The sequence below is a fragment of the Camellia sinensis genome, chromosome 5 (genome assembly GCF_055761805.1).
Source record: "Camellia sinensis isolate YWXY chromosome 5, ASM5576180v1, whole genome shotgun sequence".
Lineage (NCBI taxonomy): Eukaryota > Viridiplantae > Streptophyta > Magnoliopsida > Ericales > Theaceae > Camellia > Camellia sinensis.
The window spans coordinates 156,202,390-156,274,478 of NC_138965.1; the positions used below are offsets into that span (position 1 = coordinate 156,202,390).

At 37.9% G+C, this 72,089-nt stretch overlaps 3 protein-coding genes across 11 annotated transcripts; all 3 read left to right on the forward strand.

Annotated features, from left to right (window-relative positions):
• The first annotated feature begins 3,776 nt into the window (after positions 1-3,776).
• On the forward strand, positions 3,777-7,631 carry LOC114270258 (small ribosomal subunit protein uS17). The gene is made up of 6 exons (XM_028211704.2): positions 3,777-4,132; positions 4,237-4,277; positions 4,402-4,502; positions 6,929-7,073; positions 7,178-7,267; positions 7,358-7,631. Exons 1-6 carry the CDS (start codon positions 4,121-4,123, stop codon positions 7,449-7,451), a joined length of 483 nt encoding a protein of 160 aa, XP_028067505.1. The 5' UTR covers positions 3,777-4,120; the 3' UTR covers positions 7,452-7,631.
• Positions 7,632-24,136: 16,505 nt separating this feature from the next.
• On the forward strand, positions 24,137-29,887 carry LOC114323302 (putative protein phosphatase 2C 27). Its single transcript, XM_028270871.2, has 4 exons — positions 24,137-24,539; positions 26,461-26,652; positions 27,819-28,030; positions 28,934-29,887. Exons 1-4 carry the CDS (start codon positions 24,387-24,389, stop codon positions 29,502-29,504), a joined length of 1,128 nt encoding a protein of 375 aa, XP_028126672.2. The 5' UTR covers positions 24,137-24,386; the 3' UTR covers positions 29,505-29,887.
• Positions 29,888-36,392: 6,505 nt separating this feature from the next.
• LOC114294639 (putative general negative regulator of transcription C16C9.04c) lies at positions 36,393-49,524 on the forward strand. Of its 9 annotated transcripts, none has more exons than XR_014328583.1 (13): positions 36,418-36,822; positions 37,445-37,610; positions 37,713-37,733; positions 37,797-37,863; positions 38,300-38,378; positions 39,208-39,386; positions 39,875-40,363; positions 40,631-40,698; positions 41,063-41,137; positions 43,229-43,442; positions 45,585-45,939; positions 46,318-46,378; positions 46,470-49,524. XR_014328583.1 is itself a non-coding variant. In XM_082867842.1 (7 exons), the coding sequence occupies exons 3-6, from the start codon at positions 42,419-42,421 to the stop codon at positions 43,424-43,426; spliced, it is 411 nt and encodes a 136-aa protein (XP_082723968.1). In that variant the 5' UTR covers positions 41,242-41,297; positions 41,543-41,726; the 3' UTR covers positions 43,427-43,442; positions 45,305-45,490. The 9 variants fall into 9 exon arrangements, 1 of the variants encoding a protein (XP_082723968.1); XR_014328584.1 differs by having other exon boundaries at positions 36,419-36,822; positions 37,797-37,843; XR_014328581.1 differs by having other exon boundaries at positions 36,425-36,822; positions 37,713-37,863.
• Positions 49,525-72,089: the final 22,565 nt, after the last annotated feature.

Genomic DNA, 72,089 nt, shown 5'->3' on the forward strand with positions numbered 1-72,089 from the left:
TAAAATACAAATTTTGCCTTCACTGGGTAAATTACATTAACACCCCTCACTTTTTAGAAATTACAATCCCCTCCCTAAGGTTTAAAGTAGCATCACCAATTGCCCCATTGGTTAGTATTAGTTGGAAAACAAATTAATTGAAAAAAAAATTAATTGGGAAAAAATTTTGTTAGTAAAATTTTTAAATTTCTGTTTAAAAACTAACGTAAACTCATTTTTTAAATTTACGTTTTTTTCTCAAATTTACAAACTGAGACAACTATTTATAAACAAAGAAATTATCAAACAAGTTTTTATGATAATTTTTAAAATTTTTGTAAATATAAATTAAAAACTGAAAACGAAATGGTTACCAAACAGGCTTCAGATGGTAAAAATGTCGTAAAATTAACAAATAATTAAATAAAAATTTAATTAAATAATTAAATAAAATTTAAAATTTATTTAATTAACAAATAAGTAAATAAAAATAATTAAATTTATTTAATTAACATATAACAAATAATTAACAAATAACAAATAATTACATAAAAATGTCGTTTAAAAACCAACATAAAATAAAATTTATTTAATTAACAAATAATTAAATAAAATTAATTATTTGTTAATTTTAGGACATTTTTACCATCTGAGACCTGCTTGGTAACCATTTCATTTTCAGTTTTCAATTTATATTTACAAAAATTTAAAAAACTGTCATAAAAATTTATTTGATAATTTTTTTTTGCTTATAAATGATTGTCTTAGTTTGTAAATTTGAGGAAAAAACGTAAATTCAAAAAATGAGTTTACGTTGGTTTTTAAACAAAAATTTAAAAATTTTACTAACAAATTTTTTTTTCAAATAATTTTTTTTCCAATTAATTTTTTTTTCAATAATTTTTTTTCCAACTAATACTAACCGAGGGGGTAATTGGTAATGCTACTTTAAACCTTAGGGAGGGATTGTAATTTTTAAAATGTGAGGGGTGTCAATGTAATTTACCCAGTGAGGGTAAAATTGGTATTTAAAAAAATTAAATTGCTGAGGGGAGAATCTGTAATGAAACTTTAAACCTCAAGGGGAGATGTAATTTCTAAAAGGTGAGAGAAAAAACTGTAATAAATATAAACTTTTGGAGGTGTCAGTGTAATTTACCTTAAAAAAAATGAAAGAAATAGTAGATCCCATTTAAAAATGATAAAAAAAATTAATATTACAATATATATATATATATATATATATATATATATAATTCAAGTGGTAAAAACTTTCGAAAAATACTACGGACCACAAATGTTGTACTAACATTTTTACCAAATATTTCATATAGGTATAAGATTCATCCATGTGAAATATTTGATAAAAATATTAGTAAAACATTTAGATTCCCTAATATTATTCAAAACTTTCTTCCCTAAAGCCAAGATCTTGCTTTCAAATCTAGTTAACTTAGATATCTATTTTTTCTTTTTTTTACCAAAAACGTGTTCACTTTGTATAATAATATAAAATTTATAAATATGTAACAAAATTATAATTTTTCTGACATTATTAACAACAGTGGTCAAACCTACTAATTAAAATAGTTTAAAAGTCAAAAAAATTACTAAAAAAAATCAAAAAGTCAACAAATACCTAAAAGTCAAATATTTATTTTCATTTTACTCTACTCTCTACATATCTTTTTGTAAAAAATCAAAAAATATTTCAAACATTATGATTTTTTTTCTCCTCATATCTTAACTGAAAAACAAAAAAATCACTAAAAAGCATGTAGGTCTGTCCACACCATACCAAATTTAAATTTACATTATACATTCATTTCCAGAATATTTTTGAATGTTTTTTATTTTTTAAATTTGTTTTAGTTACTAACTGTTTCCTTGGTGCATATCAAAATTCTTCAAGAGAAAGAGAAACTAATAAAAGAGAAAAGCCACAGATAACTCATCTGCATGTTCTTTTTATCTTTCTATTCTCTCACTCCATTCTCTTCTTCACAAACTGTTTCTTTTTGAATTTTTTTTCCTCCAAATGAGGCCTTCCTTGCTAGTCTCATTTCTACTTCTGTCCATTCTCATATCTGAGGTTCAAGGTATAAAAAATGCCCAACATATCCATGTCATGAGCATTTGAATTTGGTCACATTTTCTTTGTTATTTTGCAGGTATAAGTTTGAGGAAAGGATTTCTACCAGTCGGACATCATAAAATCCATGTGGGTGTGTCATTTTTTCATATCATATATATACGTTCTTTGCTCATATCATATATATACTTTCATTCAAGCGTATGTTGGGCTTTTTTCTTTTTTTCTTTTTTGAATGTCTTAATGGTGAAAATTTTATAACAATCTTACGCAATAAACTCACAAGCATGAATGTGGGGCTCATAACTATTGTAGGTCTCACGTGAAATTTCACAAAATAAGATATAAATGTGAGATAAAGTGATGGATCTCATGTGTGAGACTCACCTTTTGTCTCACGGCTATATTTTATTTTGTGAAATTCTTCTGTGCTCCTAGCATAACTAAAACACTGTTGTTAATGCAGAAAGCTAAAGTGAATAGAACAAGCAGTGCTGTTGTTGGAGAGGCTGTTGATGACTGCAAAGATAGGCATTGCTTAGGTACTTTGAAGAAAAGAATTTCAAGGGTACTAACCAAGGAATCCCAACACTGGTTACCAAAAATTCATGAAGACTACTATGGACCTAGGACTCACAACCCCAAGCACCATTAATAAGCTTAGCTAGGGTTCGTCATTTTCTTCTATTTTCTTTTCTTTTTATGGTCCTTTCTTATGCTTGACAATTAGTGCCCTTTTGAAGAGCTACATTTTTTGTTTTGTATCTTTCTAATTGTGACATATTATTAAGTTACTTATGTTTGAATTTTTTGAATAGAAATTTGGAACATGGGAAAGGCTAAATATCAACCGTTCTTAAATATTTTTATCCTTATTAAATCATGTAAAAATCTTACTTTGCAAAAATCTCAAGGCATTCATTGATCATAAATGTTTAGAAATAGAGGGAGAAGAACATTTGGGGATAAAGGATCTTTGCCTTTGGCCATGTAGAGGAGTTGAATAATTGAAAAATGATAACCAGAATCACCTCTTGTCCTACTACTACCAAATTGTAGGGATTTTTTTTATTTTTCAAAAACAAAACAATATAAAGTAAGAATTGGTTAATATTTTAAAAAATAAAGTGTAATTTTTCCATTTTTATATAATTCCATGGTGGTTAGTTGTATGGGTAGACGAGCATCCACTTGATCTGCCAAAATGAATGGTCCAAATCAATTTGTCACAAAATGGACGATTTCAATGGTTCAAGCTGATGGATGCGAATGCATTTTTTCCAATCCGCTTAAGTTCGGATGAATAGCAAATGAGAGGCTACTTGACCCAACCCGATTTGCCAACACTCATAAGAAAATAAAGTTATGCTTTTATGCTTTTTGTCTTTAAAAAAAAAAAACCTTTTATTTAATAATTATATTTGTTATTCATGAAATATGAAAGTTAGATCTTTATTTTTATTTTAAAAAATGAACAATAAAAAAAATTTGGGAGCAAAATAAGAAAGAATTACTAGAAAATAGTTCGAAAAAATGCTCAAAACAGTGAAGTCAAAACCACTAAATCAATCCGTATCTACTTACTAATTTGCACAGTCCACTCAATCTCCATACATGAACTAAGCTGATGGGTTTATATTATTTTTTTAATCCGTTTAAATTCAGACCGATGATAAATAAGAGGATACTTGACGCAACCTGATCCGTGAACACGTTAGATCCAAAGTGGGAGAATATTACCAAAATAAAAAGCGGGTAATAACTTTGAGTTAGGGTTAGGGGTTTGGTTTCATTCAAATATTGGACTTTTTTTTTTTTTGAGTCCGTTCAGTGGAATTGGACCAACATAGAGAGTGAGTGAGAGAGGGTCTGTTAAACTTTGACTAAAAAAGCCCGGCCCAACAATCCAAATCCAACCCCGACTTACACCCTTGGAGTCATCATGGTCACTCACTCCATAACTTTAGGGTTAGGGTTTTTGGCGATCATTATTCTCAGCATCCTTCTTCGACTCCTCTCATCCTCCTCGTATCCTCAGAATCGTCAATCATGGCCGAACAGGTTCAACATCAGATCTCTACTATCTCTTTCTCTCTCTCATTGTTTGTATATACATGTTTGTGTGTGTATTTATATGGATCTTGCTTTTGCTGTTTCTGTTACAGACTGAGAAGGCATTTCTGAAGCAACCCAAAGTGTTTTTGTGGTAATAATCGAGAACTAAAGCATTTGATATTTAGCTCGACCTAAGCTTTTTGTTTCTATTGGTTTCGTTTTTGTTTTTGTTGATTTTTGAATTTGTTTTCTCTGTTTTCGTGTGTTTTTTATAGCTCGAAGAAGACTGGGAAAGGGAAGAGGCCTGGAAAGGGTGGGAATCGCTTCTCGAAGAACGTTGGTCTGGGATTTAAAACTCCCCGAGAAGCCATTGATGGTTTGTATTCTATATACATAGATGTATACGTACTGAGAATATTGTGATACACTAGTCATAGTCTGCGTTCTATTTTTCTCATTATATTGTTGTTGTAATTGTTTTTGGCCTTTTTGGACCATTGACTAAGGCATGAAATTAAGGCTGCTTGACAATTCCATACACTAGTTGAAGTTAGTATTTTTATCAATTCTTATCACAATGATTAATTGGGACTTAGGATGCATAATGAGCTAGCGTAGCGGCTAAGACAAAGCTTGGCAACTTAAGTAACAGCACTGTATTAATTTAGTGATCATGGTTATCAAAATTGCGATCTGGAGATCCTAAATTTCCAAAACAATCCAAATCGTTGTAAAATTGGTGTTATAGTATCATCGCAAGTAGGATCGTGAAGGATCATCTAGGATTGTAGTAGGATCTTTGGGCTGGTGACTTTTCACCTTATTTTTAATGTGCATCATCTTTATTGACATTTTTTCTTTCTTTTTTTTATAATAGAAAGTAGAGTTTTACAATTCTCTATCCAATCTTACTATCGATCTGTGAGACCCTCTCACTAATCCCAGAAGGATCCTGATTCTAACAACCATGGTAATGATTTAATTGGTGGTGGTATCAAAACTTTTTCTCCTCTTTCTAATGAGAAATTTAGAGTGCTAGAGTAAGCATTAGTGTGGATGAGTATCCATTTTGCACTTAAGAGAGCTTTAGGCCATGGAAATATTGTGACACAAAAGGTTATAATTCTTGTGAATGGCGTGTGTTTTCACCATCCAGTTTTCTCTAAAGCCATTTCATACTCATGGCTATTATTTTTTAATTATTAATTTATTGTTGATTTATAAATGTTCCCCAATCTTTTCAATTTAGTTGATAACAATTGCATCTCACTTAACTGCCTAAGTATTAGCCACAGTTTCTTTGATAATATGTTATATTGTGTTAGTTTTCGTCATCATCTAATTATGTGGCACTAGACGATTGCTTCTGTGGCATGATATAGTGCTTTAGTCAAGGGAGGTATCAAAAGCTTTAGTTTCATGCACCTTGCACCTTAGTGGGCACTGCCTTGTGTCACGTACCAACTCATCAGGGATGCGAGTTCTACACCAAGCACCTTGCAAGCGCATTAGGTTCATTAGGTTGTGAGCGGCAAGGCAGGCAGGGTAGATCCCTATCGCATCTCCTAGGTTGGTCCGTGGGCAAAATGCACAGGGGGTACGCAGTACCACTCGTGGAGCCGGCTTCTCGGGAGGATGACAAGCGCCCAGTCCGTGACAAGTGGTATCAGAGCCAGCCTAGGAGCACTGTGATGGGGACGGTACGTGGGACTTACACCAAGCACCTTCATTGTGGGGTCCACACCAAGGGTGGTGTCTGCGCGGGGCGGGTTTCCCGTGGGTAGGGGAACGGACAAGCATGGGGGCAGGCAGGGTAATGTCCCCCTGACGAGGGCGTCAGGGACTGGCGGTGGTAGCATGTCACGTACCGACTCATCAGGGATGCGAGTTCTACACCAAGCACCTTGCAAGCGCATTAGGTTCATTAGGTTGTGAGCGGCAAGGCAGGCAGGGTAGATCCCTATCGCATCTCCTAGGTTGATCCGTGGGCAAAATGCACAGGGGGGTACGCAGTACCACTCGTGGAGCCGGCTTCTCGGGAGGATGACAAGCGCCCAGTCCGTGACACTTGTCACTGGAAAATTTAAGCCATATCAAGCTGGAAATGTTGTGATTGGACTTGTGTATACTCGCTACTCAATTATCTCTAAAGCCATTTCATGCTCATGCCTATTAGTTCTTGGGTTTACATTGCTATTGAGTGTTGATTTTATTAATTCATAAGGCTTCCTCTATCTTGTCAATGGCAAGAGAAGTAAACATATTAACAAGTTATGTTATTTTTTGTGCCCGATCAAGGTCCAATTCTGTTTTTAAATTTACTCATTCATGCTTGTATTGAATATTAAAATCTTTTGTGGAATCATAACAAAGATTATTAGACATGAATGTGTTTATTAGCCTCTCATTAGTAACATCAATTGGGGACGAGACAAGATAATGGCTGCAAGTCTGGTCATGTGCTATGATAGCATTGCTCCAATAAGGAAATAGTTTGGATATTAGTCACTATGAAGTCAATAGGAATGCTGGCCATTGGATTATGGAGTTGATTTACAATTTACATGTTCCATGTTGCCCTCTTTTTACAGAATATATCTATAAGTTGGACATTTATATCGTTTCATGGCTCATTAGGAACATGAGTTTCAGAGTTTGATATCTTTTGTATTCTTCTATCTTTATGTTCTTCTAGTTCTCCATGGTATTATTAGAACATGAAGCAGATACTTTTTTAACAACTAGTTCGGAATATATTAAAAACATTGCCGATCTGAGTCTTGTTTTATATTTTGATTACAGGAACATACATTGACAAGAAATGCCCCTTCACTGGCAATGTATCTATCAGAGGCCGCATCCTAGCTGGCACATGCCACAGTGCCAAGATGATGAGAACCATTATTGTTCGACGAAATTATCTCCACTTTGTGAAGAAATACCAAAGGCACAATCCTGTTGTTATTTTAAATTGTCGTATTCATTTTGCCAAATTTTATCTTTCAAGGCAAAGCATAACCTTTGTCTTTTTTATCTTTTCTTTCTCTTAAGGTATGAGAAGAGGCACTCAAATATTCCTGCACACATATCTCCATGCTTCCGTGTCAAGGAAGGGGATCATGTTACCATTGGCCAATGCAGGTTAGATATCCAATTGAAATGGCTTACTCTTTATTTTTATATATAAGATAGCATTGTGCATATATTTATTCTATTATTGTTTGGTTTCAGGCCTTTGTCAAAGACAGTGAGGTTCAATGTGTTGAAAGTGATCCCCGCTGGATCGTCTGGTGGTGGCGGGAAGAAGGCTTTCGCTGCCATGTGAGCATTATCTTCCAAATTGCTTCGCAGTTTTATGTTGCTCTATTCTTGTGATGACTATTGCAATTTTGTTCAACATCGAGTTTGAATGTTTCTATGGATCATTTGAATCCTTATTTTTTTTGGTTAATGAATAGATGGGATTTTGAATATGTTTTATGGCACCACAAGTATTATAAATTAAGCATTGATCCTTTTTTTTTTTTTTTGAGCAAGTATTAATCATTTTAATGTTATCTTTGATATTGTGGAATTTGGTTTTACGTTCACTGGTTTTTCTTGGATAAAATGTCTCTTGTGTGGCATTATTGATGAATATCTACGGATAGTTTGGGTTCTCATTATTATGAACATCTTCGTCAATCTTGATCATTTTTAGCTGCAGCTACGAGTTATCATAAGGTTGACCTAGTGTAACTATTCATAAGCTTCTGACTTTTAGCTTCAATCTTGTAAATTTTTACAATCGAGGTACATTACTGGACCATATGACATGCACTATATGATGATTTTTTGATCAAGTTTTTGCATCAAAACTCAATCAGAACAGCCAACATGAGTTCTATTCAAAGATCATCAGAAATTGCCTGTTGAAGTCTTGTCTTTGCCCTTTTTGTTTGCTGTCTTATTTTATAATTGCCTTGTTTGGGAACATGCTCAATTAGCCAAAAAAAAACTAATATAAAAAGTCTACCAATTCTTTTTATTTTTTTCACGTCTTTTAGTGATATGAATATGTGCTATAGTGCGTGAACAATTTTTCATTGCTCAGGTGACTAACAACGGACAGGTTTGTCCAAAAATCAATCTTGTGATGAGTTATAGTGTTCGGTGTTGTTTGGTCTAATTTATTAGAGTTGTTTATAGTTTTTTTTTTTTTATTTTGAGAAATTTGTGCCAAAGTATTTTTTATAGTTTCAGTATGTAATTTATGAGGCAGAAATAGCTTAGGTAAAATTATAAAAAAAAAAAATAAAAAATTAATTATTTGAAAGCAGCGAGAGAAGTGTTTTTAACTTTTTATTTTTTACTTTTCTGTTGTCAACTTTCAGTTTAAGGAAAGTTACACAAATTAGCCTCGTCAAGGTTTATAGGTTGTTGACATTGCAGTGTTGGAGCATCATTGTAGAGCATGTTTGTCTTATGTTTTTGACTAAAGAGATTGTCCAAACAAGGCGGAATTGGGCTATGACGTTGTCTTGACCCAGACAACAAGAGTAGATTATAGGTTCACTCTACTCATCCTCTGACATTTAACCAAAAAAAAAAAAAAAAACTCTACTAATCCTATGACTAAGAGCATCTCTAACGGTGTATTTTTTTTTCATCAAATCTGAGTGAAAAATGACTCATTTTACCAAATCTGATATCACTCGCTCCAACGGTAAACTTTCATCAAATTTGTGCCGGGACAACCGGTTGGTCGACCGGTTAGTCGATTTTTTTTTTTTTTTAAACTTTTTGAACCTTGGCAAATTTTTTTTTTTTTTTTTTACTGTTTGAACCTTTTCTTGGAATTGTTTGAACCTTTTGGTGGTCGACCGGTTGGTCAACCGGCCGAGCAACCGGCTGGTTGACCGGTTGGTCTCCCCCAACGGTCACAAACAGTGTTTTGATGAAATCAGTATTCTGTCCTCAGTTTAATGAATTGTTTGGTGAAATCTCATTTTGATATCGATTTGGTACAACCGTTGGAGCACCAAACAGTAATTTTTTCATCAAATTTTAAATTTGATGTCAACTTTGATGAACCGTTGGAGATGGTCTAATACTGCTCTTGTTAGTCTAATAATAATATATTGGTGGGTTGAGTCGATGCTTGGAAAATATATTAGAGGTCACTCTAATATATTTGAAATGCCAGTCTATTGAAATTTTCTGATTGATCTTTACCTTCTTTTTTTTAATTATTAATTTAGTTGAATAGTTAAATATTTCATTTTACTCTCCTGAGTAGGACTGGCAATGGGGGGCAATGGGGTGGATATTAATTCCTCATCTCTATTCCCCTATAATAAATTTTCCCCATTCCCCATTCCCCATGGGTACCACCATCTCCATTATTTAATGGGTATGGATTTTCTCCTACCCACTTTAATCTCCATTTTTATTTTTATATTGAATGTTAACAACCACTTTTTTTTTTTTTTTTTTTTTTTTTTTTTTTAAAGGTTCACAACAAAAACTAAATATACCTTCAATCTTTTTTCTTTCTTTTTAAATATATTTAATGCTAACAATTTTTTTATTTTTTTTTAATTTTTATTTATTTATTTATTTATTTTTAAGGTTCACAACAAAAGTTAAATATACCTTCAATCTTTTTTTTTTTTTTTTTAATATATTTAATGTTAACAATCTTCTTTTTTTTTTTATAAAGGTTTTAGCTAAATATACCTTCAATCTTTTTTCTTCCTTTTTTAATATATTTAATGTTAACAACTTATTTATTTATTTATTTTTTATTTTTTTAAGGTTCACAACAAAAGCTAAATATACATTCAATCTTATTTTATTTTATTTGGTTCAACAACAAAATCAAATACACATTAATTAATTAATTAAAAAGTTTGTTTTATAATAATCAAATATATAATTTTGAGACAATCAAATAAGTTTTAGTAATTGAAAAAAAAATGTGGAAGAACGTGGAAGATTAAAAAAAAAATTACAACCATCTCTCTCTCTCACTCTCACTCTCACTCTCTCCCCTACATGTTATAAGAACCTGATTACAATGTTATAAGAGCCTGTTTGAAGAAATAAAATGTGAAAGAACCTGTTTGAAGAAAGTGTTATAAGACTCATATTAAATTGCATCAGGGTATAAACAAGGAATTGTTTGTTGATCTGTTAGCCACGAACATTTTAGATATTAAACCATCTTCCTCTTAGCAAATTTGAACTATTCATTTTAATTTTTCCAAAATCTAATTATATCTTTAACAAATCTGAACCACTCATTTTAAGATATCTATGCATTACCACACCCAATCCATCCCCCATCTTCTTCCTTTAGTCCCCACGAATTTTGTTGTTTGTTACTTTTAAAAAACAAAAAATGTTTTTTCAATTAATTTTTTACTAATTTCACAACACCATCACCACTATTCTCACTTTCACTGTCACACTACCATCACCATAGCCACTACCATCATCACTGCCGCCATCACCCCACCACTATGTAACAATCTCTACTTTCACCTCCGTTCCATCACCACCACCACCAAATAAAAAAAAATATATTTTTAATTTTTTTTATAAAAAATATTTTTCATTAAAAAATATTTTATATCTAAATAAATGAAGCATAACATTGGGAAACAAGCTGATTTTAGTTAAATCTGTTCATAACTAAGAAAAATTCTTTTAATTAAAAAAAAATTATTTAGTAAGACTTTGTATTTTCTTTTTGTTTTTCTAGCAAATAAATCTTTGTACCCATCATTTCTAACAAATCACGACTCATGCTTGTTTTGATTCTCTACAATTTCCTTATTTTCAAATACATTCATATATATATATATATATATATGTATGTGTGTGTGTTGTATAAATTGTGTGATAACATAAAATAAATAAATTCATACTCGTTAATTAAAATTTCAGAACAAGCAAATCATTCTGAAAATTACAATACACAACAAAATAAAATAACATAGAAAAGCAAACCGAAACCTACACTAGATAGTGTCCTTAATTTTTTTAAATAAATTTTAAAAATTCTAGATATGCATAAAATTTGACAAGAATAATGTGACAATATTAATTAATGTGTATTTGATTTTATTGTTGAGCCAAATAAAATAAAATAAGATTGAATGTATATTTAGCTTTGGTTGTGAATCTTAAAAATTAAAAAAAAAAATGGTTGTGAACCTTTAAAAAAAAAAAAAAAAGATTGGAGGTATATTTAGCTTTGGTTGTGGATCTTAAAAAAAAAATGGTTGTGAACCTGAAAAAATAAATAAATAAATAAATAAAAAATATTGAATGTATATTTAGTTTTGGTTGTGAATCTTAAAAAAAAAAAAAAAAAAAAAAAAAACATATGGGGAAATTAGTGGGTACCCATCCCCAACCCATCCCCTGTGAATGTTTAAAGAATATCACTTACTCTACCCAATGGATAAGAGAAAGAGGGAAAAACCCATGTATTTGGGTTGGGTCTCCATGGATACCCACAGAGTAGGTTATCCATTGCCATACCTACTCCTGAGGCCACTTTCAAGACTGAGGTTCAATATTTATTTGATATATATATATATATATATATATGTATGTATGAGATGAGAGATTCTGCTTCTAGAGAATAAGTGGGGTATATACGAAATGAAAGATCTTCAAAATCTTCAAAAGTCCGCTGTACTCTCGTAAGCTTAAAAGATGTTCAAAATAATGTTGTTCCATCAAAATGATTCCCTTCCACACCCAGAATAGATTAATCACTATTAGCATATAATATACAATTTGAGAAAGCAAGCCCTTATTTGGTTTTGGTCCCTCCATGACATGCATCACCAATGACCTCTACACTATTATTATTGTATTATTTATGACTTTACCTATCAATATATAAATTTACACATAGGATTGGTGATTTAAAAAATAAGAAATAAAAATGGGAACAAATAAACAAGTGTAACTTTTATCAACGTCACATCAATTATCAAGAGTGGAAGAGAGTTAATTTATATTTCAATCAACTTGTCATTTTTTTGTGGGCGAACATAAAGACACCTTGCCAAATTTTATAAGCTTGTATATTCATGTTGGGGTATTTTAAATCTACGAACACTCGTTATTTAGAATTCATGCCTAATTTTTTTAATTATTTATCTAATGTGGAATGTGCCAACAATCTTTCTTGTGTGAACCTACATTAAGACAACTCTCTTTAATCATACATAGTAATAAAATACCGTGTATAATTTTTAGGGATGACAATTTATTTGCTTTCGTTTTTCTTTATTCTCGCTTTGATTATATTAAATAAATAACCTTTGTAAGTACTATACATAATTTATTTTGTTAAATATAAGTAAAACGCCAAAGTATTCATATATATTTCATTTTGTAAGAGGGGCTAACTTGAAGTCCATTAAATTAATTAGGCCCAATAGTCCAAGATTGGTGGGCCCAGATTTATCGCCATCAAACGGATTGAATCGCTCTAAGCCTCGAAAGGGTTCAGATCCACGAACCTAGAGACTTACTCGGGTCCGGACTCGAAAGGGTATTAAGCAAGCCTAGAGATCCGAGGCACTCGGACTCGAAAGGATTCGGATCCACAAATCTAGAGATCCGAAGCACTTGGCTTCGAACGGATTCAGACGCAATCTAGAAGTCGCTCCGTTAATGAGTCCCAGAACACTTGCGGGCTCGGAGCTTTCCGGGATCTACGCACCAGAACCATGGGCGTAATGGAGTTCGAACAAAGGACCCGATCCCGAGGACGGTGAGTGGAGATAAATTCACTCTTCGGTTAAACTAGCCTATACCCGGGTCGAGGTGGCACGACCCCGGGGGGTCCATGAGACTCGGCAATATTTTGCGGCAGGACGTCCTCTGGGACTACCCCTGACCCTTTGGGATGATTGGGGATCATTGGTTAGGTGTGGCTAAGAAGAAGGGTTCGCCGAGGGATTGATCTCCTCTTCGAGGTTTTCTCATCCTCGGAGAAGTCACCTCCTCGGAGAGGTCACCTCCTCGGACAAGGTGGTTAGAGAGAATATCCCCCATGTGCCTTGCACATGGGCTCCATCCTACATCATGAGGTGTCTATAAATAGCACCCACCCATAGCTTTACAAGGGATGGATTTTGGAGATTTTTAACTCTTGGGAAAGAACTAATTTCCCTTCTCCATTATCAACCTTGAGAGTGAAAGTGGGAGATCCATGGGAGAGCCTTGCCATTATTCTATTCTCTAGCCATTTTGCCTTCTTCTTCACCCAATCTCTTATCTCCATCATCTCCTTTGTTGTTGTGTTCCTAAGTTGAGATTATTGAAGAATCTAAGCCTCTCATCATTTCTTCTAGAGAATTCGAAGTTGTTCTTCAAGGATCTTTGAAGATCTTTGAATTTTCCAACTCCTTTCTTGAACCCTCTCCTACATTTTGGCGACTCTGCTGGGGAGGCGGATTGGTTAATGGTCTCAACGAGATCTGGAATCCGCACAACTCCAACAAGGATGGCGGGAGAAGATGAAGTTCACCAACAAGGATCCTCTAATGGTGGTGATGACAGAACCATGGCTCCAGATCAACCACTTTTGCTTGAAGCCATTCAAGGACTTCAGAATACTCAGCAAGAGATTCTTACCACTCTTCAGAATCTCACTCACACCATGTTGGTGATGAGTTCTAACTTTGCACCGGCGCCAAACGGAAATCAAACTGGTGGTGGAGTTATTCCCGCCGGAGCGCAAAATCAAATCCAAGGAGAAGTAGGCCCCAATCAGCCTATGACTCATGGCAACACGGCCACAGTAACACATGCTCAAACCACAGTAGGCGGCGGCAGTTTGCCCATACTCGGGCTCCATGGCGTGCCAAGCCAAGATCCAATGGTGACTAGGGGAGTCTCTGGTGTAATGAATGGTGCTCTGGCGACTGCTGGTGTCCAGGAAAACATAAGGAGCATGATGGCGCAAAAGGGAGCTATGCCCGTACCTAATCTTGTTACGCCACCAGTGAATGTTACCCAAGCACCAAGCGGGCCTCCTTTGGTGCCGACAACAAATCTGCAAGCACAACCCGGTATAGCGGCGCCGTGCGGTGGATTCTATGGGCCTCAATTCAATATCCCATCACCAACTGGCTTGTCTATAGGCGCTGATGGCCAGTATCGTCAAATGTCCTCACCAATGATGAATTCGCAGCACCAGAATGGCCAAGACGCCCCTAGCTCAGTCTTCGGGTACATAAGCCAAGTCCCGGGAATACCACCATCAAACTCTCTCCCTCAACAGTTTCTCACTCTCGCCGATGTGCAGGCCATGTTCGATCTCGAACGGGGCAAGAGGACCTTACCCTCTTTGCCTGATCCAGACGTCAAGCCGCCTTACCCCATTGAGATGCTGAGTTATCCATACCCTGAGGGGTATACAGTGCCGAAGTTCATCAAGTTCGACGGCAAACAAGGAAATGCCCGAGAACATGTTGTGCGATTCATCGAGACTCTAGGTATTCATGGTTCAAACCACGTCCTCCGACTGAGAGAATTCTCTAAGTCCCTCACCGACCGAGCATATAGTTGGTATGTTAATTTGGCCCCAAACTCTGTCCGAAGTTGGGAGGAAATGGTTAACAAATTCCACTCCAAGTTCTTTCAAGTGGCGGAGAAGGTGACCACACTTACATTGTGTAAAGAGAAGCAACAAGAAAGTGAAGACATCCTTGACTACGTCAAAAGGTTTCAGGACAAGGCCGTGGATTGTCATGAAGCAGTTGAGGAGAGTTATCTGGTTCAAATTTGTCTAGAAGGGGCATTGAGCAGGTATAAAATGTTTCTAGTTAATCACAAGCTACCCACCTTCTCGGCATTAATAGAAGCAGCTCGGAACATTAGCATTCCTCAGGCTCAGGAGTCCGGATTTAAGGCCAGTTACAAGACTAGTTTCAAATCATCTCGTGGACCTATTGTTGCTGCTGCCTCTGCCCCAGATACCCGAAATTCACAAGGAGGAGGTCATAGAGGCCAGAAGAGAAAGCAATATAATGGTGAAAAGGGGAATGTTTCTTATCTATGTGGAATCGAGGAAGTGAAAGCTCTAGTTAAGGAATGGGTGGCCGACGAAGAGCTAAAATTGCCTTATGTCGAAGAAATGCCATCAAAAAAGGACCGCGAGAGCCCTGAATTTTGTGTCTACCATCGTACATTGAAACATCCGACAGAGAAGTGTTGGACTCTCAGGAAAATCTTCAGAGATAAAGTCGAGGCAGACGAATTGAGGTTCAAAAAGCGAGGGACTCAAGACATCCGAGAACAACCATATCCTCAACACCGAGACAAGGGCAAGAATGTTGCTATGATAGCTTATGAAGGCTCGATGATCGAGGCTATCGCCAATCTCGATGACGATGACTGTTATCTGGACGACATCCTCGAGCCAGAGAGTGAGCAAGTTTACTATGGAAGCGCTCTCGATCCAGAGGGCAGAACATTTATGACTCATGGCGAAGATCCCTTTGATCCAGAAGGAGGAGAAGAGTACTATGGAAGAGGAGGACACCATGTTTATGTGGCATCTTATTTTAAAGAGACCGAGGAGATGGTTAACTACGAGCCTCTAAGAATGGAAAAAGATCCGGATCACTATGTCAAAACCTTGCAAGACTGTGTAAAGTTCAAGCAGTTCTTTGACCAGCTTGGACTTTCTAAGGAGGCAAGAACAAAAATCACCAAGTCTATCATTAATATAGCCGAGGCATACCATGAGGAATGCATGTCGACTGAGGGATCTATCCCGAGGAAGGCAAAAGAGCAATCTAGTGCCATTACTTTCTCCGAGGTTGATCGGAAGTATCCTTTTTCTCACAACCGCCCGCTTTATGTGACTGCTTTTATTAACGGGGTTGAGTTTAAAAGGGCCTTTCTAGATAGTGGAGCCTCTATCAACATTATGACTCGCGCTACTCTAGAAAAGGCCGGAATCTCTGAAGAGCACATTATGAAGCAGCCGATAGTCATCATTGGCTTCGGTGGAGAAAGGAGAGTTACAATTGGATGTGTAACAATTGATTTAGCCGTCGGAGAGATTCGCTCGGCCACCAAGTTCCATATTATCGATTCCGAGGCAAACTACCACATCATCCTAGGGAGGACCTGGATACATAGACATGGGGCTATACCATCAAGTTATCATCAGTGTGTTAAGGCTAAATGGGGAAAGAAGACGGTGACAATTCAGGCTACAGAAAGGCCTTTCGAGGTCCATGAAGCTCATTATTCTGATGCCATCTACTTCACCGAACTGGCTGTCGAAGAAGTTCCCACCACCTCTAAGCCTCGGGGGGTCAAAATTCCTCGTTGGGAGGATATCAAAGATGACAAGGAGCCGATGGCAGAATCAAGTAAGCGGGCGGTGTCTAGACCAGAAAGTCCGCCTATTCCTCGGAAGGTGATGAAAGTCCGAGAAGGAGGCAAGATGGTGTACTATTTATGAAGGTGCGGGGAGTCGGTTTCTTTAGTCACCGACTCCGAGTCAAAAGAAGAGCCTCCTGACAATGATATAGTAATAAAGCCTGAAGTAGCTCCAGAATGCATACAAGATGGGCCTCAGCCTCAGCCTGAACAACTTATTGAAATAGATTTGAGTGATGGACAAGATGCACCGAGGCCGGTATTCGTAAGTTCGAGCCTTAGCCCAGATGAAGACGAGGTCAAATCTATCAGAGCAATGCCTCCCCCGCATTCTCAGAAGGAGTTAAAGAAGTTCCTCGGGAATGTGTCTTATATTCGGAGGTTCATCCCAGCACTTGCAGAGATCTCTACACCTTTCGGCTCTTTATTAAAAGGAGATGCCAAGTTCGAGTGGAACCAGGAGCACCAAAAGGCCTTCGAGAGAATCAAGGCAGCCTTGACCTCGCCTCAGACCATGATAGCCCCGGAGCCCGGGGTGCCTCTAATGTTGTACTTAATTTCAACCCCCAAGTCCATAGGGGCATTATTGGTCCAAGATGTAGATGGAGCAGAACGCCCGGTGTATTACATCGGCCGGAAGATTCGAGGAGCAGAAGTCCGATATACTCCGATAGAGAAACATTGCTTAGCTTTGGTATTCACCCTTCCGGAGGACTGGAGAGGAGAAGTCCTCGAACAACTCAGAAGCAAAGTTAGAAAACTGACTATGGCCAAGCTTGTCCAATTCACAATTATTCAAGGTGAACTTTACTTCCGAGGAGGTACCGGATTCCTAGCCCAGTGTGTTGGCCAACAAGAAGCGAGCTTCCGACTACAACAGATCCATGAAAAGTCTTGCGGAGATGTGGATATCAGTCTGTACAGAAAGATCCAAAGACATGGCTATGATGGTGCATGATGGCCACAACCCGAGCAGCTGGTGAAAGTTTTCCAAATGATCTTGCAACTCTAGGGGCAAATTTCAACATTCCGTGGAAGAAGTCTATCTATGACATTTACATTTTCAATTTTTTACTGCCCCTCGAACAAGAAAGGGGAATAGTAGACTCGGCTACCAACCTGAAGAGACCTTTCTTGACATAGTAGAAGTATACTCCCACTCAGACCTCCGAAGAGCAGCTATTGCTTCCATCAATGTAAGCTTTGAGGGTCTTTCTTATTGAAGCAGAGTGTGTGTTCCCACTCGGACTTCCGAAGAGCAGCCCTCGCTTCTATCAGTGCGAGTCTCAAGGATCTTTCTTGCTGAAGTAGAGCGTGTGCTTCCACTCAGACTTTCGAAGAACAGATCTTGTTTCCATCAGCGTGAGCTTCGAGGATCTTTCTTGCTAAAGTAGAGTGTGTTCTCCGCCTCAGACTTTCGAAGAACAGATCTCGCTTCCGCCAGTGCGAGCTTTGAGGAATGGCCTTTGCTTCCATTAGCTGCCGAAGTAGAAGTGTGCATCCACTCGGACTTCCGAGAGACAGCCTTGTTTCTGCTTGGACTTCTGAGGGAGAGCCTTCCGAAGGACAACTCATGCTCTCATTAGTGCGGGTCTGAAGAACAGCCCTTGATTTCATCAATACGAGCTCCGAGGATATTTCTTTTCAAAGTGGAGTGGACTCTTACTCGAACTCCCGAGGGATAGCCTTTGCTTCCATTAGCTGCCAAAGTAGAAGTGCGCATCCACTCGGACTTCCGAGAGACAGCCTTGTTTCTGCTCGGACTTCCGAGGGACAGCCTTGTTTCTGCTCAAACTTCTGAGGGACAGCCTTGTTTCTGCTTAAACTTCTGAAGGACAGCCTTGTTTCTGCTCAGACTTCTAAGGGAGAACCTTGTTTCTGCTCGAACTTCAGAGGGACAGCCCTGCTTCTGCTCGGACTTCTGGGAGACAGTCTTTACTTCTGTTGGTGCAAGCTTGGTAGACTCGGTTATCTTCCAGAGGAATCTTTCTTGCCAAAGTAGGGTGTATGCTACTTTCGGACTCCCGAGGGACAGTCTTGCTTCTGTTCGGACTTCCGAGGAACAGCCCTTGCTCTCATTAGTGCGGGTTCTAAGGGCCCCGAGGTCGTGGATCTCAATCAAGAATTTATTTGTCTGAAATAGTAAAACCGACAAATGAGATGAGCAATATCAATTTTATATCATGATTCAGGCGTTATCAGAATGGGGCAACATCAGCAAATAATAATGATTTATTTAAGCTACTACAATTTTATTCCTTTGAGCGAGTTCATGAAAAATACAACAATTAAGATTTTCTCTTCGGGCTGGTTCCTCTCAAGCCGACGTAAAGCTACAACGGTCACACAAAATTTTGGCATCAGCTATGTATTTCCCAAGCATCCACAAGTTAAACAAACAACAATATATCATCTTTATTATTCAACGAGGTATTTCATCATATCAACAAGTCCTACGATGAATTCTACATCAGGAGTTCAAACATGATATCTAATATTCTCGGGGTTGCAACAATCAATCATTCGATAACAAAATTTATATTCAACATTACGAGTTTCATTACTGAAATCATTCCATCGAGTATCAACAACAACAACAACAACAACAATAAATATTTGTTTGTTCTACTCCTTTCAATACTATCAAACATGGAGTGATAAATATATTTATATATTCAACAAGAAGAAGAGGGAACCGAATTTCATACTCACAAATTTGGGACTGTTAGAGGGGTGAAGTCCGAAGCCGATGTTGGAAATTCAAGTTGAAATCAGAAAGGTTTTACAGACTGTAATCAACAGGACTGAGCTAGGCTGGGCAAGACCATGCACGTTGCGTTGAGTGGGCGAACGTGCGTGGTCGGCGTTGGACAGTTAAGGACGAAGGCAGTGTTGAAGACGTAGCGGAGTCGGCGTCGATCAAGATCAACAAGACTGGGCTAGGCTTGGCAAGACCACACACGTTGCGTTGAGTGGGCAAACGTGCGTGGTCGGCGTCAGATAAGTTGAAGCCGGAATCAACGCTGGTACCACAAAAGAGTCAGCAACCACACACGTTGCGTTGAGAGGGCGAACGTGTGTGGTTTGCATTGGACCGTCGAAGCCGGAGGAAGAGTTTCAGCAAAGAGAGGCCGATGGTAGGCTGGTTCGGTCTTGGCGCAAGGCATCAAGCGTGACATCATTCCTATCACATCTCCACCCTTGACATCAATATTTCAATGCAAGCATCAAATATTATATTTATGTTAGATTTGTTAACATGAGTTCAAGATTTGGTAACAGTGGTTCAAACACATAAGTGAGCAGTAAAATTTCATCATTCTCGGATTTAACAAGTCTCAGCAGTATAGTTCAGATCCCAAGTGAGGATTCAAAATGTATTTTATCAAGCATTATCAACAGATATTTATGTTCAAACTCGGTGATTCAGCTACCTCTGTAAAACAAAGATTGCAAAATTCCAAATATGTATTTCACAAATCCAAGCTCATGAGCATAAAGATCCAAAAATATAAGAAGAATAAGAAGAGGGTTTTGACAAAAAACAGTTTACAGATCTGAAACAGTTTTGAAGAAATAAAAAAATGGGTAGAGTAAGCACTGTGGAAGCAAGGCAGGGCCGCGACGCGAACGATGTGCAGCCAAACCAACAGCGACGCTGTTTTGGCGAGGTCGGAAAATGATGACGTCGGAGTGATGGTGGTCAGTGGCAGCGGCCTAGACCGGAGCAAGGCGGACAAAGATGGTGATGGTGCTTGGGGATGCGACGATGGCCAGTGTGCAAGCTGGTCACGGTGGCCTTTGGTTTGGTAGCTGCGGAGCGCCAATTGAAGAAGAATAAGCTGGGTCAGTCTTGAGGTAGAAGAGAGCTGAGTTAGTCTCTTGATCTAGAGAAAGAGTCGGCTGAGAAATGGGCTCTAGAAAAAAGGAGATAGGTATTTGATTTTGTCCTCATCCTTAAATAAAAAAAGAGAAAGGTATGATTCGTAGAATATTCTCTCAAAAATTCTGATTATATATATGTAATAGGCCTTCGAATGTCCTGGTGAGTCCACGTGAATTTGATTCTTTCTGCAAGTTGTTAAAGGAAAGCAAAGTCAATTTGACTAAAAAGAAATGTGGCCTTATTTTTTTTAAAAAAAATAAGAAAATGGAAGTTAGTGTGTGCTTATTTTATTTTATTTTATTTTATTTTCTTTAGAGTGAAGAGTATTATGTGCCTTATTTTTTTTTTTAGGCCGGAGTAAAAAAAAATTAGTGGCAAAAAAAAAAAAAAAAAAAAAGTTCAGAAAAAAAAGAAGGAGATGTTTATTTATTTATTTATTTATTTTAATGTTACTTGTCGATTTTATTTGTAAATTACGGTAAATCACCAGCTTTATCCTTAGACTCAGTCAAGACCAAATATTCCTGAAGACGTAATGCGGAGCATGACAGACAAGGTGAAACTATGCATGTCTGAGAAAATTACAATTTCTCATACATGCAAGGGGCAAATGTAAGAGGGGCTAACTTGAAGCCCATTAAATTAATTAGGCCCAATAGTCCAAGATTGGTGGGCCCAGATTTATCGCCATCAAACGGATTGAATCGCTCTAAGCCTCGAAAGGGTTCGGATCCACGAACCTAGAGACTTACTCGGGTCCGGACTCGAAAGGGTATTAAGCAAGCCTAGAGATCCGAGGCACTCGGACTCGAAAGGATTCGGATCCACAAATCTAGAGATCCGAAGCACTTGGCTTCGAACGGATTCAGACGCAATCTAGAAGTCGCTCCGTTAATGAGTCCCAGAACACTTGCGGGCTCGGAGCTTTCCGGGATCTACGCACCAGAACCATGGGCGTAATGGAGTTCGAACAAAGGACCCGATCCCGAGGACGGTGAGTGGAGATAAATTCACTCTTCGGTTAAACTAGCCTATACCCGGGTCGAGGTGGCACGACCCCGGGGGGTCCATGAGACTCGGCAATATTTTGCGGCAGGACGTCCTCTGGGACTACCCCTGACCCTTTGGGATGATTGGGGATCATTGGTTAGGTGTGGCTAAGAAGAAGGGTTCGCCGAGGGATTGATCTCCTCTTCGAGGTTTTCTCATCCTCGGAGAAGTCACCTCCTTGGAGAAGTCACCTCCTCGGAGAGGTCACCTCCTCGGACAAGGTGGTTAGAGAGAATATCCCCCATGTGCCTTGCACATGGGCTCCATCCTACATCATGAGGTGCCTATAAATAGCACCCACCCATAGCTTTACAAGGGATGGATTTTGGAGATTTTTAACTCTTGGGAAAGAACTAATTTCCCTTCTCCATTATCAACCTTGAGAGTGAAAGTGGGAGATCCATGGGAGAGCCTTGCCATTATTCTATTCTCTAGCCATTTTGCCTTCTTCTTCACCCAATCTCTTATCTCCATCATCTCCTTTGTTGTTGTGTTCCTAAGTTGAGATTATTGAAGAATCTAAGCCTCTCATCATTTCTTCTAGAGAATTCGAAGTTGTTCTTCAAGGATCTTTGAAGATCTTTGAATTTTCCAACTCCTTTCTTGAACCCTCTCCTACACATTTTAAGTATTTTTAGCTCTCTTTATTTATTAATATTTATCATCTCATATGCTATATCATCTCTTTTGCATATTGCTGTCTCCATCTAATGGTGTGACAAATTATCTTGACACTTTTCTGTTCTTGCATCATTCTGATTTTTCCTTTTCCATCACTATCCTGTCCCAATAGAGAGACGAGGAGGGGGGGGGGGACTAAAACCATCCTCCATTGCCATTCCTATTAACCTTGGCAAGAGTTATTGAACAAAATCAAAAGCCACCAACTCCATCGAGACACCACGGTGCAGGCACAACATGCTCCATGCACCTAGAATTTGAGAGTTATTTATGATTTTTTTTTTTTCTTTGCATCAGAATTCTTCGTGCAAGCCTACTGCATCGTTGCCTTGATCCCAATGGAGTCTACTTATGACTCTAACACAAGGTATCTGAGGCCCAAACAATGAGTCGCAACAATATGGCCCAATTCGGGAGAAAATGCAATACCATGACCCAACACACATTATTTAAAATTTATATTCACACCTTTATTTATTTTATTTTTTTTAATTCAGATGTGTGAATCTACTTTCAAACATGTACCAACAATGTCCAAACTCTCCTAACATGATACCTACCTGAGTTGCAACAACAGACAAATTATTATAAAGCGGGCATTTGAGAATAAGTTAAAAAAGTCAAAAGTTAACTTTCAACTTATTTTGACTTGTATTAACTCTTATATAAAAAAATCAAAAAATTAGTTTTTAACCAACTTCCTACATCACCCAAATAGATGACGTAATAACCCTTCTTTTGGCTTAGTGACTGTTTTGCATTTTGCAAATACCAAACAAAAACAATGTTGGACCATTGAACATGAAAGAGGAGGGCTTGATTTTATCTGTGCATATTTTTAGTGACACACCATTAGAGAATCAATATCTTCTCCTTTTACAAAAGGTTAAAATAAATAAATAAATCTAGTGTAAATGTCTTACATCATCTTCACATATTACATGTCTTTTTGTTCAAATTAGGTGCACACAACATCACTTTCAACTCCATGGCACATTCATTACCAATACAATTATTATTCAATATTAGAATTATTAAATAAGTGGATGTGATTGTAACGTGGTTATTAAAAAAAGTTAATTGTATCAAGATTTTTTTAATTATTGTTTTACACTATTCATTTATGAATTGGTATATATTAATTTTTCAGTTATAAAAATTGTATAAATACATCCTTTTTGGAGGTGATATAGGCGTAAAAATGATAATTTTTTTTTTTTTTATATTTATAGGGATTAAAACAATAATGATACATCCCTTTAAAATTAGACCTCTAATTGTAAAAAGTCCAACAAAAAAAAAAAAAGAGACCAAAACATTACATCAGATGAGTCCCACGTACACATTAGAGCTATTAGAACTCAAAAATTAGAGTTTCAAAATATTTTTGTTGTAGATATACTTTTATGTTTTTTTTTTAAAAAAAATTATATAGAATTATATATAGGGTAAATTACAAATACACTATTAAAATTTGCTTAAAATAAAAATTGTCCCATGTAATTTTGAAAATCACATCACATTACATCTCTTCAGGTTTCGAATCGCATAAATATTTTATTTTATTAATAAATTATTCAGTTTATTAATAATTTTTATTAATGTCAGAAATATATGTCAATTAACAATTCAAGTAATTTTGACAAAAGAAATTTATAATTTTTAAAACTACATATGAAACTATTTATATTTTAAACAAATTTTAAAAAATATATTTAAGATTTATTCTTATATATATTAACTAACAAATTTTAACCTAAGACCTGACCAAACATAAAATTTAGGCCTTCTATGAAAAGACGAGGTTTTAACCAAAAAAAAAATTATTAAAAAGTTTCATTTTTTAAAATTTATTACACCACTACATGTAAAAATTAATTTCCAGTGATACCCTCCAACATATAAAAATTTCTTCTATTTGCACCGCCGAAATTTTTTTTTTTTAAAAAAAAAAAACTATATGAAGGGCCATGTGACCGAAAAATCTGTAACACAGCCACGCATCCACAAAAAAATCCGTGAATCTTCTCTCTCTCTCTCTCTCTCTCCCTCTCAAAACACTGTTCCATCTATAAAACTACTACACGAACAGAGCCTTCACATATATGTATCTCTCTCCTCAAAGCTTTCAATATATTACCAGAATCTTCTCTCCAATAATTATCATATACATTATTTTCCTCTCATATTTTCTCTGTGGAAGTTGCTTAGAAAGTGAAACGAAGACTAGCCTTCATGTGTCTGCAAGACGCAGAGCAAGTTGTTACAGAGGCAGTAATAGGCAAGACCTCCTGTCCTTTGTATTCTGAATTGTTGCCTCATACCCACATGGATTTTGGCCAAAAACACGCTTCTTCTGATCAGATATCTCTCGGAAATTCGTTTCCTGTAAGTCTTCAATCTATCTCAACACCCATTTGTTTCTAATCGTTTCTGGGTATTTTATTTTTATTTTTTTGCTGATTGAAGTTGGGTTTTCGTTACTTGGGTTTTTGTTTGTGAATATTATCATTAGATATAGGGGTACTAAATTATATTGAGTAATTAGGTAATTACAGTTAAGTTTCACAATTTTGATGAAATCACATTGATCTCCCTTGCAATAACGACAACTTTTAAACAGTGTTAATGGAGTTGATTTTCTCTTTAATTACTCTTCCTCTTACCTTGCCAATTTGCCTAATTATCCTTATTTTCCTAACAATGTGTATTATTTATTTAAATGTGTGATATGAGTGTTTAAAGCAATGTTTTAAAAACCGGATCGGTGAGCAAACCGGAAAAGGGATCGGGTGGACTGGTCACTAGTTCAACTGTCGGGGTGGACTGAATCGAACCGTGACATAATAAATATATTAAAATTATATTTAATTAAAAATATAAGTAATAAAATTATAAATTAAAAATATTAAAAATATTAAATTATCTTAAATATTTGTCTTAATATTTTTTTTACTGAAAAATAGAATAATATATTTTAAAATATTATTAATTTCAATTTTGGAAGATGAAATCAAATATTTAATATTCCCTCTATATGATTTTAATTCAAATAATTTGATTGAAAGGAGAGTAAAAATTTTGGAGGGATATCAAATTTTTAATATTTCCTCCAATACATTTGATTGAATCCCACATGGATTTCTTGAATTTTTTTGAAAGAGTTTTTTTCTTATAAATAGATGAAGGCTTTCACAATAATTTCATCAAGCTCTTAATGGAATTCCTCACATGAGGAGGCCCTTGAAAAAGAGTTTTAAATTAAAATTTTCTTATATTCTTATATTATATATATATATATATATAATAAGAAAGAAAGAAAGAAAATACAAAAAAAAAAAATTCCGAACCGGATCAACCCAGCGAACCGGCTCTGGGTCGACTGGTTTGCCGGTCTAACCGCCGGTTTTTCCGGTTCTCCTTAAAAACGCCGGTTTTTATTTCTGGCCGGTTTAGAGAGTCCATCCGGACCGAAACCCCGACCGGTCGACGGTTCAACCAGTCGAACCGGCCGGTCCGGTCCGGTTTTCAAAACCTTGGTTTAAAGTGTTATGAAATTTATATTTCAAAGATCACAGTAGTATTAGTTAATTTATTCATTACTTGTAATGTAACTGAGGTTAATTAATTTTGTAGTTGTTCCGAATTATTGTGTTCTGGGATCATTTTAGGTAATGGATTAATTGAAATTGATTTGGTTGTGTGTTTGTGAAACTATTTCAATTTCTGAATTGTATTTTTCATTCATAATAAATGATGATCTGGTTGAAGCCACCCTATTTTTGATTTTTTTTTTTTACAAAAATTTTTTGGCAAAAAAAATGTGTTTTTTTATCACTATAAATAGGGGAGGTTTCTGTTAAAAAGTTGCTTTCTTCCCTTTGTCATGGTCGAAACCAAAATGCCAATTTTTTTTTTTTTTTTTTTTTTTGCGCCAAAAAATGGGGTCTTTTTTAGCAAAATCCAAACAGTGAGACAAAGTGGGTGATTGAAACTTTGAGTTTCATTCTGAGAATTTTTATTTTTGTGACCTTGCTCTCATTTTTTATATTTAACTAATTGAGGGCACTTCTTTGAAATTCCGTAGCCTCCTTGTTAGAAACACTGCTTGATTTGTTTTTTTCAAGTCAACTTTATTAGAGTATCAATTCATATTAGGTTCTTAAGATTTCCTAAAAATCAAGACCCATTTTAAAGAAGCAAGTCCCAGGATTGTACCCGATTTATTTTTGTGTACATTGTTTTGTAGAGAATGTGTTTTTCTAGTTGGAATTTTTCTTTCCTAATTACTCCCTTTATTTTTTTTCAGCTGGAAAGCATTTGTGAAGATGCAGTTGTTGTTGACAGAAGACAAAACCCGTTAAATAATTTCATCCCTGCTATCCGTTCTGGAGAGTGGTCTGATATTGGAGCCCGTTCTGATATGGAGGATACTCACATTTGCATCACGGACCTAGCTAAGAATTTTGGTCACAGTGAAGAAGTGATCTCCTTCTATGGTGTAAGTTCTTTAACCCACTTTGATTGTCTATTGTTCGTCTTTTGATTGTCTAGCCAGTGGTTAATGAAGTCATTCATAGTTTTTGGTAAGGTTTTAAAGAAGTCACACTTCAGATTATTGTTGCTGCTCTTTTTTTTTTACCCAAATAACCATGATTATTAGTTATAAGTATTTCTTATTATGAGTTTTTAAATGGTTTGAACTTTACACTTGAGAAATGGTTGCATTACGAAGTTGCATTCTTACTTTTCCTTTTACGTCTTTTTCCTCTTTTTTTTCCTTTTCTTCAGGAAGGGGGAAGGGGGTATTTTTCTTTTCTAGAATCAAGCTTGTCTCCATTCTAAGTTTTGGATTGGAGGGTCAAGCGTTCATGGGGGTGGGCCCACCTTGGGCTCGTCTTGGTGATCTGAAATATTTAACTTGTAGGATTGTCAATTATCACAAAAAAAATTAAGTTGATTAGATATCGATAACCATATAGTAGGTCTATATTTGTATAAAAAAATGGATAGTCTATTTTCGAAATCGTATTTGTTGTTCACATTTTATTTTTATTTTTATTTTTAAAAAGAAATGTGGTATAATCCTGGATGATATACTCAACGAGACCTATAATTTGAACGGTTCGGATCACCAAAACGGGCTCGTAATGAGCCCACAGCCATGGAAACTGGACCCTTGGACTGGAGACAAGCCTCTTTCTTTTTCTATGCTTTCGATAACTAGAAACTCAAGAATTCAAATTCAGAAACAATTAGGATTTGATACAGATATTATCCATCTTCATTCTACTAAGATGTGGATAAGTGGTACCAATTAGCTAGAATTGGAACATTGTTAGGTTGTGTATCGATCAAGTGAGGTTAAATTGGACCACACACTATCTTGCAAGGAGTCTGATTGCCACATAATATTTGAACATATCTATAAAAAAATTACATTATTATGTATTTTTCATGTACCTCAATATTCAACTAAGCCATGAGAGTGGCTGCTGTTTCATCAATCAAACACTTGTCATCTTCATTAGATATTACGTTGAGACAAAATAAGGATTATCGGTTGCCCATGATGCTCCTTGGAATAAAATACTAGTTTTCATAGTACATACAATTATGGACATATCATTCTGTTAATGGATATTTGCCGTTGGTTTTCAATAATAGGTGTTTGATGGGCATGAGGGGAAGGGTGCAGCGCAGTTTGTGCGTGACCACTTACCAAGGGTCATAGTTGAGGATGCTGATTTCCCTTTAGAACTTGAGAAAGTGGTCAGGAGGTCGTTCATGGAGACTGATGCTGCCTTGGCAAAGTCGTGCACTCTTGAGTCTGCCCTCTCTTCTGGCACAACAGCACTCACTGCAATGATTTTTGGGAGGTAAGCTGCTCCTATTCTTCTATTTGTTTCTTTCCTTCATAATATGATAATTTTGTTAACCCATTTCTTTGCATTGATAAATAGACTCTGGTTTTGAAATATGTACATATATAATTGGTTGCAACCAGTTAGAGGATAAACTTAGGTCAACTAAAGGAAGTCATTTAAATTACTAACCAAACCAAACTAAGCTTTGTGTTTCAATCAAAGTCGTGTACATTTATATTACTGAACTACATTTAAAAAAAAAGAAAAAAAAAAGAGGCATAAAATCTCCGTGTTTGAGCATCCCCTGAATTTGAATGACACAGTTGACTCATTTCAGTGTAGAAATTACACCATGCTTATGGACCATGAATAATTCTAAGTATTGTTTCTGAAAATTCTAAATTTTAAAGTTTATCGTCTTTTTATGCACATAATGTTTTGAACTCATAACTCATTTTTGTTAGTAGCTTTGTGAGGAGAGACATCCCTTGAATTTGAAGGAGTGCTTCAGTTTTTTCATAGTATTTCAATGAAGAAATTTCAACATGTTGAATGGAACCATCAAGGAAAATATAGGATTACACCATATTTCTTGGCCCAATGGTAAGACATTCCGTTAGCATCCTCGTGGTGCGGGTTCAGTTGCTGGTTCAATTACGGAAACAGTCTCTTCAATTTCATTTTTTTCTTTCTTTAAATTTTGGTTTGTAAGATGGTGTACCATTTTCTCAGAGGCCTGCATCAAGAATGTGAATTTCAATATGAAAGCATATGAAAAAAAAAAAAAAAAAAATGAACGGGACAGTTACAGTTATAGGGACGTTGAAATAGTCCCATTCAGTTTGAGAACTGATGCGTCCTTCATGTGTTGTTGCATAGCATTTGCTAAATTACGTTATATGTCAATTTGAACAGATCTTTACTCGTAGCTAATGCCGGAGATTGCCGGGCAGTTTTGTCTCGACGTGGGATGGCTATAGAGATGTCGAAAGATCACAGGCCATGCTGCAATAATGAAAGGATAAGGATCGAGTCTTTGGGGGGATTTATTGATGACGGATACTTGAATGGCCAATTGGGCGTGACCCGGGCCCTAGGTGATTGGCATATGATTGGACTAAAGGAAATTAGCGAAAAGGGTGGACCGTTGATTGCTGAACCTGAAGTCAAGTTGGTGACACTGTCAAAAGAAGACGAGTTTTTGATAATTGGTAGTGACGGAGTTTGGGATGTGTTTAGAAGCCAAAACGCGGTGGACTTTGCCCGGAGGAAACTCCAAGAACACAACGATGTGAAGTTGTGTTGCAAGCAAATAGTAGAGGAAGCAATAAAGCGAGGAGCAATAGACAATCTCACTGTCGTGATGGTTTGTTTTCATTCAGAGCCACCGCCTCACGTGGTGGTGCGAAGGCCGAGATTCAGGAGAAGCATTTCTGCAGAGGGGCTTCAAAACCTCAAATTTCTGTTAGAAGGAGCAGGGTTTTAAATATCAACTGATACGTATTAGATTGGCTGATACGTATTGGGATTTGGATTTTGGACACCAATAAATATATGACCATATTGTTGATACCAGTATTTATACTGTTACCGTTATTTAAAACCATGATAATGTGTACTTAGCCGGTGATGCTGATGATAATTGGCTCTTTTCTGGTGTCCTGTTGTACATGTGTAGTAGAGACAACATTCTTTGTTCATCTGTCATTATTGTCCCACTTGGTTGTCAAGAAAATGGGAGAAACAAGAAGAAATTTTTGAGTGGGAAAGTTTGGGTTTGTATATGCCAGAGTGGTGTATGACTATAATTTGTATACAGATTGTGATTCTTGAATTGTAATATCCATTGTTAGCTCTTTTGTTTGTATATTTATAATTGTTTTGATTTGTTGGTTGAATAAAGAACAGACGACCCTGCAAAATGCAGACTCCTATTAAAATGAGATTTGCAAAGGATTCATTTCTACCTAGATTGTTTTGTGACTTAAACCTCTATCATGAAGAATGTTAATGGCAAATTTTACCGTTCGACTTGTGGGTTGAATGAGAGAGAATGTTAATGGCAAATTTTACAGTTCGACTTGTGGGTTGAATGAGAGAGAAAAATAAAATGATGGCTTAACATAACTAAAATTTACAAACATCATAATTTTGTCTATAATCTTCTGAAAGTGGTTTGTCATAAATGTTTGGGAACAAACTAAATTAGTTACAAAGTCAATACAAAATATAATTCTATTCTTTTTATTTTTTTTACAATTTTTTTTGTTTGTTAAAAGGTCCAAAAAAAAAAAAAAAAAATTGAAAAAACCAATTTTGAATTTTATCATTTCTAAAAAGTACTAAGATCACAAGCCCTACAAAAGCATCGTAAAATTCACTACTTTTGACATTCCTCCATTTTAGATGATGAATTTTCACATCAAAACTCCAAATTAGTAAATCAATCTCACATCATAATAAATATAGAGGACTAATTTATGTCACCAGATCACCAATTATGGAAGTAGTTGCCTTCTTCAGTCCCATGAAAGTTTCTCTTTTGCTATTTGGAACTTGAATTTGTGTTCAATTTCATTAATTTTCTCTTCCCTTTTCTATTTGGTGCACCATTCATTCACAAATTTAAGATTTCCATTCACAAATAGAAACAATCCCAAACAGATTTTCTCAAATCAGTTTTGGGGGAAAATAAGAGAGAAAGGAAAACTATTTATTTGAAAAGGTAAATCATATTATCACACATACTACTTCATGTTATTATTATAATTATCATCAAAGCAACATAAGTTATAACATAACATAACACAACACAGTAGGCCACATATAATAAATCCAAGAGTGGCAACATACAAGCTTTTGAAGAGCCCATTATTATGATTTAGTGGTGGTGATGAGGTGGAGGTGGCTTGTGTGGCTCCGGGTGACCTGGCCCACCTGGGGGAGCTGCATGGGGCCCCGGATGAGGGTGGCCGAACTCAGGTGGTGGCGGTCCGTGGTGGTGAGGAGGTGGAGGCGGTGGTTCATGGTGAGGAGGAGGACCTGGCTGGTGCAGGGCATGGGGTGGATCGTGGTGGTGCGGCGGCGGCGGTGGCCCCGGGTGGTGGTGGTGTGGATCCGGTGGTGGTGGTGGATGGTTGTGCATCTTCTTCTTCTTTTTCTTGATTTTAGTGTTGTTGAGTAGTGTTGGAAGAAAACTAATGAAGTATGAACCATATATATAGAGCAATTTCTGGATCGAAAATGGGTTCACTTTAGTTGATCAAATCAAACAAATAATTCATCTGAAAAATTAAATTATTAAATTGACTACTAAATGTCAATAATTATATAATTAAATTATATTTATTTAAAGAAAAATTAAATAATCTTAAATTTGGAGTTAGAGTTGTCTTTGAAGCGGTGAGAATCCATATTTAAATTAAATTTCAGACTATTAATATACGTTTTATTTATTTATTTATTTTGTATTTTATTAATGATTAAATAAAAAAAAATTAATCCATCTGCAAGTCATGGTTCATATCATACTCATGCCTTGGTTTGGTGGGATGGAGATTGATAGATAATATATGGTGTGTGTGGATGATATTCTTTAATGCTGAGAAACGTGGCTCCAATTTGGTGGATGCTTTTTATTTGAGACTAGTGGGTAGCATACACACAATGTGTGTGCAATTTAAATAAGTAGGAATAAAAAAAATAATAATGAAATTAATACTATAATGTGTACTTAGCTTAAGTGGTATAAGTTCTTGTACTTAAACCCATGGTCATGGGTTCAAGCCTTGCCCATCTCTTTGTTTAACTTTTTTTTTAAAAAATAAAAAATACTGTCACATGGCATTCAGGACACCAAAGTTTCTGTTCACTTTATAATAGTATAGATAGATAGATGAAGAAGACTTGTTTTTTTTTTGGATTGATGGAACATATCCATCAATAAATAACGAAAAATTAATTAATAGCGGGACAGAAAAAATAATTTGCACAAATATATTGCGATGGTGTCGAAAGTATGACAGTGGTTATAATAGAGTTTTTTTTTTTACTTTTAAGAAAAGGGCTCTGTGGTATTATCATGGTCCCGTTGGACCGTAGTCTCAGGGTAGTCGATTGTCAGTTAGGAATTAATTCCTACCAAGTGAGGAATACACCATCAAGGTACTAATGGAGAGCAATCACACGCCGCAGCAGATGACAGGGTTCGAGGGGAGTATAAGCGTGTTCTCAAGAGAGATTTCAAACGCCCCTCCCAGAAATCGATCCTGACTCTTAACTAGAGAATGTGCCGCATCCTCCACCAAGCCACCAACCCTGGTGGTAATAATGGAGTTTGATGGAACGATTTTAACAATGATAATTGATATGATACAAATCTTGTCTTTTCAAATTATATGGGTGAAAAAATCAATAATTTAGTTATCACTCGATTTTTTGTTGTTTGTAATTTATAATTTTTGTTAGATTATTAAGTTATTTGTTTGGCCCTTTAATATTTTATTTTAAATTTTTAGGTTATTTGTTTTTATTTTAATATAAATATTTATATGTTTAAGATGTATAGGTGCAACTCAAACTCTGTTGGTTACATCCGTCTATATTTATGTAATTTTCTTTCTTCTATTCTCTACTGTAGAGTGATTCTCCCTTGAACAATTATACAATTCTTATCTTTCACAATGTATTATTGTTTTAAATTTATTAATAAAAAAGCAATTTATGTTTGGCATACACTTAAAAACTAACATTTTTTTTTTGTCTTTTATATTTTTTTTAAAAAAATTATGTCAAAATCTTATATTTTTCTTATCCATCTTGTACAGACAAATTTAAAAAAGAAAAATACTTGAGATCTTCATTTTTGATAATCCCACAATCCCTAATTGATTTGTGACTATTCAATTTGTTTTTTGTTTTGTTCTTTTCTTTTCCCTCTCTCTCTCTCTCTCTCCCCCCCTCCCCCTCTCTCTCTCTCTCTCAAATGCTGTGGGGGTGTGGAGGTTGTGGGGGGTTTGGAGCATAGCTATTTAAAAAATAAAATAAAAATTAAAAAAACCAAAAAACATGTCCAAAAACCAACTAATTTTTTTTTTTATTTATCCTGTCTAAATTTCTTTTTCAATTTATTTATTTTTGTTTTATTTTATTTTTTTAACTTTTCTTTCCGTCTAGTCAACTATAACCAAAAGTCTAAAACTTTTTAAAAATTTTCAAAAATGATTTACTAAAAACAAAACAAAAAAACCACAAAAAATGTAAATCTCAAACATTATGCTCGTCAACGGATGGAATTATTGCCAGATTGGTTCGGATACCTTTAATTTGATCTGATCCCACTATCAACCCATTTTTTATTTTCATAATAACTTGGATTGGACCGAATTTGGGATTTTATATTTGGATCAACTGAATTAAATAGGTTGTTTTAATAATTTTTTGATTTTTTACAAAAAAAAATATATATAGAAAAATAGAAAGGGTTATGTGATAATTTATAGTGACTTTTTAACTAAAATATTTAACTCTCGTTTGGTTTTCTCATTGGAGCTAAAAAAGCACAAAAAGAAAAATAGGTTATATAAGCCAATAAAATAAAATACTACTTTTTATCCATAATTATTATACTTTTTCTCTCATAAAAGTAAAAAAAGTCCCAAAACAAAAACCAAACGAGACTAAAAAAGTCAAGCTAAAAAAATCTCAATACAAAAAAGTTAACTATATTACCTAATGCCAAATGACCTTTTAGCTTCCAAATGAAGCCTTTATTGTAATTTGATTGAATTTCGATTTAAAAAATGCTATAGGTTCTAAATTTTGTACAAAATAAATGATCAAATGTCTCATATAAATTCTACACCCATGTAAAACATTTGATCATTTATGTAATAGAAAATTTGATATCTCAAACATTACCTTTTCAATTTGGATAGCTTTAAAATCTGTTCGAATTCGGATTACAGGAAATCTGACCCGAATCCGATAACTCTTCAGATGAATCACGTGTTGAGGGGTTTGTCGGAAATGTCTTCATCCTTATCCTCTTAATTAATTATTTTAAAATTTAAAACTTTTTATTTTTTATCTTTTTATGTTTGAATCATAGATTCAGATCATAATTTTTTAAAAAAAAAAAAAATATAAAGGAAATAATAATAATAATAATAATAATTTATATTTTATTTACATTTTCTTTATTTCTTTTAATTTTTTTTTATCTAAATTCATTATTTACATACAATCGAATAATTTGTGGATAGTAGCCATGCCAAGTCCCCTTCCATCTACACTTTACTAAAAGAGATTTTATTGTATTTGTCCGTAATTTTTTTATCCAAGCATGATATGCTTGCATGATTTTTATACGGAATTCTAGACAAAAATGACATGGTGGTGACAATTTTAAAAATATAAGTAATTTTGATGAGTTTTTTTTTTTATTTTAAAATAATAAAATTAAAATTTATCATATTATTCTGTATAATATTACTATTTGTATTGATGAGAAGATTTACAAAGACATTGAAGCAATCCTGTTTGTTATTAGAAAAATGCTACTCTATCGAAATTTATATAAAATAATGTATCAGTGTAATATGACTTTGTTATTTTTTTTAGTTAAAGGCATTTTAACAGATTCTTTATATTAAAATGATTGAAATTTTTTTAGTGTATAGTGCGTAATTTTAATACAAAATTATATAAGTTTTCATAAATTTACATAAGTAATTTTCACAAAAATATATAAATTGGACAAAAAATTACATACATCACAAAATCACGTAAGTTTTTACTAACTTACATGAATTTGTATTCAACTTACGTATTTTTTACGAGATCACTTATGTAAATTTATGAAAATTTACATAATTTTATATTCAGATTACATGTGATGTGTATTGTACACCCGAAATATTTTTCATATTCCGGCCTCACTTGTTAACTATACATTTTAGTTAAAAAATTAAAAAAATCATTATAAATTATCATATTAATCTCTCTTTTTTTTATATATCTTTTTATAAAAAATTAAAAAATTATTAAAATAATCTATTAACAAACTGGGCCTCCATATCATTTAGTGGTATGTATGATTGTATTGTTGACTCCTTATCATTTAGTGGTACGTATGATTGTGTTGTTGATCTCAACACCATGTTCTCAATAATAAAATAAAAAAACTCAATTATCTTCTTTTGACACTTTACATACAAAAGCAACCCATGACCAACCGTAATTCTTGAGGCCATGATTAAAGTGTCAAACAAATATATATTAATAAATTAATTATACTGAGGGCATGCTTGGAAAGTGGTTTTTTTTATTAATTGTTAAAATATTTTTTAGCAAAAATATAAGATGAAAAAAATTAATATGTTTAGAAAAAACTTTAAATTTCTACAGAAAACCATGTAAAAGGTTGAGTACAAAGGAATGACTCTCACTACAAGAAATTGCACTTTTGGCGACTACTTTTGGCGACGACGTCAATTTTTCATCGCCAAAAGTATATTTTTGGCAACACAGTGATCAATTTCGTTGGTAAAAGTATACCTTTACCAACGCAATTTGATACCGTCGCTAAAAAAGCATAACATTCACTAAGCGCCAAAATTTTTAGTTGGCGCCAAAATTTCAAAACTTTTAGCTACGGGACTTATATTTTAGCAACACAATGAGCGTTGCTATTAGTGTGCTTACTTTTGGCAACGACAAATTGGCGTGGGCAAAGAGTTAACCATTTAGCGACGATAACACTATTCGTCGGTAAAAGTTTTGCTAGTGAAATAAAATAATTTAGTGATTGTGTTTTTATTATAACTTTTTAAAGAGTTTTAAATATTCTAATTACTGAATCGTAAAATTAAAGTGATTATTGAATTAGATCACAAAATAAACCCATTAAGTCCAAACACATTTTTAAGTTGAGATGACTAATTGGAGATAATTTAAACCTTTTTCAAAGAATGTGGTTAGATTATTAATTTCAATATGTTGGATTTTATTTTCAAAATCTAGCTTCAATTTTCTTTTTCTAAAAAACAAAAAACAATTGGGTGAAAAAATAAAAAAATACTTATTATTTTTGTATAATTTTATCTTTTAAGTCATAAATACTTTTTAAAATTTTAAAAATATAGTTTTGATTTTTATTGCTCTCAAATTAATTTTAATTTTTCCAAAAAAAAAAAAAAACCTAAAAATTGTGTTGAATTGTTTTTCATAGCCAACTCTACTGACTTTCTACTGACTTTCTGCGTGAGATTCATCTCCTTCCTTAGTTCTCCATACCTTCGCGCAACTCATCTCCTCTCTCCTTCCGTCGTCACCACCGCCGGTGAGCATGGCTTCTTGTCATCATCGGCCTCTCCATAATAACTGGTATGTATATCCTCCTATTTCTCTCTCTCGGTAAACCCTAACATTTATATTTTTTCCCCCTTTTCCTTATATTTGCCCTAGCCCCTTCATAAACACTGATCGGTCTCTTCGCTCTCCCTATCTCTCTCTCACAGTAATATGACTGACATGAATCTTGAAGGTACTCTCTTCAATTTCTTCTTTTGAATTTTAACCCCTGTTCTCTAATCAATTTCTGGCTTTATTTATTTATTTTTTTGAATTTTTCTCTGTATCAGTTTTTATTAATTGATGCAATCTGTTCCTTCTTTATTTTTTCAGAATTCATGTTCAATTTGATGTGTTGTTAAATTATATATATATTTTTTATGTTCAGCTGTTTGTTTCGTTGGATTTTGCGGGGGTTCTAGTTCGGGATCTGTAGTGATTGAGCTCTGAGAGTAAGTTGATTAATCACTTTTTTATAGCTTTGATTTGCTGCGTTTTTTTTTTCTTCTTCTTGCTCTGTTGTAGTTCATTTTTTGTTTGGTTGCTGAGAAAAGGAAATAACAAAATTCAATGAGATTTCGTTCTGTTGTTTTCTGAAATAGCTTAACTTCGAAACTTAAATTAAAGCTCTATAAAATTCCCAACAAGAGACAGGCCTAGTTAGGTATTAGAGTTGTTCAATCTATTGTCTTGGAACTAAGAAATAGTTATATGTGACTGAATTGATTAGAGTTGTCATTGGAGAGCATCTAGTCTATTGATCTTTGGAAATCTTAGAGGTTTTTTGTAAAAGCAACAAGTTGAGAAGAATCTCAAGTGCTAGTAATCTTTTTCAGCGAAGTGTTGTTAGTACATTAAGTTTTGTTTATATGTATTACCAGAGGCATTAATATATGTTATTTGAGAACTAGATGTGCTTCTTTTTGGCTTTTTGAATTTGATGTTCCTGTCATGTATTGGATATTTGTCCTCTAATATATATGACTTAATCTAATTAATTACCCTTAATTACGTTACACAGGGAAAGTGAAATGTGTCATCTAATTAATTTTTTCCTTAATTACATTCATGCAGGGAAAAGGAAAGTTGAGTAGATCCTCAATGATGTTCCCTCCTGCCCAAAGAATGGATACCCTTAATGATTTACTTGCTGCAAGTGACCTTATTTCTCTTCATTGTGCTTTGACAAACGAAACAATTCAAATTATTAATGCAGATTGTTTGCAGCATATAAAGCCTGGTACTTTCCAGGGTTTCTTCCGTTTAGTACATTTATTTTATAAAGAAAAATACTGGGATTCCTATAACTTGCACTTACAGGGGAGTGCCTTGATCTATGCAGGGGCATTTCTTGTGAATACAGGTAGCAACCAGCTATTGGATGATTGTGCAGTAAAGTAGTTTCTGATTGATGGTACCCTTGCAGGCTGTGCTCTGGATGGTGCTGAAGGACCATAATGGATGGAAGCATGGGTATGATGAGTAGCCTTAGGGTATGAATTACAAGATGATAAAATGTTTGTTAAGAGTATGTATGTTATCTTTTAGGCAGGACTTTCTGACATGATTTATATGGTTGTGTGTGATTGCTTGGCTGATGTTGGTAAAATTAAACCCTTTTTCATTGTGCATTGTTATGGGTTAAAATAAGGCATATTTATGAAGACGGTCATGTTATTTGATGATGGCACAGTTTTGGTTGTGTTTTTTTACAATGCTTCACACATGTTTGCATAAATTCCCCACTCAAACTACATATTATTTTTCTACTTCTGTTTATTTTGGTTAACTTCACTCACTATCTTCTTCGACTATTTTAGTACCAATAAAATGGAAAAAGAGATGTGATTGTTTAGATTGTTATTTGTAATGTTTCCTATGGAGTTCCTTTTGAATTGACCATGTAATTTGCTTGTATTATTAGTGCAGGAGCCCCTCAAAGTTTCTAGACTTTCCAAGGAAATTATTAAAGTTTCTTCTAGTTATCATCACTCCTATGCCATTACAGGTTCATATTTCTTGCTAGATACTTCATTTATCATGGTTTCATGGGGCCCAAGAATATTTACATGTTTTTCAATCTATATTCACAATTCATGCTACTTTATAGAATATTATAGTTATGGGTTGTTTGGGGTGTCCTAAATAAGTGTACTTTTTGTCTTTTTGACTAAAAAGTTGAGGGAAAAAATATGAATGTTTGGGTTAACTTTTTGACTTTTTATGGAAAAATGTGTATTAAAAATTTGTATAAGTTAGTGGATAGAGGAAAATTAGGATTGAGAATTGTGCAGTCATACTTTTTGACTTTTGGTGAATAGTGATAACTTTTTAACTTTTTGAGTAACTTTTTGGCTTTTTAACTTTTTTTCAACTTGCCAAACTTAGCCTTAATATCTAATCAATGTTTTAAGCTTTTGTCCTTTTAATATTATTTTGAACTCCCTTTCCTTCCACAATGTGAAATGCTACATATGAAAATTAAATCCATTTTCTAGTTTCAGTTTTTGACTTCTCATTTATTCAAGTCTACTTTAACACTTAACAGCTATCCATCTTTGATTATTAAATTATTGTGCATATTTAATTAGTTAATGCTATTCATTTGTTGTTGTGTGTAAAGTTTTGATTTTAATAAAATCAAAAGCATCTATCCTTGTAAGTGTAGATTTACAAATTTGAACATACTAAATTCTAAATATAGAATTATTGTTTGACTACAATAATAGTGATTGCGTTGAAATTCAATTTTTGTTACCAAAAGAAAGAAAATATGGCTTCATCTTTACTGCTTCCACTCGGTAACACACTACAATAGTGATTACGTTGTTGTTTAGATGTTCTTCATCTTTAATTCTGCTGGCTGCTGCTACTGCAACGTTGCTGTGAGGCGTGCATATTGCCAATCTATCTGATGAAGAACTTGCTGAATCAGCACTTGTGATACGTGAAACTTCTGCAACATCCACTAAAGATGCTGACCAAGGTTTTTCTGATTGACTATGCTGCAGGAGAGGTAATCTAGCTTAACATGGATACTAGTTACCAAAGCTACCTGCTGATTATAATCTATTTATGGAATTGATATGAATTTATTTGTTAATGACCTATATATATATGCTTGAAAAAGTATGAGTATCTAAAAGCTCCTGATAGTGTATCATGAGCAGAGCTTCAAGGCATCCACAATGTTACTCTTTACACATACAGGAGTTTGGTTCGGTTCCTCTGTAACTCCCCACCCCATTATTGTCACATCTCTTAAATTTCAAACTAAACCCAAATCTTTAAGGCTTCATGCCTCCTCCTCACTATTCAATTTCCCTATCGCAAGCAAGATCGTGGTTAAAAGTATGTTTTCATCTTCCTTTTCTGCTTTATATATGTAATTTATGTTGATATATATCTATAACATATATAAAAAGTGTGTAAGAGTGGTATACCGCTGCCGCCTCCAGTGATATAACGCTCTTGTTTGCTTGGTTTCTAACTCTTTCCTTGCAGATTTTGGGCACGTGGGCTTCAAATCATCCACATACATAATAGAAGAAGACAAATTTCATCACTTTTCCTAGAAATTTCCAAGACCGATCGGTGCTCCTGTTACTTGCCTATTTTCCAGAGCTTATCTATTACAACTCACCCATGCAAATCCTTTATTACAACTCATGAAGAGGTCTCTCATATTGAGAGCTTGGACTATGAGTAAAAACATCTTACTCTGTTCTTGCATTCTAATGTTCCTTTTTCTTCTTCACATTCTTCTTTATGCAGCAAATTCTTTTTATACAGGATCAATGAGAATGATCTCTTCAAGCATGACTGGAGAAGCAGATCAAAAGTCCAAGTATTGCAATATATTTTCTTAAAATGGACGCTGGCTTTCCTTCTTGGGCTTCTAACTGGCATAATTGCCACGTTCATCAATCTTGCAGTTGAGAATATTGCAGGGTACAAGCATCTCTCCGTGGTTCGCTACATAGAAGAAGAAAGGTATTGTTATATCCTTGCACTAAATTAAGAAACTCATTTGAAATATTTTCAGCTAACAGATAATTCTCAAATATCCTTCACCCAAAAAAAAAAAATGTTTACCTTGGCTAGAGCTGGGAATTGAGAAATGCTTTGGCAATCATCTTGGTGTATGCAGGTACCTGATGGGATTTATATTTTTTACTGGTGTTAATTTTATTCTGACCATGGTTGCTGCTGTTCTCTGTGTGTGTTTCACACCCACTGCGGTTGGACCTGGTATCCCAGAAATCAAAGCTTATCTCGATGGGGTAGACACTCCAAACATGTTCGGTGCTACAACATTGATTGTCAAGGTGAGTGACATCCTACAATCACTTGGAGAGCACTATGAATACTTGTTTCTTACTTAGGATCATGTTTTTCAATTTCTTTTGTTTGCAGATGTTGGTATTGGATTTGTACGTTTGTGTGTTAAATCAGTGTTTATTAATATGTATACCTTGCACACATTGTGTTTGACAATATGCCTATAAGATAAAACTTATTATGTTCATGTGCTTATGACATTTATTGCCAATGAAATTGGTTTATTTTATTTTATTCCTCCATATCAAAACATAACGAATTAACTTGCATGTTCTTGTCATATAGGACTTTGAATGGTTATTTTTGCTATGGTTTCATATGGTTTCCTTCATGCTAAGTTTCTCTTGGTAGGTTTTAAGGTTTATATCAATCATGACAAAGTTGATACTTGTGAAAGTTCACAATGTGAAGTGAGTTCAAGCACAGGTAATTAATGAAATCTTCCCGATGGTATTTGTACACCAAAGTATAACTATTAGACTTGTTGAAAATATGAACACGAATATATTCACTTAAAACCCATATGCTTTCAACTACAAAGATAGAATTCTGAAGGTGTCAGGTTTTACAGGAACTGAAAATTCAGGTCAGTAATGCAATAGAAAAATTTACTTGTTTATGTTATTTGTTTTTAGAAAAATATTATTTATCTTAATTTTTACGTGTTAATGATGAGATAATATTACTATCACATTAATTTTTTACCTTAATTTGTATATTATCTTCCACAATAAGAGGAAACGGGTTTGACATCTTTTCTTCCCTTCTTCTCTCTAATCACTGAGTTTTTTATTTTTATTTTATTTTTTGAATTTTTTCTTTGTTCCGCAGTGGAAGGCTCTCCTTCAATGTAACAAAATCTGCAGGAGTAGAGAGAAGAGAATCAAACAAACAACAAAGAAAGGGAAGTGAGAGAGAGAGATATTAATTTAAGTGGCAGATTGCAGGCCATTGGGTTTCTTGGTAGGATTGCCATTCGTTTTCATTGCTTTGCTTCTCTCTCTTGGGTTTCTTGGTAAGATTTTAATGTCTTTATTTGGCATTTGTCATTACATAATTTGATGAGGTGAAAATGTTAATCATTTGATGGATTTATTTTTCAATGGACCAAAGCAAGTTATATAGAGTGTTATGTTGATGCCATAGTGTTAGACTCCACTTTCAGCTTTTTTTGGTCAAAATTTTCGTATCGTTTTCAATATATTTTGCTAGTCTAGTGAGAGATCCATTGTTTTCACTATAGAATTGGTTTTATTTTTGGCATTTTAAAGTTTTCCAATTATGTGGATCGGATTTCGTCGAATCTTGTGATTGTTTGGTCTTGAAATTTGATTTTCGGGAGTAGAGTATTTGAACCTTGTTCTGTTTTTTGCTAGAAATGTCCTGTTTAGGTCTTTGCCTCATTTGAATTGTTTTCAACACTTCTTTAGGGTTAGATTTTATTTGAATTTATCAGTATTGTGAAGATTTTTATGTGTTTGAGTTGAATTTCAAGTCTCACTTGATGTCATACAGTGTTTGGTTCATGAAATGTTTAGGTCTTTCATTTTCAGTAACTTTTTAGGCTTTTGCATTTCTTTGTATGTACACAAACTAGCTTGTCTCTGATATTAACATGCATTCTCTACAGAATCTGCCCCAAATTTTCCCAAGTTTTCTAACTTCTTTTAGATATGAATCTAATCTCTGATATTTCATTTTTTTGAGATGAATATGGAGAGAAAAGTAAAGCCACAAAAGGCAAAAGGTAAAACATCTGAAGGAAGAAAGCAACTTAGCAGTGTGCGAGTGATTCAACGAAATCTTGTCTACATTGTGAGGTTACCTCTTAATCTGGCAGATGAAGACGTGTGTACTTTTCTGCTCTCTCTCTCTCTCGCTCTCTCCTCCTTACCATCTGTCACAACAGGGGTATAGGTCTGTTCATTAACAGTTTTATCATTTTATTAGCAGCTTCTCCAGCAGAGAGAGTATTTTGGTCAGTATGGAAAGGTGCTGAAGGTGTCTATATCTCGGACAGCAGCTGGTGCTATTCAACATTTTGCAAACAATACTTGTAGTGTGTAAGTCTAAGTGTTTTCATTATTGCTAGTTTTTGTTTATGTATTTATTTTTATCTTCCTTGAGAAGTGAAATTGAGTTATAAATACTTCAAAATGTTTATGTCAAACATTGCTTGTTCATTTCAATCTCTTGCTTATTCTATTAGTTCATATGTACAAGGAAACTGCCTAATCTGAAGATGCAGTTTATTTCTGCTTTTTATCCAATTGTATGTTGATACTGGCTTGTTTACATATTTTTGTTCCATTACTTCACTACAACTGTTCTGTTCTTAAACGTGATTTCTGTCCCAGATATATTACTTACTCAAAGGAGGAGGAAGCGGTTCGATGTATTCAATCAGTGCATGGGTTTACCTTGGATGGTAGATCATTGAGGTGGGAAATGGCTACATTCAAGATTTATGTTCTATTCTGTATTCTCTTATGTAGGTGTTGGGATTTCATTTTGCAGGGCATGCTTTGGAATCACAAAGTATTGTCATGCCTGGCTGAGAAATGTGGCATGATTTCTGAATTATTGATTGGAAATTGGACTATTGGTTATAGGTGAGGATTGGAATTTTTTTGGTGCAGTCTTGCAGCAATCCTGATTGTCTGTATTTGCATGAGATTGGCACACAAGAAGATAGTTTCACTAAAGATGGAATAATATCAGCATACACAAGGTATTTTTATATTTTGATTACCCTCTTCTTTTCCTCTCATTTAATTAAAATATGGCCCTAAGTCCATACTATAAGATTCTGAATGAACGTTGTGAATAACACTTGAGTTTGTAGTGGTAGACTTGGGATTATTTTTTTGTGAGCTAACTAAGAATGTCCCTGATGTGGATTTTATCTTTTTAAGCACCTTAATTGGTCACTGATACAACTATAATTAGCATCATTGGTGGCGGTGAGGCAAATCAGAAATACAAGATCTCCTTGGAAAATTTGTCTTAAAATGAAAAGGAATATAAACCTGAGACTAGGCCCATCAATGGACTGTATTCTAAGCTGAATCTAATCCAATAATTTGTGATTGAAATGTGATTATTCAATTACTATCAGAATCTAATAGGTCTGATTGTTAACAGATCAGACATGGATTTAGTTGATCTGATCTGTTAATGATTCTGTTCAATTATAAAGATGAATATGCTAGTTATAAAATGTTTCAGCTGTCAAATCCTAATTTATTGGATGGTGGCTTCTCCGTATACTGCAGAACAACAACACTTATTTGACTATAGGATTTTTTTTAACAACACTTTGTTAAGAAACTTATATATGATATAGTTTTTGGGTAGTTTATAACCTTTTGGACAATTATAACTTAAGGATAGTTCTTTTTGGATGGTTTTGAATTAAGGCTAGTTTTTGGATGATTGGAATGTATAGACAATTCTGAATCTAGGTTGAGAGAGGAAGACAATAGCTGGACCATGATTTTGTGTTCACTGGCTGCCCAACTACATAATGACAGCAACCTGTATTCAGTCAGTATTAGAGAGTAGTATAATATAGTGTAACCTGTATTCAGTCAGTATTAGATGGAGGAGAGACAATGCCTAAGAAGGTATGGTTTTGTAGTTTATAAAATGGAGAAAGATTCAAAAGAATGTTGGACTCAAATCTAACTCCATTCACAAAGACATTAAAATTTTCAAATCACTCAGGATTCCTGTGGCAAAGGACCCAAGTGGTTACTTGACAGTTGATTCAACACCTAGGTGCCAATATTTTCTTTTTTTCACTTTATCGTTCATCGAACATCGATGTGGCGAGATTAATTTCCTGCAATATATGACTGATATATTTCCATGTTAGATGTTCATGATTGAGAAGTTGCATTGTAATGCATAATGTGGTATATTAGCTTAGGTAAATGCAATAGGACATGGATGTCTAGTTCATAATATTCTAAAAAGGGGCAAGGCTCCAATTTACATGGACTGCACTTGGACTTCTGTAATTAAGTGTAGGATCAACATGAGTGTTCATTTCATGTTTCTCATTAGTTCATGACTATATGACATGTTTATTTAGGCTTTATTTGGTTTAGTAGTTAAGGGTGGTTTTGTTACTTTCAATTTTGCTAGATTTGGGTTGTAGAAGTATGGATCTATCCAGGGATTTTTTTCATTTTTTTTTAGTCAAGCTGTATTATTGGATTGTTATTTGTGATTTTATTAGGTATAGAAAAGTCTTAATTGTCAAACAGCCAAAATTCTCTATTTCTGAGTCTTTTTTCTAGTAGAATTAGGAGAAATCTAGTAGGCTGTAGATACGTATGTAATCTTTCTATCCTATAAATTAAAGCTGTCATTGTGAAATTGTATTTGTGTAGTTTTGCTTAACACTTGCAAAAGAGTAGTTGTACATATATTCAAATGCTTTCAAATGCAATGCACTCATCTCAACTTCTAAGTGAACGACAATGGACTATTTAAGTATCTGTTGAATGCCCAAATTCTTTATTTCTCTTCAAGATGACATCAATTGTTGTCTGGACATAAGTTCTTTCCTTGCATCATGAATGACAGATTTATCATATTCCACCACCGAGACTTGTTTGAAGCAGAGTTAGTCTGATTATTTATGCTGTGCAATGCTGTCTGCTCTGGTGGTTGTTGGTTTGTTTGTCTGCTGTGATGCTGTGGTGTTCATTCCCTGGTGGTTGTTGGTTTGTATGTCTGCTGCTGGCTGCTATGGTGTTCATTCCCTGTATGTCTGCTGCTGGCTGCAATGCTTTCAAGTACATTTTTTGGCTGAAGTTATTCATATATCCATAATAAATGTCTCTATTAAATTGTTGATTTGCAGAAATTCACTGTACCTCAGAAATTCTTCTGTCATTTTTATGTGTTGGCTGTGGTGTGGACAACATTGTTGCTGGTCACAACTTGGTTTTATCCATATAAAGAGGCACCATTGGCCTCTAGGCCTTTACAATACTCCACTATTGTCAACTACTTAACTGGGGGTTCGAATATCCTTTCTTTTCATAATCTCATTCTCATTTGCGCATTGTAAAATATAGATACAGGGTTTGGCAATCTGTATTTCTGCTCTTGTTGATGGAAGTTCAAGCATTGAGACGCCTTTGTGAGACAATATATGTATTCAAGTACAGTCCCTCAGCTCGGATGCACATTTTTGGCTACCTTACTGGCCTATTGTAAGTTTCATGAGAATCTTATAAACTATTATATTAATTTGTAGTTCTCTTAATACATCTTCTATGGTTGTTGTAATTAAAATCTCCTTTATATCAAGAAGCAACTCCCATGATCAAAATATCCACCTGTAAACCCATGTTTTAGGGATTAACAAGTTGTGGCAGTGGATGTTATTTAGCAAGATGAACTGTTTGATAATGATAGACTGTTTGTTTAAATGGTTGCATATTACTGGAAAGACGTGTGGCTGCTGATGCTAGCTTTTGTCATGTACTCTTGAATTTTTCTACTAGATTGTTTCGCACCATACCCTGCTTGTAATTGTTCAATTTCTGACTGCTTATGACTCTCTTTTCATGTATTTTATAACTGCAAAGCTTGTAAAAGCAGAGTTACATCTTGATGATAATGGTTCTATTGCTCTTTTGCCACTTTTAGGTTGCCACTTTGACTTTATCTATGTTATTTTTTATTGATAATCTTATTGAATCAGTCATTGATGCCTTATTTCCTTTTTCTTTGTTTGAAGGGAACCAAAAATCAATCCCATACTGACCAAGCTTTGTTGTGTGACCACATATCGTTCATTGAGATATCAAAGCTAGCAATATTCTCCTCGAGAAAGACTTGACACCCAAATTTCAGATTTTGGTCTACCAAAACTTATTCCAGCCAACATGACTCATGTCAGTACCCGTGTGGCAGGAACGATGTAAGTTCTAACAATAATGCATCCATTTTTTTAATCCATGTAATCATAAGAGTTCATCTTCATTACATTGTAACAATAGTGCAAATATGGACTTTACACTTTCTTAGGAATGTCTGTGTTTGTGAGTTGAATTTGATATGGAGGGAAACTAACTTTTATGCTTATACATGATGCTCCCAAGACTCTTCTAACGTTATTGGCTAAAGATAGGATAGGTGTTGGGTGTTTGAGAAGGGTGCATTTGTGATCTTGCTTTCTTTTGTTTTGGCTTCAGCCATCGTTTGGGGAAAAGGAACCTTATACAAAAGACAATGTGATATAAATTTCCAAGTTCGTGATTAACTTCTTAGAACTGCAGATTTCCCGCTCATTACCATTTATGCCACACTTTCATCATTTGCATCATTGTTTGGGATTATTTTCTTCGCCTTCTTTATTTATTTATCCCTTTTCTATTTTAGATATATCGAACAGTGTAAACATGTGCCCTGGTATTTCGCAGCTGTTTTTGTGTTTTTATGTGTTTGATGTAGCTACTGGTACCTTTAATTCTGCTGCTGCTGGTCTGTTGCTGGTCTGCTGCTGCTGCTGCTGCTGGTCTGCTGGTCTTCTGCTGCTGCTGCCGGTGTGCTGCTGCAGAATTTTGCTGGGCTGCTGCTGCTGCAATGTTGCTGTGAAGCGGGCTGCTGCTAGATGCTGGTCTGCTGCAAGTTTGGGTTGTTAGTTTCATGTTTCATTTTGTTATCTGCTGTTTTTACTATGGGTTCACAATTTGGATGTATTTGAGTGTTTTAGTGAGTTTATCCTTTTAGGTTTTATACAATGCTTCCAAAAGCATATTTTTCAGTAGTGTTTTTTTGCCTACACATCAACTTTAGGTGATTTAATATCAATGTTATTTGTTTGTAATAGTAGTGCATGAGGGATGCCTCTTGTAAATATGTAAATCTTATAAAAAAATATATATGATTTTCAATTTTTTTTGCCGCTACAAATTTGTTGTTGCCAAAAAGTAAAGCTTTCTCGACAAACAACTTGTCGGTAAATGTGTAGCCAAAAGTTTATTTTGCCCACTCATATTATGTTGCTAAAAGTGTATTTTTTGCCAATGCCAATTTGTCGTTGCCAAAAGTAAAGCTTTATCAACAACCAAATCGTTGGCAAATGGCAACATTTACCGACGAAAATGTGTCGCTAAAAGTTTACTTTTGCCCACTCATATTGTGTTGGTAGAAGTGTATTTTTTGCCAATGTCAATTTGTCGTTGCCAAAAGTAAAGCTTTAGCGACAAACAAATCGTCGGCAAATGGTAATATTTACCAACGTAAATGTGTCGCCAAAAGTTTACTTTTGCCGACGCATATTTTGTTGCTAAAAGTATATTTTTTGCCCATGCAAATTTGTGTCGCGAAAAGTGCCACACAATCATCATATTTGAATGACTTTTACCGACGCAAGGTAAATTGCCGACGATGGATGAAGGCTTTTACCGACGACTATGTTCGTCGCTAAAGGCATTACTTTTACCAACGCAATGATAATTTCGTCGGCAAAAACTTTTGCCGACTCACTTTGGCTACGGGTTGCCAACGTAGCTTTCTGCGTCGGCAAAACTCTTTGCCAACGAATTTTCCCTTTTAGCAACATATTTTCTTGCGTTGCGAAAAATGTAATTTCTTGTAGTGTCTTTTAACATTTTTTTAATGAAATGAAAATATTTAATTTTTTTAATAATTTTTTAATTTTTTAACTAAAATAACATATTTCCAAACCAACCCAACATAAATTACTTCATTGTGAAGTATGAGATTATGCAATCCCCTGACGAAACTAAAATGGGTAATGATATAAAAATAAAATATTAATTTTTTTTTTATGCAAAATAATGTGATTGTATTGTACTTATTATTTTAAAACAAAATATCCGTCAAAGTGATATTTAATTACAGAATTGCAACAATCACATCATTCTAGTAACAAATTATGTATAAATAGTATTTTTCGACTAAAATAAGGCGGTTTTGCAATTGCATTTTTTGACCTTATTTTCATTATATTGTTAAAGATCATTTGTTCCTTGTTTTTCCTCTTCAAAATTTCATACAAATCAAATAAGCTCCTTGTGTAATAAAGATAATTTAGGACAAAAAGAGGAGGAGATGGAGACAAAAGATCATTGCTCCACCTATACGTCCAGAAGTCCTCATCTCTCTCTCTCCAAGTAAAAGGAAGAAAGAAAAAGCCCAAATTCATGAAGGAAAATTGAAGAGCAAGCCACGTTAAAATATTAGGTCACACCATTTATTTATAACATGTCATGTAACATACACACATGTTAGTACCAAACACTCAAAATTACACAGCACCAACCAAGTAGTACGTAGTATTGTTCCCTCCTACCTCCCCATATCACAACACTTCAGATATACCCTTGCTTTTGATCATCAAATTTTTATGGCAACTGAAGTAACTGTAGAATTGAAATGCAGATATACATAACTCCAACCCTAGTAGGAAATTTAACAAGAGTAAAAAACAAAAGCAAAAGCTATATATATAGCTAGCACGCTGCTATATATATATGATAGGCATAACATGAGGAGGATCAGTGGTGGTGGTGAGGAGGTGGTGGTTTGTGAGGTTCTGGAGGGCCTGGTGGTGGCGCTTGGGGTCCCGGAGGAGGGTGGCCATGATGAGGCGGTGGTGGTTCGTGATGAGGAGGAGGTGGTTCGTGATGAGGAGGACCTGGATGAGGCGCGTGCGGTGGTGGTGGATGGTGGGGATCAGGTGGTGGTGGATTGTGCATCTTCTTCTTTGCTTCTTTCTCGCGTTTTAATAACAATGATGGTAGGGTTGTGGTGGTGGTGTGGCCAAACGTAACAAGTGAGTTTGTGTACTTATAGAGTGTGGGCTAGCTAAAAAAATAATAATAATTTGCCATGGGCTAAAGTTATTTTCAAAACTGCTGGTCAAAACCTTGCATTATGTTTTGGTAGGTCTACCTAAAATTCAAAAGAATTATCTATAGATATATAACACATGGTGGTAAATTGGAAACTGTTCAATGCCAAGTGCATGGCTCTAATTTAATTTAGTGATAGACACAATATTTTATTTTGAAAATGTTAAATATAAACAAAAAAATTTTATACATTTTTTACCATTAAATATAAAGGTATGTTTAGTGATAAAAATAATTATTAAAAATCATTTATGTATAAGATTAGTCTTTTATTTTTTGGGGAGGATTCCCTTCGCTTCAAAATTTAGATTGAAAGGGGTTGTTTTGGCCTGTGGGACTTACCATGGATCATGTTTTGATGATCTAAATTGTTTATTTTGTCAAGTACTTCATATATTTTATCCACAAAAAAATAAAATAAAAAATTGAACCAATAATTGTAACTTGCTCAATTTACAATGTTTTTCACTAAAAAAATGGAATAGATTACGTATTTTTTTATGACAAAAATAATAAATTAAATAAGTTATAGTTATCCAATCAATTTCAATTTTTTTTTCTTTGTAAATAAAACACATAAAGTATCTAATAAAATAAACGTTCTGATCATTGAAACAGAATCATGGGTCCAAACAACCCTCTCCCATTTAGATTTTGAACTAAAGGAATCCTGCTCCATTATTTTTTTTGTAGCTTTTTTCATGATCTAAGAATGATGTTCCCTCTGCCAATGAAAATAAGCCTTAAGCCCTAAGAATTCGAAAATGGTGCAAAACCACCATAAAGTCATTTTAATTAGGTAGAATATAAATACACTCTCTAAAGTTCGTTAAAAATACAAATTATTTTTTGTGATTTTAAAAATTATAAATATTTTTTTGTCAGAATTTTTTATTTAACAGAATTAACTAAAAAATTGGAATTCATAATTACTCTCTAATACAATAATAAAATTACCTAAATTATTAATTGAAACATATTTATAATATTATTAAAAACTGTTAATTGACTTCATGATTTATTAATAAAAGGGATAATTTGTTACGAAATTATAAACCTCAAGGGGTGAATTATAATTTTTAAAATCATAAAAAATGATTCATATTGATGATGCAGTTTGTTCCAAGTGGAACAGGTCGGGCTGATTCACGCTCCTCTGGCCAATATCCGAGCGACCAAGCCCACCCGAATACCTGCACAAGAGTTCAACGGGGAACGGGGAGTCCCCCAGCGAACCTTCCGACGAGCAAGTTAGAAAGAGAAGTGGAGTATAGCGATGAATTAGAGATAGAAAGCTTAACATTCTTTCTGTCTTTGACCTTTGCTTGTATCCTCTGGTAATCATTTCGTTGTCCCTTCCGACCTGCCACCTTGGCCGAAAGTCTATGCTCTAGCTTACCTTGTTCATGGTGAAGGCGTTCTGTTCTGACGGAGAAGGGTTATCGCAATAAATGCTGTAAGGGGCCTCATTAATAGCGATGTGCCGTGGCAATAACTTTGCAGATCTTTGTCTGCTGATGTGGCTTGCCCTTCTCTCACCATGTGTCTTGATATCATTGGTTCTTATTGCTATATGGGGTTTCAGCAGTGTTGGGCTTTAGTATTTGAGTTATGTATTGGGCCCTAAATGGTGGACTATAATCTTTATGGGCTTAACCATGTCAGTAGTCTCCCATTCCCAAGTGCAGCTTTAGTCCAACGAAGGGAATAATGAAGAAAATGAGGGTTGTGAGAGGGTTGACCGACCATGAAGAGGGCCGACCGCGAAGGCGACCGAGTGTGGAGCCGATCCTGAGGAGGGGCGAGCATGAAGGGTGGCTGAGTGGAGAGATCGACCATGGGGAGAGGAGACCACGAAGGGTGGCCGAGTAGAGAGACCGACCATGGGGAGAGCTGACCGCGGGGGTTGGTGGAGCGGCGCGGGGCTCGAAAAGCAGCGGGGCACGTGGTGAAGTGAAGTGGAATAGACAGGGATGGAGAAAGGGGCAGTAGATCGTGGTTGTACACGTGACAGAATCTCGTAGTGGGGAAGGTTAGGCGTTGGGCAATAAGTGAAACGATAGGTCATTGTAGGGTGTTGAAAATACAGTTTTGGCGGATTTTTGAAAAATTTCAAACTGGCGAAATTTAATTGTGACCCTTGGAATATAGGCAAGCCTTGGGCTTTTGGTATTATTCGCTTTACCTACCTTTGTATAAAAAATCAAAACATTCCAAGTGTAGACTCCTTCGTTGCAAGCGATACACCCCCGCAACACTTTGTGAATTTTCTTGTGCCCGCATCCGAAGCTATTCGTAGACACACGAGAGAGATGGCCCAAGAGGAATCAAGAGTTGATCCATTGGGTGACGATGATGCGGTAGAGTTGGCGGAACAATACCGTACGGAGCGTAGAGAGGGGGAAGAAGCGAGTCAGGCTGTGCGGGCTCACCCCAAGACAATGATTTCCGCTGCGAAACCTATTAGTCAGGTGGAGCCGAACCATTGGCACACCAAATTGGACATATCTGTGCTGACAATGGAGAAGTTGGAGGGAATAAGGAAGAAGTATCAAATTCCCTCGGAGATAGGGCTAAGACTGTCCAAATCGAAGGAGAGGGCATCGGATGTGCGGCCGGGCGAGTTCAGTTTGAACGAGGAAGCGCTGCGAGGGGGTTTGAGGTTACCTCTCCCCCAAGCAGTGGTGGAGGTGTTAAATAAGTTAGGGGCGGCGCTAGGGCAACTGATGCTGAACGCTTGGAAGATAGTAATGGCGTCCGCGAGTGTCTGGTTAGAGGCGACCGGGGGGACGGCAATGTCAGTGGACGAGTTCTTCTCCTGCTACAAGGCCTCCGGCCAGCAAGAGACCTCGGTGACTCTGTAAGCAGTAGTAGGGCGAGGGCTGGTGGCGGGTCTTCCATCTTTGGTGAAGGGGTGGAGGCCGAGATGGTTCTTCGTGACGACGAATGGTGGAGTTGGGGTTCGTACGACGTGGAAGGTGCCCACCAAATCGGTCGAGCCCAAGTCGGACAAGGCGGCGAAGGACCGTGTGAAAAGGGTAAGGGAATGGAGGGAAGAAAAGGGGATGAGGTGGGACGAGCTGGTCCTGCCTTTAAAGTTGTTTGCCCTAAACTTGGGGCCGCATCCGCTGGTAGAGGATCCGGCAAGGGAGGAGTTAGAGAGGCAACGGAAGGCGGAAGAGGAGGAGGAGTAGGAGGAGAGAAGGTTGCTCACCCGAGCGAATAAATACAAGGAGACCCAACTGGGGCCTGCTTCGAAGTCGATCGCGAGGGAGTGAATCCGACCGCGCCCCTAGCCATTAGGGGAAAAGAACTTGGGTAGTCTTGAGCCATGACCACCCCCAGTTGATCCAGTAAAGGAAAAGGCAAACAAGGAGGGGGAGGCTTTAAAGAAGAAGAAGAAGATGAGGGGTGCCCCTGAGGGGGCTATAGATGCGCTTGGATCAAAGAAGGCGAGGGTCGGTGGGGAGGACACTCCTATAGCGGAGAAGGTAGGGGAGAAAGGAGTAGGGGTTACCCCAGAATGGGTGGTTGTCCTAGAGGTGTAGGGGGACAAAGGTCAGGGGGGCCAAGAGGAAGAAGGGCACATGAGTGCTATGCCCAAGATGCAAGTGGGGAGTGGGTCAGCTGGTCTTGAAGAGGGGGTGGGGCAGCAGCACAAGGGGGGTCCTGCGCCCCAATGAAAGGGGGTCAAGCTGACGGCTGCCATCTATCATGCTCACGCAGTGTCTGGGCGACTAGAGGGAGAAGAAGGCCCAGCCAGGGCAGCTGCAGATCGTCTTTTGGGGGTAGTGGACGAAGCAGCCGTGCGCTCAGTGGCCAGGTTCAATAAGGCTGAGCTACTAAGGGGGCTGTGCTCTGCCCAAATGGAGGCGACCACCTTAGCAGGGGCTCTGCTGAGAAAGGCGACGGCTGCAAAAGGTGAAGTGAAACCTCTGAAGGCAAAGTTGGAAGAGGCGAAGGCCCAACTTGCAAGTTTGAGAAGAGAAACTGCTGGATGGAGGGAGACCACGCGAAGTATGTGCGCTAGGGGATTGGAAGAGGCCCAGAAGGCCAAGAAGATGCAAGTGTTGGCGATAGTGCAGTTGTACTCAGCCGGGCGAGCCAATGCTGAACTGCTCGCGACCAAGTTGGAGCTGGAAGCGGAACGCCGCAAGGTGGCGTCGCTCGAGTTCCAATTGGGGAACGAGTAGAAGAAACTAGAAGAGGCCCAGGCAGCCTGCACCGTCGCCAATGATCGGTAAGAGAAGGCCATGCCTAGCAACGAAGATCTTCGAGCTCAGTCAATTAAAGAAAAAGAAAAGTTGGATCTGAAGATTGCTGAGCTAGAGAGGACGTTGGCAGACGAGCGGACCAAGTCAATGAAGGAGAAGGCGAGGTTGGAGAAGGAGTTAGGGGAAGAGAAGACCAAGACAGCCTCTGAGAGGGCAGCATACCCTGACTTGTACGTCGTTGCAGTAGAGCAGTTCAAGGGGTCTGCTGACTTCCAGATGGCGATCAATGCTGCGATCGCTAGTAACTTGGCAAGGGAGGCGTCTGGGGGGGCTGGTCCGTCGAGAGCGACCGCTGGGAACAGGAGTGAAGAAGAAGTAATCCAGAGCTTCCAGCGGTTGGACTTCTACAAACACGAAATGGCTGAGTACTGGGACAGCGGCTGGAAGATGTTTAAACGCAAAGGAGAAGAGCCATGCCCAGTCTTGGACCTTAGCGGTGTAAAGATTGATAAAGACTACGCGGCCCAGACCCCCCTAGACGAGGGTGTTGAAGAAGAAGACCTCGTCTCAAGTGAAGAGGAGTAAATGGTTTGGACACAATTTGTGCTTGGAGGTTGGGTTGTGGTTTTTTTTTTTTTTTTGGAATTTCTGTAATAGACTTATGTATAAACTTGTGAATAAATAAAATTGTGAATTGTGTTTGGCGCATTGTTGTTTTCATGTTTGTAATTCTGTAAATCATTGTGAATAAATGAGAATGGTGACTTGCACAGGGTTTGTGTATAAATCATTGTGAAGTATAAGATGTAAGAAAACCTCAATGCAGAGTGAAGTTTAGAATGTAAGAAAACCTCAATGTAGAGTGAAGTTTAAAATGTAAGAAAATCTCAATGTAGAGTAAAGTTTAAAATGTAAAAAAACCTCAATGCAGAGTGAAGTTGTGAATCATGACCCAGCAAGGAGCCAGTCTGACTTGGAAAATGTTGAACCAGAATTTGACTAAAGATGACAACTATGCCACGATCATAAAGTTGTAATGGTGGCTCAGTCTGGCTGAGGTTTTACATGACTTGGTTTGGCCGAGCTCTTCATGCTCAGTCTGGCTGAGGCTTTAAGTAACTCGGTCTGGCCGAGCTCTTTATGCTCAGTCTGGCTGAGGCTGCAATCAAGGCGTTATTGAAACACTGCACAAATAACTGAGATAGAAGCTTGTTGTCATACAAAGTGCAGCCCATTTGATCATAAATTTACACCATATGAGGAGAGAATGAGAGCATGTAAGTGCGTAGATTGTCAAAAAGAAAATACAGCGATTGATCAATGCAAAAATACAACTTTTATTGAAAATAACGCTTCAAATGCTCAGCGTTCCAAGGATGGGGGAGGTCTCGACCTTCCATATCCTGAAGTTGGTAAGTACCCGGATGAGGTATGGCTTTCACAACGTAAGGCCCTTCCCACTTTGCTGCCAGTTTACCCCCAGTCGGATTTTTGGTGGCAAGAGTTGTTTCTCGCAAAACAAGATCCCCCACTGCGAATTCCCTCGGTCGAACTTTGCGGTTGTAGTGTGTTCTCATTTTCTGTTGGTATGAGGCCCGTCTGACTGCAGTGGTTTCATGGCTGGAGTCGAAGCTCTGCACAGAATTTCCTGAACTTAGTAATGTCGAATTGTTTGCCGTTGTCGGAGACGATGGCTTGAGGGATGCCAAATCTACATACGATCGACTGCCAAATGAATCTGGTTGTGTTTCACTCGACAATTGTGGCAAGGGGTTCTGCCTCCACCCATTTAGTGAAGTAATCAATGGCGACAATGACAAATTTGGTTTGGCCTCGGCCAGTGGGCAATGGGCCAACTAGGTCGATCCCCCATTTGGCGAATGGGTAGGGACTGCAAAGCATGATTAATTCTGTATGAGGAGCATGGGGAATGTTGGCAAAATGCTGGCACCTATCACATTTGAGCACGAAGTCTGTTGCATCCTGATTAAGAGTAGGCCAGAAATAACCAGTGCGAAGTATTTTGTGGGCTAGGGACCAGGCGCCCGAATGATTACCACAGATACCCTCATGGATTTCCCTCATCACGTAGGTTGCTTGAGCAGGATTGAGGCATCTGAGGTATGGGCGTGAAAAACTACATTTGTACAAGAGGTCGCCGACAAGAATGTAGTTGGACGACCGGGCCCTGACTTTGGCGGCCTGCTGTTTGTCGGCTGGCAGTTCCCCCGTTGTCAAGAATAGAGAGATATCGGCCGCCCAGGGGATAGGTTCGTTTTGGAGAAAGTAGACTTACTGCTGGTTTGAGAAAATGACAGGGTGAGTCAGGTACTCGAGGCGGACACCGTGGTTGAGGTCTGATTGGTCTGCCGAAGCCAACTGAGCCATTTCATTTGCCTTGGAGTTTTCGGTTTGAAAGATGTGCTTGATATGGAAACTGGTGAAGAGGCAAGCGAGAGGGAGTGCAATGTCCCTATAAGCCCGCATTGTGTTATCTTTGGCATCGAATTTCCTTGTGATTTGACCGACAATGAGTTGAGAATCGCTGAACACTTGGATATGGCAGACACCAATGTCTCTGGCGAGGCGGAGACCTGCAATCAACGCCTCATATTTGGCTTCATTATTGCTTGTATTGAACAAGAAACAGAGGGCACATTTGAAATAACCGTCCTCAGGGGCAGTGAGGATGAGACCAGCCCCACTGCCTTCCTTGCGGGATGATCCGTCGACATTGAGGGTCCAAGAGTGGGGGTCTTCTAGTTCGGTAGGGGTGGAGGAGCTATGGTTGGGATGAGATTAGTGAATTCCAGGATGAAATCGGCAACAGCATGCCCCTTAATCGCTGTCCGAGGCCGGTAGGAGATATCAAACTGGCTGAGTTCGACCGACCATTGCATAAGTCTACCGGAGAGGTCTGGTTGTTGCATGATCTTTGTCAATGGTTGGTCAGTGAGGACCACTATGGAATGGGCTTAGAAGTAAGGACGGAGTCGTTTGGAGGCGGTGACCAAAGCCAAGGACATTTTTTCTAACAATGGGTAATTCTGTTCCGCTCCCCTGAGAGCCCGACTGATGTAGTAGACCGGCCGTTGGATGGAGCTGTCTTCCCTGATGAGAGCTGCACTGACTGCGGTGTTTGACACGGCTAAATAGAGGAAGAGAGGTTCGCTCGTGATTGCCTGAGAAAAGAGGAGGGGATTGGCCATGCATTGTTTCAATTGTTGAAAGGCCTCTTCGGACTCGGCCGTCCACTCAAAAGTTTACCGAAGAACTTTGAAGAAGGGGAAGCACTTGTCCGTTGCGCGAGAAATGAAGCGGTTGAGGGCAGCAACTCAGCCAGTAAGTCTCTGAACCTCCTTAACCGTTCTGGGTGATTGCATTTCAATCAAGGCCTTGATCTTTTTGGGGTTAGCTTCAATGCCCTGCTGACTGACCATGAAACCCAGAAACTTCCCAGATCCTACGCCGAAGGCGCATTTCTCCGAATTGAGCTTCATTTGGTACTTTCGTAGGGTGGCGAAGGTCTCTCGCAGGTCGGCCAGATGATTAGTGGAGAGCTTGCTCTTGACTAGCATGTCGTCGACATATACTTCCATGTTCCGGCCTATCTGATGATGAAAGACAGCATTGACCAACCGTTGGTAGGTGGCCCCAGCATTCTTCAACCCAAATGGCATCACACGGCAGTGGTAGGTACCACGGTCGGTGATGAAGGATGTGTGTTCCCAATCAGATGGGTGCATCAGAATTTGGTTGTACCCAGAGAAGGCATCCATGAAGCTAACCATTTGATGACCGGCCGTGGCGTTAACCAGTAGATCTATGCGAGGAAGGGGATAGCTGTCTTTGGGGCAAGCTCGGTTGAGGTCGGAGTAGTCGACACAGAGTCGCCATTTACCATTGTTCTTATGAACCAGGACCACGTTTGACAACCATATAGGGTAGTCCACGTTCGTGATGAATTGTGCCTCAAGGAGCTTATCTACTTTCGCGGCAATGAGAGTGTTGCACTCTGGATGAAAGATGCGTTGCTTCTAGCGGAAGGGTCGAAAATGGGGCTCAATGCTGAAGCGATGGGTTATGAAGGAGGGGTCGATACCCGGCATATCGGAGTGGGTCCAGGCAAATACATCTTTGTGCTCGATCAGGAGGGCGGTAAGGTCGACTTTTGCCTGGGTGAATAGTTGGCTGCCGATCTTGGCAGTTTTTGTTGGGTTGGTGGGATTGATGAGGACCTCGACAAGCTCTTCCACTGGTTCTCCCTTAACTAGCTCGTCCTCATCTCTGACATCGAGTCCTTCAATGATCATAGCCTCCTTCAGCTTGACTTCTTTAAGTGAGGCGACATAACATTCTCTGGCCACGGTCTGCTCTCCTGACCCCAAGATCGGTGGGGAACTTGATGGCAAGGTGGTAAGTGGATGTGATAGCTTGGAAAACATTTAGGGCGGTGCGGGCAAGGATGATGTTGTAGGCAGAGGGGCAGTCAACAACAAGGAAGGTGAGTAACTTTGTGGTCTGCCGCATGTACTCGTCGATTGTGATGGGAAGATCGATGGAGCCGATAGAGGTCACCCAGTCGCCAGTAAAACCGACCAAAGGGGTTTGGAGAGGAGACAGACTTTCTTCACCGATCTTGAGCTGGTAGAAGCAATTGAGGAAGATGATGTCTGAAGAATTGTCGTTGTCGAAGAGAACCCGTCTGACCTTGTAGTTGGAGATGAGAGGGAAAATGACAAGAGGGTCGTCATGAGGGTAACAGATGCCTGTGCAATCGGCGTCCGTAAAGGTGATAAGCTCGGTCCACTGTCGGGGCTGTTTGAGGGATCGGTCCAATGTGGCAATTTCTTTGTCTGAGCCTTGCGTTATTTCTCTGAGTTTTGCCCGCTGAGCCGAGCGGGATGGTCCTCCACAAGTAAGCCCACCGGAAATAATCCTGATTTCTCCTATAGGCGGGGCGGGGTTGCCTTGTGCCCGAGGTTGCTGTGGAGGGCGATCATGACCTTGGTTAGGTTGTGCTGGTTGTCGGGGAGGGGTGCGCCGGCGGTTATTTCTGATGGGTTCAGTCCGTGGCCTCTGCTGAGGGCGAGTATCCGGGGATCGATTGAGATGTCCTTGACGAATCAAGCACTCGACCTGATCTTTGAGGTTAACACACTCCTCGGTATTATGGCCGTGGTCCTAGTGAAAACGACAATATTTGGACTGGTCTCTCCGACTGGAAGGAGTCCGTGATGGTTGGGGCCATTTTAGGGGGTAGTCCCGCTGAATCTGATTGAGGACTTGCTCCATGGGGGAATTGAGGGGTGTGTACTGCTCGAACCGCCTGGGCGGTCAGGCTGGTGCCGACCAGTCGGCTCGGGGGGGTCGGTCGGTATACTGACTTGTTGGGTTATTATACTGGGTATTTCTAGTTTCTGAGTCTTTTCGTTTTTCCCAGGAGGTCGGATTTTTTGCTGTAGGGTCTTGGCGAGCGGCTAGGGAATCTTCGGCATTCATGTATTTTTGGGCTTTGGAGAGTAGGGTTGCCATGGAGGTCGGGGGGTTTTTAGAAAGGGAGAAAATGAAGTCAGACGACCGTAGACCGGCCATGAAAGCCGTAAGGATGACCTTGTCATCGTTTTCCGCTACCTATAAGGCTTCGGTGTTGAAGCGGGTAACGAAACTGCGTAGCGACTCCCCTTCGGTTTGACGGATGTTGAGGAATTGGGTTGCTGGACGCCGCTGGCACTGAACTCCAATGAAATGGCTGAGGAAGGAGTCACTGAGGTACTGGAAAGTGGAGACAGAGTCTACTGGCAATTGACTAAACCAAAGTCGAGCTGACCCCTTGAGTGTCACGGTGAAAGCCCGACACATGATTTCGTCAGGGAATGCATGGAGGATCATGAGGGTTCTGTAGGTCTCCAAGTGGTCGATTGGATCTGTCGTACCGTCAAAAGAGTCGATGGTGGGCATTTTGAACTTGGGGGGTAGAGGTTTGTCCCGGATGGAGGCGACGAATGGTGAGTTGGCTGTGGTGGAGGGTTTATGCTGTATGTTCTGCATGACTCCTTGGAGTTGGAGCTTCATGGCTTAGAGTTCTATATCCCAAAGAGGAATGTTGTCACCACCGGAGGGCAGCAGGGGCTGGACGCTGCTAGCCTCTCCTTCAGGGGTTGGTGCCAGAACTGATAGATGTGGGGCGCGGAGTGGTGGATTTATATCTGGGGGAAGAGGTCGCTAGCCTTTCAAGTTGGGTGGATTAGGCTGTTAGATAGTTGGGTGGATTAGGAAGGTTTCTTTAGAGTAAAGCATTAATCAGGGCTTGGTTTTGCTCGGCCAGGTGGTTAATGCTGTTGGTGAGCTCGGTGAAATACTGTGGTGAGTTGTTTGGATTGGGAGGGTCGGCTTGATGGTCGGCAACATTGGAGTGAGAAGCCATGGATCTAGTTGTGACCATCCAACTTCACAGGTGGTAGGAGGGGGTTATGGGGAGAGGGTCTTCGGCGACAATGAACACAACTGGTGCGCGGAAGAAAACTTTCCCACAGACGGCGCCAACTGACATGGGTAAGCCCATAAAGATTATAGCCCACCATTTGGGGCCCAATACATAACTCAAATGCTAAAGCCCAACACTGCTGAAGCCCCATATAGCAATAAGAACCAATGACATCAAGACACATGGCGAGAGAAGGGCAAGCCACATCAGCAGACAAAGATCTGCAAAGTTATTGCCACGGCACATTGCCATTAATGAGGCCCCTTGCAGCATTTATTGCGATAACCCCTCTCCGTCGGAATAGAACGCCTTCACCATGAACAAGGTAAGCTAGAGCATAGACTTTCGGCCAAGGTGACAGGTTGGAAGGGATAATGAAATGATTACCAGAGGATATAAGCAAAGGTCGAAGACAGAAAGAAGGTTAAGCTTCCTATCTCTAATTCATCGCTATACTCCACTTTTCTCTCTAACTTGCTTGTCGGAGGGTTCGTTGGGGGACTCCCCGTTCCCCGTTGAACTCTTGTGCAGGTCTTTGGGTGGGCTTGGTCGCTCGGATACTGGCCAGAGGAGCATGGATCAATCCGACTCATTCCACTTGGAACGAACTGCATTATCACATATTTTAATCAAATTTTAAAAAAATGTATTTGTAATTTGCCCGTTTAACGATTGTGTTAGAAGTAACTAGTAACCACACTATAAGGATCAAATCAACAAAATCTCAAAATATCTCTTGAAGGCTTAATCCTTGGCTTGATTTAGAAAAAGTTTAGTTGAACAGAAGAAATTGAGGCCTGGTTTGGAATCCCATAAAAAAAGTTAAAAAGTTACTTAAAAAATTAAAAAGTTATCATCCCATAAAAAAAGTTAAAAAGTTACTTAAAAAATTAAAAAGTTATCATTATTTATCAAAAAAAAAATTAAAAAATTAATTTTACACAAAATTAATTTTGGGTAAATTACATTGACACCCCCTGAGGTTTATGTTTATTACAGTTTCTCCTCTTACTTTTTGGAAATTACATCCCTTTTCTTGAGGTGTAAGGTTTCATTATAGATTGCTCCTTCAGCAATTTAATTTTTCTAAATACAAATTTTGCCCTCACTGGATAAATTACATTGACACCCCTCACATTTTAGAAATTACAATCCCCTCCCCAAGGTTTAAAGTAGCATTACCAATTACCCTCTCGGTTAGTATTAGTTGAAAAAAAAATTCATTGAAAAAAAATTAATTGGAAAAAAATTATTTGAAAAAAAAATTTAATTAAAAAAAAATTTTGTTAGTCAAATTTTTAAATTTTTGTTTAAAAAACAACGTAAGATAAACATTATTCTGACACCCCCAGAGGTTTATGTTTATTACACTCGAAAGATAAAAAATATATAAAAATGATAATTATCTTTTATTTTTTATTTCTTAATCAAATTAATTTTTAATTTTTAAAAAAAATTGTAAAAATAAAACCATACATAACTTAAGAATCTTTTGAGAAGTCATTTCTTACGTTGGTGACTTATTTAATTATTTGTTAATTTTACAATATTTTTACCATCTAAGGCCTGTTTGGTAACCATTTCGTTTTCAGTTTTCAATGTGTATTTATAAAAATTTTAAAAACTGTCATAAAAATTTGTTTGATATTTTTTTTTGATTTATAAATGGTTGTCTCAGTTTCTATATTTGAGAAAAAAACGTAAATTCAAAAAATGAGTTTACATTGGTTTTTAAACAGAAATTTAAAAATTTGACTAGTAAAATTTTTTTTCCAATTAATTTTTTTTTTCAATGAATTTTTTTTTTTTCAACTAATACTAACCGAAGGGGCAATTGGTGATGCTACTTTAAAACTTAGGGAAGGGATTGTAATTTCTAAAATGTGAGAGGTGTCAATGTAATTTATCCAGTGAGGACAAAATTGGTATTTAAAAAAATTAAATTGCTGGAGGGAGCAATCTGTAATGAAACTTTAAACCTCAGGGTGGGGGATGTAATTTTCAAAAGATGAGAGGGGAACTGTAATAAATATAAACCTCAGGCGGTGTCAATGTAATTTACCCATTAATTTTCAAACAGCTCTGACGTCCCACAGACACAGTTGAGTTTTTAGAAAAATTACACTGATTTAGGTGCACAAATAACACTGTGTTGTTCGCCCGTGGGGGCCATCACAGGTTCCGTTTTAATAATCTGGACCATTCAATGTGTAGAACTTGTCGAGTACTATATGCCTATAAAAATCACGTTGATCGGTATCAGTAACTATAAGATCAAATCAGTTAAAATTTATAAAAATGGATGGTGTTATAGTTAATGGTTGAAAAAAAAACTAATCTTATCAGATAACTATCGATATCCGATCAACGTAAGTTTTTTACAAGTATATAGTACTCGACGAGTTGTACACATCAAACGGTTTTGATTCGCAAAACGGGACCCGTGGTGGGCCCCATGAGCCAAACAGCACCTCCAATTCAATACCCAAAAAGCAAAGCAAGGAATCATCCCCCAGCCTCTACTCTGTCGACGCTGTCCCTCAATTCAACCCACTGTACCGCCTATTCCATCCAATCTTCTCCTATACACTAATTTCTACAATTTTTTAATACACATTTTTTCGTAAGAAGTCAAAAAGTTATCCCAAGAAACTATTTTTTCCTCAATTTTTTAGTCCAAGAAGTCAAAAAGTACACTTATTTAGGATACTCCAAACAACCCCTAAATATAGAATGCACAAATGTGTGATAAAAAATATTTGCATTTGTATTGTGAAGATTTACAAATGCAAATAATTTTTATTTTTTATTTATATATTCCATGTTTAGTTATTTCTATATACGTAATTGATTTGATTTATCATATGGCGATATTTTTACTTAATAATGAAGGAATATAAAACTATATTAACTGCAACTTTTTTTTGCTTCTACTAATTGTACGGGAAAGAAATAAACCTTCTCGTATAATCCTGTTGATCAAGTCCGCGTTCCTCCAAACGTCGTCGCTTTACTCCTTGAAAACACAAACGTGAGCTAGCCGGCGGGTGTGTGCCGGAAACCCCTCCGATGCCTAAGTCAGCAAAATAGACAAGTAGACAAAAGTTCTGTGTATTCAGGAATCAAAGTTGTGTTACCTCCTCCATAGGTGATATTTGTGAGCTTTTATAGGTTCCGCGTGGCACAATCCTAGTAGGACTTTTACTCCTCCATGTAGAGTCCTCCTAGGATTCATACTCCTGAAAAATAATGTTTATCCTTCAATACCCCCCTCACTGCATAAACCAAGTGAGATGGTTCTACCACGGTCAGACTTCAACATGACCGAGGTAAGTACGGCTATGCTAAGCCGCAGACTGCTAAGCCGCAGACTAGACCGAGATAACATTAGCTCGGCTCTTCCAGTCACTGCTCTTACCTCGGCTCTTCTCAATGCTAACCACTGTATGTCTAGACCGAAATAACCAATACTCCGGTCCAAACCGGAATAACTTTATGAGTGACGTCCAAACTTATCATAAGCTTTTTGGGACCGGAGTAACTTCAGGCCTTTCGCGGACCGGAATAACTTTACATCTCTTTCGGGCTGGAGTAACTTTACACCTCTCTTGGACCGGAGTAACTTCACGGCCTTTTTACTCAGCCCTTTGCAATGTGGCCCATAACGGCCCATTATCCAGCTCGGCCCAATTTATAAGTATAAATTACCCTCTCAATTACCCCTTAATTCCATCTGCGTAGCATGATAGGGATTACCTGTTACCAGCCGAGTTAAAAAATTTCAGAATTCTAACCGAGCTAAAAACCATTTAGCCTTTCCAGCCGGGTAAAAGACCCTTTTAGCCTTTCCAGTCGGGCTAAAAACCATTTTAGCCTTTCCAGCCGAGCTAAATTCACACCGGGCTGTACCTGTCCGGTCAAAACGTCTCTTCAATCACAGCAACTAAATCGCTTCTTATTCCTATGACACGTGGCCCCCTCTGATTGGCCCAATGCAGCTGTTACACCGTCTTCGTACTTCGTGAATTTTGAACAGTTCCCGCCTCTGGTTTGTGCAACAAAACAAAACAAACCTATTCATTTTGAATCTCTCCACACTATTCATCTTCTCTCCTCTTGTTCTCTCTCTTGCCTGCGTCTCTATTGTTTTGCACTTTGTGAAGCTTGCGTCTGTGGCTGTTTTCTATTTCCCTTTCCTTCCTCTTACTTTGGTGAGTAACACAAGCCTGTTCTATTTTTCTGGCTTTCGTACTTGTTTAGCCCATAACATTTGTTTTATGTGTTTTTGCAAAACATTTTTCACTTCCATTTTCTGCCTTGTCTTGCATCGTCTGTAAAAACTTAGTAATAGAGCCCCTTTGATTCAAGAAATAACATGAAAAACACTAGTGTTGATCCAAAATCACAATATAACCGAACTAGGAAGTTGTTTGTAGTGGAAGTCAGTCTAGCCAGACCAACCAACCGAGCTAACTCTTTATTGCTATATTTGTAGTCCTAACAAGTCAAGCCTTGAAAACCTTAACTATGCCCGAGCTGAATCTAGGGGCTAAACCAGCCTTCCAAGTTTAGACCGAACTAAGAAAGCTGTCCTTTGAGGCTCAACCGGGCTATCAAATGCCTTGCTCAAACCGAGCTAACAGACCCCTTGTTGAAACCGAGCTAACACTCGTAGTTCTTCACATAACCGAGATAAGACTTCATTTATTTTGCCTTGATTTTTTTTTAGAATGATCCATCGATCTGTGCATAACCCCTTTCTTTTTTCACTTTGCAGACTTAGGTTGCCAGGAACTCCCTCGTACGCTCAACCGAGCTACTCAGCGTCATTTTTTAACCGAGCTATCACAGTAAAATTATACATAACTTAAGAGCAAATGGGTAAATATAGGTTTTTAGTAGAAACACCTAGTAGCCTGGCCGAATTTCGAAGGGAATATAACATTCCTGACGACGTCCACCTCACCTTAGCCGAACAAGACATCATACCTTGGGGAAACCCTGGTTTTGTTCCCTTCACCCTCCTTTCCATTGTAGAAATCGACCTAAGATTCCCTGTACATCCCTTACTTTGTGAATTCCTTAAGCAAACTAGGATATGCCCAACTCAGCTTTCTGCAAACTCATACCGCATAATAAATGGTATAGCCGAGCTAAACCACCGAGCTGGCATTAACCTCGGCTTAGCCGAACTCTTTAACCAATATTCTATAGGCTCAAAAGAAGACGGGTGGGTTTATTACTTAAGAATACGCCGTCGTCGAGAGAAAATAATAACGGACACACCGGATAAAGACTTGAACGATGATGATTTCTTCTGGGTTTTTGGGAACTTCAAAGACCATGAAGCCCAGATTCCTGGTGACCGAATAAACTGGAATAAAGGAACCACCGGTATAATTACCTCGGCTCTATTGCATGCCTCTCTTTATTTCGGTCTCTTATTTCTGAACCGAACTAACAGTTGTCTTCTTTATGCAGATTCAGCCCACCTTAAGTCATTATACAGTTACCCCAACCTAGGCACACTTCGCGCCGCACTACGATACCCTGAAAGAAGCTGGGCCAAGCTACTGAATTTTGAGCCGACGTATAGATATAGTAGCCGACGAAAAGCCAGAGTAACAGATTTTTTGCTAGAGGCCTCTCCTAAATCGGACCCGACCTTGCCACAAATCAACCTAGTCCGTACTACTGCTGAAGAAGAAATGGCGAAAAGGAACAGAGTAAGGGCCCTCCTAACTAAAACCAACCAAGCCGAGGTACCAACGTCTAACCAGGCTCAGGAGACCGTGGTGGCCCTTCCATCTCAACAACCCTCTTCATCACGCCCAAGCAAGCGCGCCCGGACTACCCAAACCGAGCAACGCCTTGCTGATGAAGATGAAACCATCCTTCCACCGAGCCCTCAGCCGGAGCGTTCCGACTGGGCTAGTTCCTCTAAGTGGGCTTCAAAAATGACTTTTCAAAACCGCGCTATCCATGATACTGACTCAGTGGTGGCTGACAAAGGCCATATGCTAGCCTTCAATCTGGCTAAGAGTGTATGTCTGCCCCCTGATATGGAGCATCACAACCAGTTGACCGAGCTCAAGGCTATCCGGTCAGCAACGAAATCAATGATCCTGGTAAGTAGCCCCTCTGGTCTCCCTAACTTTTCCAACTTTTTTGCTCGGTCTGGTCAATAGTTTCTTTTCATTCTTTTTCAGGCCATGCAAAAGAGTCAAATTGCACACAAGCGTGTGCTGAAGCTTCGTAAAACAGCAAGGCAAGCCATGACCGAAGTTGAAGCAAAAACCACCGAGCTAAAAGACTCCCAACAGAGGACAGCCGAGCTAGAGGCCGAGGTATCCCGTCTGACTGGACTAGTTACCTCGGCTAATGCTGACAAACAAAAGGCCCAGACCGTGATAAAGGACAAGTACCTGCGTGAGCTGGCCAAGCTCGAAGGAATGAAAAATGCAGAGATCGCCGAGCTAAAAAAGAAGGCGGATGAAGCGAATGCTGCAGGTTTCAAGGAGGGGGAGGCCCTTTACATACAACAATGTGAGGTAGCTAAGGATTTGTTCTTCAAATGCAATTGGAGGGGGGCCGTGGTGCAGCTCGGTCATGGACCCGAAGCCAAGGTATTCAATCCTCCTTCATACTTTATACCGAGCTCACTAACAGAGTATGCTGCTACCCTTCAGCAACAATTCCTTGAGGGTTCAGATGATGATGAAACCGAGCCTAACGACACCCTGGTCGTCAATGATCCTGCCGATCAGTTAGCTCGAGTGGAGCCCATAGTGGAAGACCTGACTACTGAGCAACCAACTGATACCGTGCTTCTAACAGAGACCATATTTCCGATCGAAGTTGAGCTCCCGTCTGAAACCGGTCTTCGGGTTGATGTTGATGCTGATCTTGACGCCGAAATAAATGATCTTTTTAACTGATTTTGTATTTTCTTTTCTTTTCTGTTTTTGGACAATTGTAACCTGGCTGAAGTAACATTCTTCTGAACTGGTTTTGAATGAACTCTTTTCTCTGTACTGTTGAATTTTGAATGAAGAGCCTTTCAACTTTCAGTTCGGTCTGCTGCCATGCTTGTATTTGTTTTGTGTTCAGACTAATATTTTTTTGCCGAGATACTTTATATTGGTCTTTAACATTTGCAAACATTTGCAACTATACCTGCCAATCACTCTTTAGCCGATGTCCTTACTTCGGCTAAAGAGTACCAAGAGTTGGTTTAGTCCGGCCAACCACTCTTTAGCCGATGTCATTACTTCGACTGAAGAGTATAAAGAGTTGGTTTAGTCTAGCCAGCCACTCTTTAGCCGATGTCCTTACTTCGGCTAAAGAGTACCAAGAGTTGGTTTAGTCCAACCAACCACTCTTTAGCCGATGTCCTTACTTCGGCTAAAGAGTACTAAGAGTTGGTTTAGTCCAGCCAACCACTCTTTAGCCGATCTCCTTTCTTCGGCTAAAGAGTACCAAGAGTTGGTTTATTCCAGCCAACCACTCTTTAGCCGATGTCTTTACTTCTGCTAAAGAGTACTAAGAGTTAGTTTAGTCCAGCCAACCAACTCTTTAGCCGATATCCTTACTTTGGCTGAAGAGTTCTAAGAGTTGGTTTAATCCAGCCAACCACTCTTTAGCCGATGTCCTTACTTCGGCTGAAGAGTACTAAGAGTTGGCTTAATCCAGCCAACCACTCTTTAGCCGATGTCTTTTCTTTGGCTAAAGAGTATCAAGAGTTGGTTTAATCCAGCCAACCACTCTTTAGCCGATGTCTTTTCTTTGGCTAAAGAGTATCAAGAGTTGGTTTAATCTAGCCAACCACTCTTTAGCCGATGTCTTTACTTTGGCTAAAGAGTACCAAGAGTTGGTTTAGTCTAGCTAACCACTCTTTAGCCTATGTCTTTACTTCGGCTAAAGAGTACTAAGAGTTGGTTTAGTCTAGCCAACCACTCTTTAGCCGATGTCTTTACTTCGGCTAAAGAGTACTAAGAGTTGGTTTAGTCCAGCCAACCAACTCTTTAGCCGATGTCCTTACTTTGGCTGAAGAGTACTAAGAGTTGGTTTAATCCAGCCAACCACTCTTTAGCCGATGTCTTTTCTTCGGCTAAAGAGTACCAAGAGTTGGCTTATTCCAGCCAACCTCTAAATTGGTTATTTCTGCCAATTTAGAATAAAATGTTTGGTTATTTCGACCAAACGTCCTGTAGCCTGGATCCTTATCCTGGGCTTAGGAGGGGTGTTGGTTTTTCCAGCCAACCTTTAGATTGGTTTTTCCAGCCAACCTAAAGTAAAGTGTTTGGTTATTCCGACCAAACGTGCTGCAGCCTGGATCCTTATCCTAGGCTTAGGAAGAGTGTTGGTTTTTTCAGCCAACCTTTAGATTGGTTTTTCCAGCCAACCTAAAGTAAAGTGTTTGGTTATTCTGACCAAACGTCCTGCAGCCTGGATCCTTATCCTAGGCTTAGGAAGAGTGTTGATTTTTCCAGCCAACCATGTTTTCAATGCCCCTAACTTACTAAAACATTTTTTACAGAATAAAACACTTATGTTGAAAAGAAAACTACTTGTTTTATTGGGGAAAAAAGAAAATTACAAGTATTTTTGAAGAAAAGCTAAGAATAAAATAGTTTGAGATTGGCAGTGTTCCATGGCCTGGGAATTACTTTGCCGTCCTCATCTTCTAAGTGGTATGCCCCCTTGCCAGCTAATCCGACCACTTTGTAGGGTCTTTCCCAATTAGGCCCTAATTTGCCATCTCCTGGGACCAAGGTGTTTCCCATTACGTTGCGCAGCACCCAATCTTTGATCTTGAATTGCCTTGGATGCACTATTTTGTTGTATTTCCTGGATAACTCTTGTTGGTATGAGGCAATGTGAATCAGTGCTTTTTCTCTTCTTTCTTCGGCGAGGTCGAGCTCCAATGCTATGGCTTCTCCATTTAAGTCTGGATCAAAATTTTCGCTTCTAATTGTGGGGAGGCCAACTTCCATGCCATAGGCTAAGGAGAATGGTGTTTCTCCTGTTGATCGTCGAGGTGTGGTGCGGTAAGCCCATAAAACATGAGAAAGTCCCTCAGCCCATTTGCCTTTTGCTCTTTCTAACCTTTTCTTCAGTCCATCCAAGATGACCTTGTTTGATGCTTCTGCCTGGCCGTTGGCTTGGGGATATGCTGGTGTAGAATTTTAGAACTCTATTTTGTATTCTTCACAAAACCCTCTAAAGATTCTGCCATCAAACTGGGTGCCGTTGTCTGATATTAAGGCTTTAGGTATGCCGAATCGAGTAATGATATTCTGCCAGACGAACTTCTTCACATCTTTTTCCTTGATTGATGCCAATGCTTCTGCTTCCACCCACTTTGTGAAGTAGTCCGTTGCGCGAGAAAGAACTTCCTGTTTCTGGGTGCTGTTGGAAATGGTCCTACTATGTCCAAGCCCCACATTGCAAAGGGCCATGGGCTGGTCAATGGTAGGAGTTCTCTGGCCGGCTGATGTATTTGATGTGCGAACTTCTGACATTTCTCGCACTTCTTCACATACTTCTCTGAGTCTGCTTGCATGTATGGCCACCAGTATCCTTGCGAAATGGCTTTGTAAGCCAACGACCTTCCTCCTTGGTAGCTTCCGCACACGCCTTCATGTATTTCGAACAAGAATGCTTCTACTTTGCTGGAGTGGACACACTTTAAATAAGGTCCTGAGAATGACTTTTTGTATAATGCCATAGATGGGGAGAGCCAAAATCGCTGCGACTTTGCTCGAATTTTGTTGGCTTCTTTCTTGTCTTCCGGTAAGATGCCGTTCTTTAAAAACAGTATCATGGGATCCATCCATGAAGGGCCTAATTCGGCGCAACATACCTCTTCTACTTCGGGGTCCTCAATGCTTGGTCTTGGTAGGTAGTCAATTAGTAGTGGGTGAGGGATGGATGTATCTGCCATGGACGCAAAGCCTGCTAGTTCGTCTGCTCTACTGTTTTCCTCCATGTCGATCTGTTTTATTCTTATTACTTCAAATTTCTTAATCTCTGTTCTGACCAATTCTTGGTAATTGGCCATCCTGTCATCCTTTACTTCATAGTCGCCAGAAATTTGATTTACCACCAGCTGTGAGTCATTGTAGACCATCAGTTCTGTGGCCTTCATGTAGAATGCTGATTTGAGTCCTGCAAGAAATGCTTCATACTCTGCTTCGTTGTTTGATGTTGGGAAGCCAAGGTTAATTGCTTGCTCCACAATCAGGCCGTCTGGAGAGATGAGGACTATGCCAAGTCCTGCGCCATGCCGGTTGGATGCTCCATCCACAAAGAGCTTCCACATCTCTCCAACGAACAACTTCCAGCAAATGGAGGGGTCTGATGATGTCGTGGGGTCAAGAGTGTTGCTGGTGTTTTCTTCAAGGTCCATGTTTGCTGTCTGCCCCTCGCTATCTGATTGTTCCAAGTCTTTATTTGTTGGTGAGTCTTGGCTCGGTGTAGCTTGGTTTGCTACTTGCTTGCTGTCTTTATTCTGGTCTGCCATGGGGTCTGACTGAGTATACTGCACCAGGGATTGCGCTATTCCGGCGTCAACTTCTATCCCCAGTTTGGTTGTGTCAGTCAGGTCGACTGGGCAGATATGATGACTTCCTGGGATAAATTCTGCGACAAAGTCTGCCAAAGCTTGGGCCTTTATCACGATTCTGGGTTGGAACTTGATGTCGAATTGTCCCAACTCTACTGCCCACTTCAAGATTCTCCCAGAAAAGTTCGCTCTTTCAAACAGAGCTTTTAATGGGAAAGCTGTAAGGACAACTATGGTGTGGGCGTGAAAGTAGTGCGACAACTTCCTTGATGCCATCATTAAGGCTAAGGCCAGCTTTTCTAGTGGCAAATACCTTGTTTCGGCACCCAGCAATGTCTTGCTGACAAAGTAGATGGGCAGATGTTGGATTCCTTCTGCACGGACCAACACTGCGCTAATTGCGTGCTGAGAGACCGCCAGGTACAGGAAGAGTTCTTCTCCAGGTATTGGGGTGACCAGCAGTGGTGGAGAAGACATGTATTCTTTCAAGCTTTCCAGAGCGCGCTCGCATTCTTCGTCCCACTCGAACTTGGTTTTTAACGCTTGAAAAAATGGTCGTAGTCTGTCTGACGGCCGGCTAATGAATCGGTTGAGTGCAGCTGCCATGCCGGTGAGATGCTGCACTTCTTTTATTGAGTTAGGCCTCTTCAGATCCTGAATAGCTTTGATCTGGGAGGGGTCTGCCTCTATACCCCGGTTGGTCACCAAGAAGCCCAGGAATTTGCCAGATCCTACTCCGAACGCGTACTTAGATGCATTAAGTCGCAACTTGTGCCTCTTCAGAATCTGGAACATCTCACCTAGGTCTCTTAGATGGTCGTTCTTATCCTTGCTCTTGACCGCCATGTCGTCGATGTAAGCTTCCATTATTTTGCCTAACAATGGTTCAAACATCTTGGTGACCATCCGTTGGAATGTTACCCCTGCATTCTTTAGGCCAAAGGGCATGACCTTGTAGCAATACAGTCCTCTTGGAGTTGTAAAGGACGTGACCTTCTGGTCTGGTTCGTACATGGCGATCTGATGGTAGCCTCTGTACGCATCCAAAAAGCTAAACCGGTTGTGCCCCGCTGTTAGGTCTACCAATTGATCTATCCGTGGTAGGGGGAAGCTGTCCTTTGGGCATGCTTTGTTGACTGTCTTATAGTCGACGCAGACACGCCATTTGCCATTCTTCTTTGGCACTACGACTATGTTGGAAATCCAT

Bases quoted from the DNA above. Each gene is read 5' to 3' on its own strand.
- LOC114323302 (XM_028270871.2), top strand. From the start codon at position 24,387: ATGTGTCTGCAAGACGCAGAGCAAGTTGTTACAGAGGCAGTAATAGGC. The intron at 26,653-27,818 runs GTAAGTTCTTTA...TTTCAATAATAG, and splicing joins AAGTGATCTCCTTCTATGGT to GTGTTTGATGGGCATGAGGG. The intron at 28,031-28,933 runs GTAAGCTGCTCC...CAATTTGAACAG, and splicing joins ACTGCAATGATTTTTGGGAG to ATCTTTACTCGTAGCTAATG.
- LOC114294639 (XM_082867842.1), top strand. From the start codon at position 42,419: ATGAATATGGAGAGAAAAGTAAAGCCACAAAAGGCAAAAGGTAAAACA. The intron at 42,560-42,664 runs GTGTGTACTTTT...TTTTATTAGCAG, and splicing joins TTAATCTGGCAGATGAAGAC to CTTCTCCAGCAGAGAGAGTA. The intron at 43,153-43,350 runs GTGGGAAATGGC...TTTTTGGTGCAG, and splicing joins TTGGATGGTAGATCATTGAG to TCTTGCAGCAATCCTGATTG.
- LOC114270258 (XM_028211704.2), top strand. The intron at 4,278-4,401 runs GTAATAATCGAG...TGTTTTTTATAG, and splicing joins CAACCCAAAGTGTTTTTGTG to CTCGAAGAAGACTGGGAAAG. The intron at 7,074-7,177 runs GCACAATCCTGT...CTTTCTCTTAAG, and splicing joins TTTGTGAAGAAATACCAAAG to GTATGAGAAGAGGCACTCAA.